Raw genomic sequence first — 72,089 nt, 5'->3', positions numbered from 1 at the left:
ACCATGATCCTAAATATAACCTTTGACATATTTTGACTAGGTTTTGAATCCCTCGAAGTCAATTTTTTACTATTGTCATGTTTATGCCTAATATTTCAAAATTCTGGGAGGCCCTATTTGACTAGTTGTAACTTTGATCCAATTTTTTTGAAATGAGAAAATTCCTTTTGTATTTCATTCTAGGGGTCAAAGACTTGTTATGTTTCATATTTCAGCTTATGACAAATCCATTTGATTAGTTTTCAAATGTGATTCCAAATGCAATTTGTAAAGTTTTACTAGTGTCATAAAGTTCAAATTGATTAGTACCCTTGTTTGGGATGTCTTAAATTTGAATCTATGATAAGTGAGATCAAATGGATTGTATGAATATATTCTAATCTGAAAATTCTTTAAGTGTGCCATTTTACAAGTCTTGACGAATTCTTTTGCATACTTTCCCAAGTCCATTCCATTTGAAAAAATCACTTTTCTATCGTTGTTTCCTATCCTACAATTCTAAGTACCTAACCTCACATGATTTCCAAATGCACCATGTTATTCATCATGAACCCAAGTCCAAAATTTATATTCTCCTCATGATAGTGAGCTAATGCCCTAGTTTTAAAGCCCGCAAGTGTTCATTTGACCTATTTTTGAAGCCAAAACTAAGTGTGATTTATGGTTTTCTGACATGTTTTCTTGCAAGTAGTTTTGAGAAGGCAACTTTGACGATCAATATCTTTTGACCCAAATTTCATCATGACACAAGATTTGATAAGGTAGGAAAATGTGGAATGGAAAATCAACATGTCTAATTTCAGAGTGTAGTAAGGTGTTTTAGCTAGTTTTTAAAGCCAACCTATAGGCCTTCCTGTCAGAAAATCACAGTTTGCAAGAACAAGGAATTTTTTTTTTTAAATGGTGTTTAAGTGGTCAAATTTGATTTTAAAATATGCCAAGTGATTAATTGATCAATTCGAAGGGTTAGGTATTTCAGTTTGATTTTTTTAGCCAAAAACACTATGGGGCTTGAGTAATTTCAGCAGATTGATAAGGCACTGGGATTGAAATAAGATTTGGAAGATATAAATGTTGATGCTTCCATGAATACTAGATGAACAAGGACTCCCTACATTCAGAGTTATTGGTTTCTTTTTCTCAAATAAGTGTTTGAGATTTGGGTGGTATGCTATACATTGTGTGAATAGTCATATATATAGAGAAATGATATTTTGAGAATATGTGATGACAACATTGGGACAAGATTATTGCATTACCTTGGTTCAAAGATGAAATAGCTAGTCCATCCCCTTTCATACCAATTATAGGAGATTTTAATTCCCCAAATCAAACATATGATTTGCTCAAGTTAATCCTTGTCATAAAGGATTGTTGCATTTTTTTTGATTACCCATAATGTATTCACTCCCACAGTATATCTGTTGAACAAAGGAATTATCTAATTGAGAATCACAAACCATGCTATAGATAAGGTGGGTATTGTTCCAAATGTGATAATTATAATTTTTTAATTGAATGAAGCTCATCATTATGGCTTGCTAAACGAAGAAGTAATCAATGTAGCTCTCTAATATGTTTGAAACTAGAAGGGGCATTTTCACCTATGTAGACATTATACCCACCAATCCTCTCATGAGGATACCTTTTTGCAATGAAATATTTCTTTCTCTAAAACCTATGTGATTTATCACAAACCCCTTTCAAGATAATACTCCAAAAATAATAGCACTACACAGATTTTCAAAACACTAGATTCTTCATTCAACTTCTCCAACTCGATTCTACCTTCCAATGAAAGAAAAAAGCCTACTTATTACAATTATGAAAATTACCATATTTGGAATTTTTTTTGGAAAAAATAGAATTTTCCATTTTTGGTAAGTTCCAAAATCCATCCTATGAATCCTGATTTTTTCCCAAGAAAAGCCCCTAACTCAGGCAAGATGAATTGCCAACTAATATACAAAATCAAGAGTATGATTTCAAATTTATTAAAAAAGCAACTTTCTAAAAAACAGGAAAAAAACACAAGAACTTAATTTCAAAGGTCAAGATGAAATTTTGAGGCTCTTAAAAAAAGTTGAAACAACCATCTATAAGGCCAAGCTCATCGACAATCCATATAACTCTTCTTTACATGACTACCTATAAAATTTCAGCCAAAAACCATATGCAAGCTAAAAGTTATGACTCCCAAAAGTTGATACATCGCTATGCATGCAGGAAAAATTTCATTGAAGAGGGTTGTTGGTCTGACTTTTTGTGCAACATAAGTTTTTGTTAAATTATAGAAAAGTCAAAAATTTATTTTGAAACATAGGTTTTCTGGGTAATCCATCCATAAGAAAAAAAACTCATGAAAACCCTACGTTCTATCTGTTCATTAACTGTCGGGCGCGAATCTTTAAATTTTCAAATGAGAAGAATATTCTGTCCATTCTAAATTTTTTGGTTTCCCCGAGATTCCCTTTTTCTAAATCATTCTAACCGTCAGATCCAAGAAGATCTACCGCTATCGTTACCTCGCTATGAAAAATTGCATGCTTTTTAAGCCATGCAAGGTAGCGAGTGCTGAGTTTTTTTTACAAGGTGGGACTGCAAAGAGAAGATACGATGGTCGGACATTGGTTTTTTGAATGATTTATTGTGCAGGTACACGTTGCAACTACCATCCAAACAGGAAAGGGGACCCAGTAAAATATCTAAAAATGGAGCCGGAATGATGATTTTTCCGACGCTTCGCCACCTTGCTATCAGAAAAATCAGACACTTCGCCGTTAGCGAAGTAGCAAGGTCCCGTAAAGTCTAAAGGGGTGGTGACGTTACATTTTGCCGGTGCCTCAACTTCACCAGGTGGCGTGACAAGTCATAAATGCCATTGTCAAAAGTAGTTTAAGTAACAACAATTATTATCTTCTGCCCCTTGCATTTTTCGGTACGAAATTCTTCAAAACATCAGAGCTCGCTACCTCGCTATCGGAAAAATCAGATACTTCACCGTTAGCAAAGTAGCGAGGCCCCGTAAAAAAGAAAGATTGGCGGCGACCTTTGGTGACGTGGAATGATACTTAGGACTATAATAAATTTTTGACAGGTGCCAGCTATGCAAAGATCTTTGTTTTCATTAATGCCTTTCTATCCGAATAAGCAAAGAGATCCTGAACGTCGGCTTGGGACGGAATCAACAGTCCTCATTACCTCGCTATGCAAAATTGCATATTCTTTAAGCCATGCGACATAGCGAGTATGAATCAGAAGACCCTGCGCAGTTTCCTCACCCTTGATTGAGTATGTGATCAACGGCTGTCGCTTTCTCTCTATGAAGAGTTGCAAGGGAGATAATTATAGCAACATAGTGAATAGGGCCCATCACCTTCTTTCTGAGCAAACCTAGTGGCATATCATTTGATTGATTCTGAATTAGATCGATGGTTGTTGCTGCTTCGCTATGGCAAGATGCTTGTTTTTTATGCATAACGAAGTAGCGACATGCTGACACGTGTCCTCAAATGTCAATGGGTCCAGATACAAGCGCCATCAAGGAAAAAATGATATACGTGGTAAGTTCTCATTGGGTAAAGTGACTGACATGTCAAATGCAACTCCTAGTTGTTCTTTCCGTATCACATGATCGTAGGATCGTTAAAGATCGACGGCGCAGTTTTAAACACAAAATGTAGTGCCACTCCTTGTATTAATTAGACATGAAAGCATCATCCGTGATAAAAAATAGAGTATAATACAGAGAGTTTTCATCAGTTTCATCTCACGCGAGCAAAGATTTGAAGCCATCCTTGTGCAGAAGCAATTACCGAAGGAAAGTGTGCCAAAGTCTGGTAGAAATTCTGAAGTTGTCTGTTCGTGGAAAGTTTGCAGAAATACAGAGGAAAACAAAGACAAAATTCAAGTAAGTAATACTACCATAATCCTCGTAGGCTTTCCAGTTTTGTGACAAATAAGTCCAAGATGCCTCCAAAGAAGGGATTTTCAGGTGCAGTAAATTATTTGGATAGGAATGTGCATGATGATTTGCTTGAGTTGCTTCCTGAGTCTACTGTAGAGACATCAAAAGTTAAGAGGTTAACCTCATTGAACCTTAGGCTAAGGGTAGCTGATGGACTTTATGATAAGGGTAATTGGGTTTAGGATGCTCAGACTTCTCAAAATGGTTTGAGTCTGTTCAAAAAGCCTTCCTAATTTCTTCTGGACTAATGATAATTAAAACCTCACCATCCATTCTTCTCACTACCTTAGTGGCTGGATCATAGCTTTTTGCTATAGTTTCAAGCAGGTCATAATCCATAAACACACTGGGAACAAGAAGCTTTCCAAGGTCAAAATTCTATATATTGGCATTAGGGGCATATAATTTCCTCTCTTTTTGAACAGACTCAAACCAGTTTGAGAAGTCTGAGCATCCTAAACCCAATTACCCTTATCATAAAGTCCATCAGCTACCCTTAGCCTAAGGTTCAATGAGGTTAACCTCTTAACTTTTGATGTCTCTATAGTAGACTCAGGAAGCAACTCAAGCAAATCATCATGCACATTCCTATCCAAATAATTTACTGCACCTAAAAATCCCTTCTTTGGAGGCATCCATTCTTCTCACTACCTTAGTGGCTGGATCATAGCTTTTTGCTATAGTTTCAAGCAGGTCATAATCCATAAACACACTGGGAACAAGAAGCTTTCCAAGGTCAAAATTCTATATATTGGCATGAGGGGCATATAATTTCCTCTCTTTTTGAACAGACTCAAACCAGTTTGAGAAGTCTGAGCATCCTAAACCCAATTACCCTTATCATAAAGTCCATCAGCTACCCTTAGCCTAAGGTTCAATGAGGTTAACCTCTTAACTTTTGATGTCTCTACAGTAGACTCAGGAAGCAACTCAAGCAAATCATCATGCACATTCCTATCCAAATAATTTGCAGAGAGGAAATTATATGCCCCTCATGCCAATATATAGAATTTTTACCTTGGAAAGCTTCTTGTTCCCAGTGTGTTTATGGATTATGACCTGCTTGAAACTATAGCAAAAAGCTATGATCCAGCCACTAAGGTAGTGAGAAGAATGGATGGTGAGGTTTTAATTATCATCAGTCCAGAAGAAATTAGGAAGGTTTTCAGTCTGGGACCTCTCACCATGTATCATGTGCCCATTAATTTGATAGAGTTAGAAAAGGAATATATGTCCAAAAGGGATATAGTTAGAAAAGGTGCATTGAAAGCCCACATAGGTAAGATTGGAAATCTACTAGCAATAACATCATCTTCTAAAGAACCTTTCAAGAAATCATGCTTTAATGCCAAGGCAGTATAAATATACAGGACCCTATGCAGAGTCTTCGGAGAGGGTGAAGAAGATTTTATTCCAGTGAGCTTCATGTATATGATCACCCAAATCTCTTCTTTCGATGTAGAAATAATTTTTGATTTTGCATCTTACCTGGCTAATGAGATTCACAATGGATCGGTGGGGATTGCAAAGGGCAAGGTGGAAAAGGTCTGGGGTCAGTATTCCCTATTGATGCATATGTTTCTTTTTAAGGGGGCTACATTTTTCGCTAAAGAAATGGTTTTAAATAGGGAACAAGAGGGGGAGGCACTACCAGTTCAATTGTGGAGTGCAGACATGACTTGGGAGGTAAAAAATGCTAGTTTTGTCAGATTTGATAGGCATTTTGCTTCTAAACTAAGATGCCTCATATTGAGTGATAATCCCAGAATTCCTAAAGCACTAATGCACCTTGTTAGGCCTATGGATAGACCCCATAGTTTAAAACTATCACATAATTGGGGAGATATCATCCCATATCCAGTCTCAACTGTCATTAGGGTCTATGGTTTCAAAGGGACACCCCATGTACTACCCTACCAGTTACCTTTAAAGGTAGGGGTAGCTGAATTTTTATGGTAGTTGGGAAGAGTGGAGGAAACCTTTTTGCACAAAAGAGGAATAGGATCAATTTTTCCTACTTACACTATAGCTCATCAGTTTGTAATCACTAAAGAAGGATGGATCTTCCTCTACAAATTTTTGGATCGGTATAAGATGGCAGTATCTCATGCTCATTTTTGTGACATAGAAGACTTCTTTAATTCTGCTCTTAGACATAGAATCAAGCTTCGTCCAAGTCAGCATGAATTTTATTTCCCCGAAGATATAATAAGGAATGAATATTCTATCTAGGAACAAGAAACAAAGAAAGAAAAATGGAGAGCCTATTCAAAAGTTTTGGAATTCATTAATTGTTTTGACAAAGATTATAGTCCTCTTAATAATGCTGCAAATAATGCAGATAGGATAAATAAACTCATGAGTACATTTTCAGAAATAATTGAGGTAATGAATGAAAAGAAACAAAATTTTATTGATTTATTTCTAGATAAAGCTAGAGAAGTTATGAGGAAATTGGGTTTCACCCCTAACATAGGAGTAGGTCCACTGGTTGTCCGAAAGAGGACAGGATATACTGTTATTCGGGAGTAGATGCCCATGGTAAACAAAGAAAAATAGGTAATTGAATCTACTAGTACTGTCCTTGAAGAAAGACCCCCTGAACCTTCTCCCAAAAGAAGAAAAATAATAAGGGAAGAAGAATCCCATGATGAAGGTTACTCACCTTCCCAAACTCCAATGAGAATTGAGGAAGACCAGCTCACCAATGAGAAAATCGAACAAATGGGGTTGCAAGGAGGATTTTTTGTCACTCAAGCAAAAATTGATGAAAGGAACCCCCAGGAGCCTCCTGTGCCAAGTTTTGAATTGATTGTAGCAGATTTCAGAGGAAGGGAATTAGACCCTATTTTGGAGCAGGCCAGTCAACAATTTTTGTCTGATAACAATTTTGTTAAATCTAGGGCTTTTCATCAGTTTGCATGGAGGGCAAACATGCGCATTTTTGAACAAAGGTGTAGGGATATGAAAGCAGAACATCTAGAAATGGATGAAGCCTCCATTCATAATCAAATAAAAGAACAGATGATATAGGAATTCCAAATATAACCCCTGACGAGGGTAGACAGATGGTGAAGAATGCAAATATTTTATTATTGCCCAATTGGGATATTGCTGATGCATTAATTTTTAATTCTGTATCAAATAATTTAGGATTACAGGATCCAGATAAAAAGGAATTCTTAGGGACGACATTCAGTAATGATCAAGCTTCCCTTGTTATGTGGTCATTAAGAAGAGGATCCAGGACTACTCCATTACAGCCTGATGATTCGGGACTAACAGGGGATATCATTGTGAGGAGGGTCGCTGATACTTCAAATGTACATGCAGCCTACATGAATGTAGACTATTCTAAATTTTCCTTGGCCACTGCAGAGAGAGAAGAAAAGGAAATGACTGATTTGTAGAATAAGTATGAAATAGTGGTGGATGCCTACAATCAAGAAGTAAAAAAGAGAATTGAGCTGGAAAACAGGGTATCTCAATTGGAGAAGATACTTGGGAAAAGAAAGGTGCGAGAATCCAGTGTGCCTAGAATTATGTACCCTCCACAGTCATTTGTTGGATCAACCCGTATCATTGAAATACCTGACACCCCTGAAAGGCCACAATTCTATACTGCAGAGGAATTTGAAGAAGAAAAAATAAAGTTGCATGAGTTGCAGATAAAATTGAGAAATCAATATGAAGAAAAGTTAAAGCAGGGTGTAATATATTTGAGGGATAAAATACAATGGTCAACTTTTGATGATCAGTTGACAAGAATTATAACCTTTTTGGATGAGTTGAATAAAGAAAAGGATAGACTGACTTCCCTAGCACAGAAATGGAGGGAGAGAAATAATGATATTACAATCATATGTATATTTGCAGTCCAAATGCCTTATCACCAAGTTGAGAATATTTTTGATTTGTTAAATAAGCTAGAGAATTTTGGTGATAAAAGAGATTCTTTACAGAGAAGATTAACACTTTGTTTTTCCAAATATATTGCTGAAAAATTCACCCTATTTTCTTGTGCTTTAGAATCTGTTGATACATTAAAGGTAAAGGAAAAATGGAACAGGGAGATAGATGAGTTATTCAATGAAAGAATAATAAACATTATGAGTGAGGCTGGCCACTGGTTCTGGGCAAATACAAGTGAAGAGCTAGTAAAAATACAGTTGTTTTATACTGCTATGAAGAAAGAATTTGATGATTTAGAAGAAAGTGCAAATTCTTTAATAAAGATACAAAGAGAAGCTCTAAGTTTTGATTGGCCAGAGGATGATGTTTTTAATAAATGGAAAAGTCAGTTTCTAGAACAAATCTCAGAAGATGATGAGGAAGAAGGTGAAAAAGTAACAATCACCTCCGAAGTTAATACTGAGGACATAGAAACTCCCCAGGCTGAAGTAAATTTACAGATAAATGAAGACAACACATCACTTTCAAACCTCATGGCTACTTACTCCGAGGATGAAGATTGATTGTAAGATCAAATTGTTTTTATTTGTATCTCAACAAATAAGAAGCATAACAGAAAGGGACCCACCAAGAATTGTTTGTTGTAATTAACCTTTCTATTATTTTGTTCCTGTCTTTAGAAGGACACCTGTCATCAGTTTAGCCTGAAGCTTGTTGCATCTCACACTATTTAAGTGAGATCCCAAGGCTAAAGAAGGGTCCGAATTCTTTTCTTCTAAGTATTGTGCTTAGTCTAGTTTTTGGTCCAAATTTTGAAGACAAGTTTGTAATGTGTTTCTCTGTCAAGTTTTTTCTGAGAATACATGAAGATACAATGAACTGTGTTTATTTTTGACGGCTATTCTGAGTTTATTGTAAAAGATGTACCATTTTCAAAGGAAATGAATACAAACTATGAACTGTCCCCATATTAATTCTTTCTTAATTTTGTCTCTTGCTCAATACTTAGCTATCTTGATGTTGTATGAGTAAAAGCCTGTGCAATTGAAGGCAATCTAGTTAGGTTGTATATCCATCTATCATTGCTGTTAATTCAATGGATTAAGTAAAAGCTTTGATGAATTTGATAAGATTTCTTAAGTATTGAAAAGGATTTTGAATGATAAATTTTGATAAGAACTGCTAATACAATTTGTTGTAAGGCAACAAATTAGATCTTAAATTTTGCTATAGACTCTAAAATCCCAATGGATTAGGCACTGATCAAGTTATTTCAGCTGAAAGAGAATTATCATACAAATGGTTGTTCAAATACATCATTAAATAAAATTTTACTTTTATTTCCTGTAGATCTTCAAAGTTGGCCAGCACTTGTCTGCATGAAATCTTTTTAGCTTCAGTTAGCCATTGTTGTTGAAAACGTCTGCAGATCTATAGAAGACTTCTTGGCCATATCTGTTTATGGGATGTGTTTGGCAAGATTAGTAAGAATTATATATATTTGAGGATTTTGAAATGAGAATCAGAATGAAACTAAGAATAATCCTCATATAGTCGTTTCATATTTGAACCATCCCTGGGTATACCCACCCTGAATTTGCAAAGCCAAAAGAGTAGAAAACCATTTGTGGTTTTGTTGAAGTTGGGTCCAAATACCTTACATATGCAATTGGTGATAAGAATAGGCTAGTCTTTAGATTGTGTATGTACTGTCATTCTGGTATTAATCTTTTTGTCGCTTAGTAGTTTTAGTACTTTTTAAAACAGCAACAAGGGTCATGAGAGGCATCATGGTGACTTGTGCATGGCCTTTTCTTTTGGTTCAAAAGTTATTTTGAAGATGGATCAAATATCATTTTTCAAGATTATGCACACATAAATGCAAAGAGTAAGTGAGCCTCTCAATAGCTCAATCGTCCACCAAGTCTAGTTATCCTTTGTTCCAAGTGATACATTGAGCACCTTAATTTTAAGGAGCCACAATGTGGAAACATTGGAGTAGAGTACATAAATGGACATGCCCTTTCTATCAGGAAGCACACTGCTCAAAATGTGAGAGGAGGGAGGATAGCATTGAAAGAGGGAAGAAACGAGTCTTCTTCATCATTTTCTCCTTGTGATTGTGAATAATTATTGTTTTCAAAGTGGTCAAAATTTTCCCCAAAGGACTATTGTGTATGGAATAATGGATTTTGATGTAGGAGCATCCTAGGCTTGCTTGCAATGCTACATGTTTGGAGAGATTTTGGTTAAGCGTTGAGGAGCATCAAGTTTGGAATTTGGTGCAATTATGATTTCATGGTTAGGGATGTGTTGGAGATACATTGGGGAGCCTTTCCTCATTATTGCAATGAGATTAATGGATTGAGTTGAATTTTGAGCTATTTTTACCTTGCTTCTAGAACTATGTTTTTTTGATTTTTGGGTGCCTATTGTGAGTTGTATACCTAATTTTACACAATCAGTTAGAGGCTTCACACTTCAAGGATTGAAGAGGGCCTATAATAATTCCTTGAATCAAAGGTGCAATTTATAGTTCATTATAAGTTGGGAGATATTTAATTCTCCTACAGTATTGATTTTTGGCAATTTGCGCAACAATTTTCTATGTGTGACTTTCAGGTTGGATGCACACTTTTTCTTGGAGAATCAGCCTCTACACATTTAAGGGGTTGTAGAGGACTTGAATTTCTACCTACAATTTGAAGCACAAGTTCTAATTCAATTGAATCTAGGAGATATCATGATTTTTCTTAGATATCAATTTTTGGACATTTAATCATTGTTGCAGGCTAACTTGTGGCATTTAATTTATGTATGGGTATTTAATTTGTGGTCTAGGCTAACTTGTGGCTTAGATTGGTATAAGTAGGGGTCTTGTGGAGTGTTTTAGTTATAGAGTTGGGAGATGGAATGAAGAATATATGCAAATTTGAAGAGCTAGATCTACAACTTAGGAACTAGAGGATCTCTTGGTGGACCTGAGGGTACAAGTGTGGATTCTTCTTGGTTTTCTTATCCAGTTGTGTATCTAGATTAGCTGAGATTGGTTTTGTAAGTTGGATCTTATTGGATCTTGTAGAACTAAATTTTTAATTGTTGTATGTATTAGGACGTAACCCAGAAGGCCTTATAGCCTAGCATATTGCATGTAATTAGTTATATTTTATGAACAAATTATTGTAATTTGGTATCAGATCTTACATTATTGTTTCTTGTTGTTGTTTTTATTTGCGTGGTTATATTGCTAGGGGCTAGGACATCTCCTTTGGGGATACTCCTACCTCGCATTGCATTAGGTTTTTTCCATTTTTTTGAGGTGTGAGCAAGGAGTCACGTAGGGGTAGAGACTAGTGAGGCATAGAAATGAAGCCTGTCGATGAGTGGTTTTATCAAATAAAATGATGCTCTTATGATTTTTTAAATTGCATAAGTCAATACACATCCTTTTAAAAGTTTCTTTGACTAGTTTTTTTCCAGACTGAAGGTTTCAACACTCATATTGGTGCACAGGAGAACATTTGTTATTATGTGATCCATGGTTCTAAAGGAGATTTGATTCACAAAAGTATATCCAAAGCTTAGGAGTGAGCAATAGGAATGGAAAATAGAGAGATAGTGGATAGTATCATCAAATCATAATATCTCACATTACTTTCACATTGAGTTTTAATGTCTTTAAATATCCCATCACTCACTACTTACAATGTCTAGAGGACATGGGCATTTTGAAAGTTGTAGGCTCATGTGGGGGCCCACCTTGGATGACCATGCCAACTAGCATGAAAAAATAAGTTTTGAAGAAAAATACACTATAGTTAGAAGAAAACAAGGATGATGTCAACATGTGATAGGCGGTGGCCAATTGCTACTTCATTGCCAAAATCGTGTAGTTAGTGTTAGATGATGCAAAAAGGTGGAAATATAACTGCATCGTAGGGTCACCAATAGAAAATGCTAAATTGGAAAAATAACGTTACCATGTGAAATGGCTTATTTCATCTAGTCACAAACTTTAACCATGGTTAAGAAAATGGAGCCATGAGGCTACGACGTGAGGTCAGCCACCTAGTCATCAAGATTAAGGTAAGGTTAATGGTTAGTTCCCTAATGATACACAATCATGACATGTAGTGAAAGTTGCTGATAGGGAAATGATGATGCGGTGAGTCTAATCAATAGGAGGCTGCCGCATGGCACCCAGTTGGCAGTCAACATGAAGTTGACTCGAATTCAGAGATAAGGCCAAATATTTGAAGTTATAAATTTTTTTCATTCTTAATGAGTTTCTTCAAATTTTTAAACATGCAAAGCCATAAATTGAAAAATTTGAAAATTTTAAAATTTTTTTCTATAGTTTCAACTATAGGACATTTTAAAATTTTCAATTAGATCTCTAAACATGAACTAGGGGCCAAATTTTTAAACAAGCACCAGAGGGGTGATTTTTTCTCAAAAATATAGAATGCAATATACCATCAGAACCAAGAGAAGATGAGCTCTCTGAATATGGGGTCAAAAATTGTATAGGTATTCATCGATACTAGATATAAGAAATTTTTTGATTTCCAGGGCATTCTTAGAAGAATGGGAAAATTTCATGATTGAGCATTAAATTTAGTTAGAAAGTAGGCAGTGAGGTTTGTTGATTCTAGATTTGAAGAAAAATAATTTTGAGAGTTATATTTTCCCTCTAGAAGTCATTTGATAGGTATTTTTGGCCCTAGTTTAATATTAGATCTAGTATTTAAATCAGTTACATGCCTTTATCAATATTGAGATATTTTCATGTATTCTTTAGCAGTAGGGATCATCTATGAATTTAGTTACAAAAGAGAGTACATCTAGATGTTTTGCATCTACAAATGGAAGTTTTCCAGGTGGAAAAATGGTAGCATCCAATCTAATTTGGGAATTCTTCATGTCTTCTTAATCTATTCTCTTCTCTTTCTCTAGGGTTGTTGATGGTTGGTTGTTTCCAAACTATCATGCAGAGCTCTAGTTATGATCCCACTATTCATGCCCAACATTTCTTTGATGTAATGAACAAAAAAAAATGAATACAAATAGTTCTAGTTTATTCAGTAGTTTCAAAAGTTTTTTCATGCATTCCTTATGTATTTGTTTCAAGGAAATGAATAAATGTGAAAAAAAAAGTTTAATCTTTAGTCAAACTATTGTCTCCTATTCATGTTTTTTGTTATCTTCCATGATACATGTACAAGGTGCATATTGTCTAGGTGCAATCTATTTTATGTTGATCTATTTTTCTTGTGATTCAAGGAGTCATGTAAATGCTTATTTTATCATCATCAGGTTACAAATTTCACGAAGGAATAAGTTGAGTATGAGATTCAAAAAGATATAGATGTCTAATTCACAATGTGAATGGATAGATCAGGAAGTTTTGATACATGAAATGTCTCAATGAATTTCAATGATGTACATCAATGATTCATGGGATTTAGCAATAGATAAGGCATTGATCAGCTATAGGATAAATATGTTGTGTTTTTCATGTCTTGGTTATGCTGAAATCAATCTTTATAATCAAAATCCTTTTCCCTTTTTGTTGAAGAGATGAAAAGTGTTACCTTCACTTAACTTATCTAGTTCATATGTTATGATTCTAGTTGTTTCATGTCTATTCTATTTACATAGTATTAGGAGATTAAGGGTATTATCTAATTTTTTAGATTCAAGTGTATTCTTTAACACTGGTACCATATAAATAAATATGAGGTACACCCTCCTAGGTTTTGCAAATCCTGAAGTAGAAGGGTCTAGCCTTATAGTTGGCCCCAGTGTCTAAATGGGTATGTTTTTGATGGGAAGTAGTTGCCCCTATATTAATTATGTTCTCATTGGGGATTTTTGAAACAAGACATTTAAAAATACCAGCACATTCAATAGTAAAACAATGTTTGCACTCACTAAATTGCTATCAATCTCATAGTCAAAACTTTGTAGCCAGGCCTTCCTCAGCTTTAGTACCTGCATAAATGTGTTTTCTATATATAAAAGAAAAAAATGTCACTTGTAATACCTTGTGAACAATTCTTATGGAATCCTCATCCTTTTCTTCATTCTTTTCTTAAATTCCTCAAAGTAAGTATCCATGACATTCTTAAAATTTGCTCCTAGTTGAGTAATGTATTCATTTAAATCTATCTTGTCAGTAGTTTTTCTTGTTCCCAAAAAGTATCACCAATACTAGGAAAATAATTATAGATATAAAAGAACATACATATAATGAGGGATCCAAACTTACACATTGAATTCTTTGTTTTTCAATACCCTTGACTCCTTGTCTTTCTTAGGATCTCACACATGAAAACCCTTGCTTCTAACCAACCATCCCTATAAATAGAGAATTAAGACCTTTTTCCATTCATTCTCCATCATCCAATTTAGGATTAGGATAGATTTAGTAGGATTAAATGAATCTATCCTTCATTTCATATCACTTTCTAGAAATTTCTCCTTCAATCCTCTTTGAATTTGCCTCAAAATGGCTTACCATGAATTTTGCGCCACCAGATCATCAATCTTATCTTCCACCTGGTTCACAAAATCCAAGAAAAAAAACTTGTTGGCTCATATCCATCAAAATCCTGATCTATCTAATAATGATGGAACTTGAGATTAACTTGTTCATACTACTCAACACATACTCTATTGCCCAACATTCTTTGAAAAAGTACTCAGTGTGAACTAAGGTTTACTGGTGCTCGAAATCAACTAAACTTTACTTGACAACCACTATTTTTCTTGGCATGCACTAAAATGAAATTTTACTTAGCTCCAACTAATTTTCTACTCAGCTTGCACTAACTTTTCTTGGCACCTACTATCCATTCGGTAAAGCTTGGCAGACAAGCTTTGTTTAACTTATTCTTCTGAACTTTCTTAGTGTAACCAACCTTTGCAACCTTAAGTAGATTATCAATGCACTATGATATCTCTATGTTAGCTAATTCTTGTGCTCCATTGTATATCATAACTCAACCTTTCCTCTAGGTATTTTTCTTACATCTTTTAAATCAAATCCTCTTCATCAATCAAACAAGTGATAGTACTTAAATCATATAAGCAATTGTCTTACCAACAAAAAGAAGGTTTGAAATTAGAGGAAAAATAATGATTGGAACATATTTATCATACTTGTATCAATATATTTTCAACAATCTCCTTCTTCAACATCAATGAATTCTGTATTGAATCCTCTGATAAAAAAAGTGAATGTGCTAAAAATAAGAGTGAATTTAGTGAATTGGTAGATGATGATAATGTGTCTAGAAATCATGAAGAGATGGATTCTAAATCTAATGAATTAGATGTTTTCAGATAGCAATATGAAGATGGATACATAACTAAAAATGAACCATGTGACAATATGTATGAGAATGAAGAAAGTTCTAATAGTAATAGTATGGATAACTTTTCTTTTGATGAAAATGAAAATAAAACACCAAGTGAAGAGGTATTTCACAAAGAAGAGGATATATGTTGTAGTCATGATTCTAATTTTTTAGGCTATTATACTTATGCTACTAATGCTATAAGTTTTTTGAGATATGCCAGATTATGATTAGAGGTAGGAAGAATAGACTTGTGATGAAGTCTTGTTGAGTATTGATGAAATTTCAGAATAATTGGTTCATGATCTTGAAAGGTATGCAAATGTTTCTCCAAATGCTCATGCTATCCCTTTTTATGTTTCTTCTTAAGATGAATTCCTTTCCCCAAAGTTTGATGCTGAAAATGATATAAAATTAGAATATTCTTTATTAATTTTTGGAGGTGTATGTGATAATAGTTTAAGTGTTAGTACACATGAAAACTTGTCATATGTGGAGAATACCATTAGGGAGAAATTCCATACTATTTCAAATTCTTTTCATGCTGATAATATTGAAATAAATTTTGAATGGTTATATGACAAAGAGGAAAAGGCTGGAAGTTATAAATCTGACTATGAGTTCTCTTTATATGCTGAAAAATCTTTTGATTATAAGTTTGATGAGTTTAAAGTTCACTTTGACAAGTTTTTAGATGAGGACTACGATTATGATCAACATTTTTTATTTCAACACTTTCATGAGAATTTTTTAGACTTGGCGACTGATTAGTTCTTTGAGTGTGTAGAGGTTTCAACATGTGATAAATCTGATTGGGTGAGTATTAGGACTGCAAAGAATGAGAAATCAGATTTTATGTGCTCTTCACACCTAGTTACACAAGGTTAGTTACAATCTCTTGACATGTGAAACTATTTGAATGAAGTAGAGTATGAAGCCTTCATATTTCTAGTTAATAGTATACATCTATCATATTTAGATGAAGATTTTTAGTTTGATTCTAGTTTATATGAGCATGCTGATTCACTTTCTCATAGTGAGAATGATATAGAAGTTAATTTTGATTGGTATATGCACTATGAGAGTGAAGATACTTATTTTTTTTGCCAAATGAACTAATAGAGAATGTTTCTTTGAATGGTGAAACTGATGGAAGTGATATTTTCATCTTACCTAATGAAAATGGAAATGAATTAGGTCTATGATAGAGATAATATTTTTTGTCAAATTTCAGTGGTCTGGGAGCATCATTCGTACAATTTAGGAGTAGTTGTTCTTGCTTTCACTAAATTTGTTTGAGAGATTTGTTGGAGTGGTCTACTTCTTCTAGAGATCTTAATACTTTCCATGCCCACAAGGGACATGCATCCCCAAATAGAGCCACTAATGGGACACAAAATTGCATCCCTATTTTGAGTATCATTCTAAAATTTTGAGTCAAATTAAGCCCCTATCTAGTGCATTTAATATATGAGTACTTGATTGTCACTTTGAGGCCTTTGAAGTGTTTTATATTTCTAATGCTTTGCATTCAGCATATCCATGCATCCTATGAGGATAAATTTCTGTTTTGAATCAAATTGTGTAGCATCATTTTTAGCATTGTTCAAGTCTGCGTTTTTACTCAAGTGTCAAACAATGACATGAAGCCTAATTTACAATTGAATATCTTGCACCTAATAAGTTTCATGACTCACCTCTTTGGGAGTATTTTTTATGCATATTAAAGAACCTATGTTTCAATTTTGAAGTCATTTTGATATGTTTTGACTAGGTTTTCAATCCCTCAATGTTGGTTATTTAATGTTATGAGTCTAATGCATATTGCCCAAAATTCTAGGAAGCCCTATTTGATCAGTTATAACTTTGACCCAATTGACCAAAATGAGAAAATTAATTTTTCATTATATTATATTTTTGAGCCTATGATGAATCCATTTGACTAGTTTTCAAATGCGATTCCAAATAAAATTTATAAAATTTTACTAGTGTCAAAAAGTGCAGATTGATTAGAAACCCTATTTGAGATTTCATAACTGAATCTGTGATAGATGATACCAAATGGATTTTATCAATTTGATCTACTCTTATTTAAAGTGTAATATAATCTTGGGAAGGGCATAAGGTAAATTTTTCAAATTCACAAATATTTAGCAGTAAGAGATACAAGAAGTTTTATAAATTTTGGGGCACTCTCTGCAAAATGAGTGATTTTCATGATTGAGCTTCATAATTAGTTAAGGAGCAGACATGGGATTTTTTGGCTCTAGATTTGGTGGGTGTTTTGGCATGGTTTTTAGCAATAGATCTAGCATCTTTTGTAGTTGTTTCTATTTCTATAATTTTTGAAGATATTTCAAGCATTCTTCAACAATAAGGATAAAATCTAATTTTTTAGTTGAAGAAAGAGAGAAGGGACATGCTTTGCAACAATAGGAGAGGAAGATTCAAGTCAACACATGTGACTTCTAGATCAGATCCAAATTCTTCTTCCTTCGTTATATCTTTCTCTCTTTCTTTGATTGTAAAGGTTGTTGATGGTTGGTTGTTTCTAGATTATTGAGTAGAGATCTAGCTACGATCCCAGCATTTAGGCCCAACATTTCTCTCTTGTATGAACAACATTGTAATATATTTTGAGTATTTATATAATATAGTTGTCTTTTGTCTATTTTCTAAGTTTTTTCTTGTAGTTAATGTATTGGTTTCAAGGAAATGAACAGAAAGCTTTGTTGAAAACTTTCAATCTAAACCTTGTCTCCCTTTTATGGGTTTTTAATTTTGTGTGATATATGTTCGAGGTGTACATTGTCTAGTTGTAATGTGGCTTTGAAGTTGTATGCCTTCGTGTATTTTGTTTTTGGGTCAAGGACTTGAGTAAATTTACTGATATACATTTACATAATTGTAGGGATCATGGGAGGATTTGATAAGCATGAATTTATTTTGAAGATAGATGTATGTTTACAAGGTGAATGGATGGATCTGATATCTAGGTATATGAGTATACCTTGGATATCCTTGTACATGTTCTAACTAATTTTAATGCCCAATAGATAAGGAACTGGTAATCTTGGAGATTTCATGTTTATTGTTGTTACATATGTGGGTTATGCCGATTGAAATCTTTAATCAATTGTTCTTTTCCCTTTCTATTTAAGAGCTAAAAGGATGCCCTCACTTAGCTTGTGGATTTCATAGGTTTTGAAAATTTCTACTACATATCTTTTTCATTGCATAATTATAGGAGAAATAAGGGTTTTACTTGCTTTATAAGATTCATATTGATTGCTTTTGAAACTGGTATCAAATAAAAGAATCTGAGGTTCACCTACCTAGGTCTTGCAGAGCCTAAAGAAGGAGTATAGCCTTATAGTTGGCCCCAATGTCTGAATAGGTACATTAAAAATGGGAATTAGCTACCCCTAAATGTATTTGTTCCTAACATTGGGTTATTCAAAAGATGTTAATTCAAGAGACTACAATTTCATCTTGGAATAAGATGGGGGCACTGGTCAGAGAAACTTATGTTCCTTAAGACTATGGGGTACAACTCCATAGAAGGAAGCAAAGCCTTATAGAAAAAGATTTGGATATAAACTCCTATAGAGAAGAGTTCTTGAAACTTTGCATGAAGAAAAATTTAGTAGAGGATGAGGAAGAAAAACTTGTTGGATTCATGAATGGTCTCAAGGTGCCCATCTACGAGGAGCTAAGCCTATACACCCCTACTTCTATAAAAAAATTCTATCAAATAGCAATCAAAGTAGAAGGAAAAGTGGAAGAGAAAACAAGACCAAGGGAAAGGTAAAGGTAATTAAAAAAAAATTTCAAAGGAAAAAAATCTCCTAGAATAAGGGATAGTATAGTGGCAACAAAAAATTTGATCAAAACCAAGGAGACAAAGAGCAAGGTGAATCAAGTTTTAGAGGAAACTATAGAAGAAGAAAACCCTTTAATAGAGACAGAGGGAGAGGTAATGACCTTTTTAAATGTTATACTTGTAACCACTTGGGTCACCATGTAGGTAGATGTCCTAAGAAGAGGAATAACAACAATAAAGGGGAGAGAAGAGAACAACTCATTGAAGAAGACAAACATGATGACAATAGAGAACTAGAACTTGAAGAAGGAGCATGCTTGATGATGATGTAGGCTTTCCTACAAGGAACTCAAACTCAAGAAAAACCTCAAAGGAAGAACATTTTTGGGACTAAAATCAAATGCCAAGGTAAGCTATGTAACTTGTTAATTGATTCCAGTTCAATTGAGAATCTAGTGTCTTCTAAAATGGTTCTAAAATTGAATTTACCTAAGAAGCCTCACCCTTTTCCTTATCATGTCTCTTGGTTAACCAAAGGTCAACAAACTTTAAAGATAAGGTTCTTTGTGATCTTTTTGAAATGGATGCTTCTCATCCTCCTTGGAATACTCTTCTAGTATGATATGGATTCCACACATCACTATAAGAAGAATATGAACGATTTGAGCAAATATGCAAATCAAATCCACAAAGTCCTTGAATACCCACATGTAGAAAACCTATCACAAAGAAGAAAAAGACAAGAAGAGGCAAGGGTTTTCTCTGAAAACATGCAAATTGTATATATAAATGAAGAGGAGATTATGAAATAGAAAGAGATGAGTCCTTATAAAAGGAGATTGAAACTTGAAAAAGGTAACCTAAAGGTGAAAGCTATTCAATATTTATTAATTAATTATTAAATAGATAAAGATAAAAAATGTATAAAGCAAAATCTTAAGAAGGGAGAAAAGGTAATTTAATAAATGAAATTAGATTAACCTTTTTCTCTAACACCCCACCTTAAGATGAGCAACAATGCAGTTGCAAATAATGTAGAAAGAGAAAGGAAACTACAATGAAATGCTGCAAGGAAACTTGGGTCCTGACAACAAGGACTGATGAGGTATCCAATCACAAAAAAATCTCTATGAAATAGAGAAATCAGTAGGAAAAACTCTACTCCAAAAAGAGATAGTTGAAAATCTAGTGAAGGATTATAGAAGCCTCCCACTAGAGGAATGTTCTAGAAAATAGGAACAAAGAGTGATCATGAAGAAAATCATTGAAGCATGAAGAAGTTGCAAACTCTATCAAAAGGAAACTGCTGATCTATAGAACTTCCTCTAAAATATAAGCTGACCAGGTAGAGAAGACTATAACATACATAAAATCAGGAGGCAAACAAAAGAAAACAACTGAACTTAAGATGAAACACCAAAGTTTGAAGAGATGATCAATCAAACTAAGGAAGAATGAGGAACAAAAAGAACCCCCCTAATGCAAAAAAGGGTAAGGTGATACACAACTAAAAAAGTGGGCCAAAAGAACAGTATGTCAAGGAACCACAATCAAGATGCACTAAAGAGTACATAAGTGTATACTGAGGTGATCAATCTTTGGGATGCCATGAGGCTAATATCATAGAAGGGAAACTCATTGGACAAAGGAAGATGAAAAAAAAAAGGCAAACATCAACCCCCCTATGGCACTTTATCAAAGTAGTGCATGTAGAATAGGACACAAGACATAATCTACATGAGTGTCCTCAAATGACACTGCTCAAATCAGAAGGCAAACTAAGGGAAAATAACTAAAATGAAAATATAGATGCAATATGGTACTTTATCTCAGTGTGTTTGCATAAAAATGCTTATAAATTATATCAATAATGATCATAAGGGGCAAAGAGTTGATACAATAGATAGTACAACCCAAAAGAAGAGATCCCATGCCATGAAAATGATCCCCATACCTAAAACACCCAAGATATCCACCATAATGCAATAAAGAAAAAAACATGATAGAAAGATCATGAATTAGAATCTAAAGAAAATAAAACATTTTTGAAAAGTAGATAGAACAACTTTCTAAAAATATAACATTTTTAAAAAATGAAGATGGGACACTCAAGATATGCCCTTCGGAGTGAAAAATTGAACATCCAACTTTGAATACCAAAATAGGCAACCAAACTACATCAAAACAAAAAAAAAATTATATCAATGTGTTTGCCTCAAAACCACCTTTCTGATGCATTTTTTGGATCGAAAAAATACTTCGATATGCTTAAGTTATGACAGAAAAACCAACAAGGCCCCTGACAATGCATAAAAAATTATTATTTTTTAAATTAAAAAAAAAAAAAAAAATTAAAACAAACCACCCTGCACCACCAGTGGAGTGATGATTGGGTGAAGGGTTGGGTGGTGGGCTGCTATAGAGCAATGCTATAGCAGAGCCATGACTGGCAGGCTGCTAAGTGGTAATTGTAGTGGTGACCACACTAGTAATTTCCATAGTTCTACTACGGTTAGTTAACTTTAGCAGGTAAAACCACAAGTTTTTTTTTTTGCAAATTTTAAAAAAATTTCTTCCCTAGAGTAATTTTTTTCCTCCCAGATTAACATTGTCCAAAATGAACAAACTTTATATGGAAACATGGGTTTTGACACCTTTTTGATCAATCTGTGAAGTCCATTTGGCCTTAAACTACTCCAAAAATTAGTGACCCCCCTATCTTCTTAGGAAATACCCAAAAAGTCTAGATCTGATCTATTGAATCCTTCTTCTCTCTTTTTCTCCAAATACTGAACAAGCTAGAATAGAGTTGGCTTTGATACCATGAAGGATTTGAGCAAATATGCAAATTAAATCCACAAAGCCCTTGAATACCTACATGTAGAAAACCTATCATAGAGAAAAAAAAAAAGACAAGAAGAGGCAAGGGTTTGCTCTGGAAACATGCAAATTGTATATTTAGATGAAGAAGAGATTATGAAATACAAAGAGATCAATCTCTATAAAAGGATATCGAAACCCAAAAAGAGTAACCTAATAAGTTACTAAAGGTAACCTAAAGGTGAAAGCTAATTAATTATTAAATAGAGAAAGCTAAAAAATACATAAAGCAAAATATTAAGAAGGAAGAAAAGGTAATTTAATAAATGAAAATAAATTAACCTTTTTCTCTAATAGAATACCTACTCCATAACCAAACAGGGGGTCACCTTTAACATTAAACCACTGCCTGATGCTAAAGCTGAGAAAGAACCTACTGTAATCACCATAGGGGAAAAGAAAATGTTGCAAGCCTTGAAGGAACCTAAGACTTAAGGTTTCATATTGATTTCTAAACCAAATGATAGTATAAAATATGATGATAATGATTCTATACTTGATGAAGCCAATAAACTATTAAATAAATATAGTGATTTCACTGCTGGTGACTTGCCCACAAGTGTCACCCCCTTAAGATAAATAAGCCATAAAATAGACCTAATACCTAGTTCATCCTTGCCTAATAAGGCCCCATAGAAGATGGAAACTTATCAACATGTAGAGATTGCAAAATAGGTCAATGAAATATTAGAAAAATGCTTAATACAAAGAAGTGTCAGCCGATGTGTAGTCCCATATGTTCTTGCCCATAAAAAGGATGGTAAATTGAGATTATGTATAGATAGTAGATCCATAAAAAGAAAACCATAAGATACAAGTTCCCTATGCCAAGAATGGAGGATTTACTTGATCAATTGGTTAATGCATGTTATTTCACAAAAAATAATTTAAAATCAGGATACCTCCAAATAAGGACAAAGCCAGGAGATGAATGGAAAATAGATTTAGAACAATTGATGGACTTTTTGAGTGGTTAGTGATGCCATTTGGGTTGAGAAATATGCCTAGTTCATTTATGAGATTGATGAATGAGATATTCATTGCTTTTATTGAAAAATTTGTTGCTATATATCTTGATGATATATCCTAATCTTCAATGATAGCAAGGAAGAGCATCTTGACCATGTTGAATAGGCTTTGAGGAAACTCCATCAGCATAAGTTAGTGATTAACTTGGGGAAATGTATTTTTATGAAGAAGGAACTTGTGCTCCTAGTATTTTTCATCTCACAAGGCACCCTCGAAATGGAACTTGAAAAGATTGAATGAATTGTCAAATGGCCTCCACTAAAGAACCAAGGTGGTATTAGAAAATTTCATGGTCTTGCCACTTGTTATAGGAAATTTATTAAGAACTTTAGTCATATGTGTGCTCCCATGTTGGACACTATCAAGGGTGGTAAGAAGACCAAATTTTTATGGACTAAAGAGGTTGCAGATGTATTCCAATATCTAAAGAACAAAGTGTCCCAATATCCAATCCTAGTGCTTCCTAACTTCAATAAGGTATTCACTATTGAAACTGATGCAAATAACTTGGTAATTAGTATAGTCTTGAGCTAAGAAGGTAAGGCTATATAGCGTTCTTTTTTGAAAAGTTAAATAATGCCAAGAAAAGGTACTCTACATAAGATTTAGAACTATATGCAATGGTGCAAGCACCGAAAAATGGATACATTACTTGTTGAGAGATTGTTGGAAGCATGAATGCTAATGATATTGCTATGGGGGAGTATTATAGATATGCTACTATGATGATATGTTACATTTATGTTTGAGTTTGTCATTGATGTCAACATAGTAGTCTTCTATGGTATCTAATAGAAGAACAACAGAAAGATCTAGTTGGTATAGATGGCTAGTTGAGTATTCTCACTATCTGAGGATATGGAAGATGCTTCTGACTATCTAGTATATGAAGTTGACATCAAAAGAAGAAACAATAAGTCTAGAAGAAGTTATGTAAGTTTTGGTGATGTCTATTTTGAGATAGAATTTATAGAGGCATGTTCTAGTAAACTTGTTATATCTCTTAGTAGAGTTGTTATTCTCAGAGTCAAGGTTAGGATATAAAGAAGACATGTTGTTGATGGCGTGGCTAAGTTTTCTCATCATAATATTATGTATATGAAAATATAATCAAGTTGCAAGGTAGAAGATTAATGTTATTGCTAAGTGTAACATGTTCTTAATGTGGTCCTATAATGATTAATTGAGAATATCTATCTATTAGAAATATGGATTACTAGGGGGGGGGGGGGGGGTGAATCAGTAATCTACAAACTTTAGTCACTAACCTTAATATTATTTCTTACTTTAAACCATGCATAAAAAAGTAATGCTGCACAATAATAGAAACAATGAACAAAGATAACTCATAACACCATAATTTGATAACTAGGGAAACCTTGGCCAAGGGAAAGCCCTAGTGGGGATGATACCCACTATATAATATATTAAGTTCCTTGTTAGAGGATGGACCATGTTAGGAATCAATGAGAGAATTCAGTCTAAGGAGTCCCTATGAGGAGACTTTGAATCCCTATTAGGAGATTCCAACCCTATTAGGAGTTGTCTTACTATAGATGCAAGATGAGCTCACTACCCAAACATGCAATTTTAACTACAAGAAGAGCTCATTGCCCAAACAAGTAATTAGACTTCTAGAATATAAATACTATAAATTATTCCTCTATTGATCTCTGATTTTCATCTTGATATTAGATCAAAAAATAGCTTATAGAAAACTTTGCATATATCACTTTGATAGTAAGTTTGCACATCACAATTTTCACATAACTTGCATACTTTATCATAAAATGTCCTTTGCATAATACTATGCTTTTACAAAAATTGCTGCTAGGTCAGAAAAGACCACAATATACTTTTCCAACTTAGATTAAATATCTAGGATGTCGGCCCTAATTAGACAAGTAATTGCTTTGTAAATAAAATAATTATTTCCTTTAATTCTGCCATTCTATTTCACTTCAAAGATGGGTATTTCTATTCTATACAATTTGTACTAACTTACAAGGTTATACACATCATCACCAATATGTATAATAGCTCCATCTAACTTCACTAGTCATAACATGACATTAGTAACAAGTTATAAATAAAACAACACGCTACTGTATACCAAATTCTATACTTAGACAATTTTATGATTACCAAACACTAAGTATATCTATTTCCAAGGTTTCTTGTAAGCATGTACATCATGTGTTGCTATAAATGAAAAAAATTACATATCTCCTTTAGCCAATTGTTAACAATCTCCCCCTTTGGCATTGACGACAACAAAATAGGGAAAATTGGTTAAGTAACAAAATCTTAACAAAAATACATCTATTACAATTTGTCCATGTTTGTACATATGCTCCCCCTTACAATATAATTTACAATATTTTTTACCTATTGTACCTCTCCCCTGAAATGTACTTATCCCTTTAACAATCCTAACAATTTTCATGTGTACTACCCACCCCCTTTAACATCAATAACAAAGGTCAAAATGTCAAAATCTGTCCAAAACATTAAAAAATGTTATCCTTCTACCTTAAGCTAGTAGAATCTTCATGCAATCATCAAAATTTTCTTAAGACTATTCATACCTTTAGTCCATGTCTCCTTGGTGGATTTAGTAGAGGTGAGAATTACACATAAAGCATATCAGCAATCTCAATTGCATTAAAATCTGAATACAAAAAGTTAGAATATGTGTCCTTGGCCTTGACATATTCCTCCAATTGTTTCTCAACAAAAGACACTTTCAAAGCAATAGACTCTTTGAAATCTGATATCCTCTGTAAGTTCTAGTTTCCTAATGTCATTGTGAATATTGGCCACTTGTCTCTCAAAATCATCAATCTTACAAGATGGATGTTGGATCTAGCTAGATAGAGCCTCTGACTCACCCATCTTACTTCCAATCTGACTATCGATGTCTTTAATTAGTTTTTATGATAAAGTACACTTAATGTACAATATCTTCCCATCCCATTGACACTTCTGAGGTTCCTTGATACAAGTATCAAGACTTATCAAATAATTCTTAATATTTTGGAAAATGGTGCTAAACAAGTTAGCATAATGTGAAATCTGTACCTTTTCTTTTGCAACAATAAACAAGTTAGTAAATTATTCATCAAATGATTTTAGCCCTACTTGTGCCTTATATTTAGGATTTGATTTTGTGTGCATACTACCCAAGTACTATGTAGTTTGTCAAGTAACCTCCATGAAGGTTTTTTGTAGACTCTTTACTATTTTATTCTTCTGAAAAAGCTTTGATAGGGATGAAATCAAATCTATTTGACCATCATCATTAGTTGCTAAGCTAGTAAGTGAAATTGGAGTAGATGAACTAGAAGGTTTACTGTCATCCTCCCTTTCCTTCTTGGCTACTTCTTTTATTCTTCTCTCTTCTTCTTTCTCTTCCAATCTTTTTTTTCTTGTCTTCCTCTATTTTCTTTCTTATTTCTTCTTCTTCTATTCTTTTCTTTTCCTCCTCTTCCTTTCTTCTCTTCTCATCCTCAAGTAATTTATGCTTGGCCTCTTCTATTTTATTCTTTTCTTCTTCTATTTGCATGAGTTTGTCTTCAATATCCTTGCTATTAGGTTCATTAAGTTCAAAACCTTCAAATGGATTAGTATCATCAATGGTAATGGTAACATTGGCCTAATCTATCTGCATAGTGTCATTGCTCACTGACACTTCCAAGGTTCTATGTGTCGGTAAAAATGTTGTCTTTGATTATGTCAACATATAACTGATAGCTACCGCTATTTCACTTTGTAATTTATCTTTTTCACTCACCATAAATATAAATGGTCTTACTTTATTTCTCAAGTAAGGTGCAAGATTAGTTAATAATCTTTTAATCTCTTCTTCGTCATTAGTCTTGAAAATAGTTCTTAGCATAGAATTCTAAAGTTCTAGATATTCTTCTTTTGCTAGAGCCTTCTTCTAAACAAGTCTATCATAGACTTTATGATTTAGTAAGTCCTCAATATCCTTCAATTTTAGATTATATTCTATGATGTATCTCATAGTAGAGATATCAATTTGGTCTTTTTCAAAACTATTATAGAAATCATAAAATTTGTTCATTTGAACAAAGTTACCCTCATTAGCAATAGTTGAGTCAGTCTTTTCTATCTTTGACTTCCATGGTTGCCAAGATTTTCTTGCTTATTGTTTTGATTATGTCACCTTCTCTACTTTCTTAACCTCTTGTTCTTCTTCCTCTTCATCACTGAACTCAACAATTGTCAACAATGTCTTCTACATTTTGCCTAATCCAGTGACTTGTTGCTTTACCCTTTTTATTTTAGTGGTCACAACTTCCACCAATCTCCCAGATTTCCTCTTTGGCTCAATAGGCTTCACATCTGACACTGTTGCATATGGAATCATTTTCTCTAATGATGTCTCTATAATGGATACTAATAAAGGTTGTATATTTAGTATGCCCTATTTCATAGTTTTTCTCACTATCTCAGACTCACTCTCAATCATACCGGCCTCTAATAAGGCTTTCTTCATAATAGACTCTATCTTCTTGTGTGATGCCTCCTCCAAGTTTGCTTGATGAGATGACTGGGTAACCTCATCATAAGTTCTAAATCTGTATTCTACTTTATCTTTCTCTGATTTCAATAATAAATCAATATAACTAATTTCTATATCATCATTCAGTTCATAACCCAAGGGATCAAGAAATGTTTCCTGAGGTTCTACTTCTTGTATTTAAGTATAATCTATATCAACCATAATGAAAATGTCTTCTTTAAATCTATCTACAATTGCAGGTGCAATTCTAAATCTCTATCTCATCTCATTCTAAAATGTTTTCATTATCAAGTTTCCACTATCCAATGTCTTATTTGTAGGATGCCTTCTGCATACTTCTGTGATCTTCTCCATTGTACATCTTTCACTTCTCATTATCTTAGTGGCTGATAAATATGGAAATATTTTAAGTACATGAAAGAATATGTGATTGGTTGATTACTAAAATCTAAACACACCATTCATAGTCCTCTTGATCTTCTCTAGGTTCTCTAAGAGTTCCATTCTCAGAATTTCACTAAGATCTACTTGTTCCTTTCCACATGTATCATATATGCTACATAGATAAACCTATCTGATAGTTCATAAATCTTTGAGCTTGCACATACAAAATAGGCAATGACTCTACTTAGGAATCTTACATCATCTTGCTTAATGGTGCTGATCACCATGGCATTTCCATTGTACACTACTTTGGTATAACTCTTAACTTTCTTCTTGACCATTTTATCACCTATATGTACACTACCTTTTTTTACTAAGACCAATTACCTCATGAATAAGGTCAACAAAAATATCAATTACATTATCTTGCATTCATTTTTTCCCATCATGTATCCTACTTAATATGATCTGTGTCCAATTCATGTTAGAAATGATATTTGAACAGGTCTAGTTTTCTTATATATATATTCAAATCTAGACTTCATAGTCATGCAATGATTAAAAACTAATTCCATATCCTTGTTCATGTATTCAGTACCAATAGACTCAAATTTAATATTCAGATAACTTCCTACATCTTCAAGATAAACTACATTTTTTAGAGTGATGGATGATGCTAAGTTAGGGTTTCCTTCAGTCGGTTTCACATAAATAATATTTAACTTAGGTCTATCCTTGCTGTCAACATTTTATACTACTAACATATCCATGATCTTATCAAATATGAATTTTTATCGAAAAAACTTACAAAAAAATGATAATATACCTCTTTCCAAAAATAGGGTTTGCTTCAAAATCGCTCTAACAAGTCGCTTATGAGTGCTCTTCACTTTGGATGTATTTTCAATGAACTAAAAATCAATTATGTACTCCATTTATTCCATCAAATTGAACTTGCATTAATTGCATACTTTACAAACATGAAAATGTTATTAATTATATTTTGTAATCAAATAACTACTCAAGATCATTTATTCAATCTTCAGATGCCACTTGATGTTTTCCATAGCTATTTCCCATCATGAAAAAAATCTACTACTTTTCTTCATGTAATGCTTTGCAAAAACATACTTTTCATCTTCTGCTATAGAATTAACCCCTTATGTAATACTAGTAACTCTAAATTCCTTCATAACTTGTTTAGATAAGCTCCAAATTACAAGTGAGCTTATGTACCATCTAAACCTAATTGGATACACCTTTTCCTAACTTTTCTATTTCTAATTCAATTTCTAGATGAAGTTCTCATATTCTAATGTTGTGAACAAGCTTAATTGAATCAAACTCAAAAAGTGACTTCAATCTTCCTATCTCATCATCATCTAGCTTTTGTTTTGAGATATCTACTCCTTTTACAAATGCCTCATTAAGTTCTTCTCGAGGTTCACTAACAATGTTTCTTTGTTTCTCATTGTCTTTGTTAGTTCCAAAGTTCCTTTCATGGTTCCTCCTATCATTTTCAATATCCTTTTGATCATTCCTTCTATTTTTAAAGTTTCTTCCATTGTTCCTTCTATCTCTGAAGTTTCTATCCATTCTACATTACTTTTATATATGTTTGAAGTTGTTGCATAATTGACATACTGGTGCTTTGCTTCTAGGATTCTACTAATCATTAGGTACATGAAAATTCCAAGCAATGTGTCCAAAGTTGTTACACTTATAACACACGATCTATCTTCTGTCCCCATAAGATCTTCCTTCTCTCAATGTCCTTTCATTATATCTTCCTCTATCTATAGGGTTAGTATTTCTAGAAACTTTACTATTCCTTCTATCATTATCCTACTTAGGTTTCCTACAATCAATTGCTTTATGACCCATACCATGACAATTGTGACAATAAAAGTCTTTAACATGATTGAATGACTTATTTGTACACTCTCTTTTCATATGTCCTATTTCATTACATAAAAAAACACTTACCTCTATTTCCTTAGGAGATTCCACTTGCTTTAATTCATCCACAATTTCAACTTCCTTGTCTTGTCCAACTTCTTTGGGTTTATCAAAAGATTGATTAGATTCAATCTTATCATTAGTCTTACCTTTTTCTTTTAGATGTGATCCAATCTCAGGTTTCTTCATAGACATGTTAATTAGATCACCAAGACCAGTCTGATCATAAGTAGGTCTTTATATTGACATTGAATCATAAAGTTTTTCTCTACTAGAATAATGCTTCTCAAGCTACTTCTTGAAATGGGTTGATTAACCTTTCATAATAGTATTGTACTTATGAAGTTATTTATAATCTTCTTTCAATATTTCAAAATTAGATGTCTTCTTTTGTAGACTTGATCATAGATCTGCATTCTTAGTCTTCAAATCAGACTCAACTTTGCTAGGATCATTCCTCAAAGTCAATTTTAGATTCATAATTTTCAATTCACCCTTCAAGATTTTGTACTCTATTTTCAGCTTTGAATAGTCATCATCACTAGTTCCATATTTAGTAGTTCAGGCTTGGATTTGAGATGTTCAATCTTTTCCTTTAATTTTCCAATGTACACTCTGGAGTTTTCATATTTGTCCTTCAACTTATTTCTTTCTTTATTAAGGAGACCAATTTGTTCAAGAGCTTCTTAAAGGTTCTTCATCAACTATTCCATATCCATAGGGATCTTACTCAAGCTGTTAAGCCTCTTCAAAGCAACTGCGCTCTAACACCAATTGCTAGAAATAAGGATTATTGGGGGGGCACAAATTAGTAATCTACAAAATTTAGTCACCAACTAGATATTATTTCTTACTTTAAACCATGCATAACAAATTAATAAAGTAATGCTAAATAGTAATAGTAACAATGCACGAAGATAACTCAAAACACCATATAGTTTTAAATAGGCTAACCGTGGCCAAAGAAAAGCCCCAATGGGGATGATACCCACTAGATAATATACTGATATATAAGTTCCTTGTTAGAGGATGGATCCCATTAGGAGTCAATGAGAAAATTTAGAATAAGGAGTCCCTATTAGGAGACTTTGAATCCCTATTAGGAGATTCCAACCCTGTTAGGAGTTGTGGTATAATAGATGCAAGATGAGCTCACTAACCAAACATGGACTTCTAATTACAAGAAGAGCTCATTACCCAAACAAGTAATCAGACTTCTAGAGTATAAGTACTATAACTTCTTCCTCTATTGATATTTGATCTTCAAGTTGATCTTAGATCACAAAATAGCTTATATAAATATTCACATATATCACTTTCACTATAAGTTCGCACATCACAATATTCACATAACTTGCATAATTCATTACAAAATATCCTTTGAATAAATCTCATGCATTTACACAATATTCTACTAGGTTGGCTAAGACCACAATGTAATTTTCCAACTTAGAGTAAACATCTAGGATGTCAGCCCTAATTGGACAAGTAATTACTTTATAAATAAAATAATTCTTTCCATCAATTCCAGAATTTTGTTTCACTTCAAACATGACTATCTTCATTCCGTAGAGTCCATACTAACTTCCAAGGTTATACGCATCATCACCAACATGTATACTATCTCCATCTAGCTTTGCTAGTCATAATATGATGTTAGTAACAAGTTATAAACAAAATAATACACTGTTGTATACCAAATTCTATACTTAGAGAATTTTTTGATTACCAAACACTAAATTTCTTTATTTTTGAGGTTTCTTTTAAGCATTTACATCACGTGTTTCCATAGATGACAACAATTACATATTTCCTTTAGCTAATTGTCAACACTAACAACTGACTCAGGGAATTGTTTTATAGACTTGATATAAAGGAAGGACATTTTCCTTTACCATGAAGTACATAGATATGACATAAAGAAGTGACTGAGAGCAATAGAGAGAGTGAAATGTGAAGTTGACGAGAGTAGAGCAGAAGTGAAGGAAACTTCATTGTCAAGATTTTGTTGAGTGATCCAAGGTTTGATATTTGGATCTGAGGTTCATGACCTAGTCTACAAGGTCTGACAGTGATTGGTTTGGCTAAAAGAACAAAGGAAAGAAGAACATAATAGTAAATTACATGTTTGAGTAGTGATCTCTTCTTTTAGTTGAAATTGCATGTTTGGGTAGTGGGCTCTCCTTGCATACATTGTACTAGAACTCCTAATAGGGTTGGGACAACTCCTAAGAGGGTTTGAATCTCCTAATAGGTGTAATTTTCTATGGGAATCTTATTATGGTTTTTGTTTACTTTGGTTGAATGGTTAAGTTTGTTTAAAGAAGATAAATATTTTAATTGTTGGATAACTGATTCACCCCCTTAGTTATCTTGGTGGACAATTATTTCTAACAATTGGTATCAGAGGATCAGGTCCTTGAAGATAAATTTTAACAACTTTGGGAGATCCATAGTGATCATTTTTAGGAAAGATAGTCCTACATCTAATAAAAGAAATTTCAAGACCCGAATGATGGAAATTCTTGGTGAGTTATTAGATTTCTATAAAAAATAGAGTATTGAGTTTTCAAATCCAAAATCCTTTTGTTGTATGCAAGGGAAAAAAAGTACAAGCATAAATAGATCCATATTTTAAGAAGACATAAAGATAGAGGAAGGTATTGATCTACTTAAAAAGAGAGAACTAGAAGGTATAAAAAAATTTGTTTGTTGGACATGTAAAGAATTTGGTCATTTTTCAAGTAGATGTCCTAAGAGACTAAGAAAAGATAGAAAGAGCTTACTTTATGATAAAGTTGAAGGATTTAGAGCAATTATGGAAAGATCCTTGAAAGACTATGTTAACGAGTCTAGATTGGTTAATAAAGAGCAAGTATCAGAAGAAACATCTTTTGTGACTATTATGGAAAGTGCAAATGTGAGAGTTGATGAGAAATTTAGGATACAAGAGAGAACAATTTATTACAATTTAGATGATGATGTTGTTACTAAACTAAGGAATGATGAAGTATTTGTTGAGATTAATAATGATTTTCAGAATGAAGGAGATCCACATCAAGAACAAAGCTTGGAACCTTTAGTAGAGCCAAGAGTTGAGATAGCATCTCCTACTTCAGTAAAGAATATGATAAAAAATCACCCATCTGAGAAAATCATTAGAAACAAAGATAAAGGTATGATAAAAAATAGAGTCAATGAAGAACTATGTTTGATATCTCCAGTTGAACCTAAGGATGCAGATGAAACAGGTATATATGATTATTGGAAACAAGCTATGAAAGAGGAGTTGGCTCAGATAGTAAAGAATGAGACATGGGAATTGGTCCCCAGATAGACAAACGAGAATGTGATAGGAACTAAATGGGTATTCGGGAATAAGATGAATGAGCAAGGAAAAGTTGTAAGGAACAAAGAAAGATTTGTATGCAAGGGTTACTCATAGCAAGAAGGAATAGATTATGATGAAACCTATGCTCCAGTGGCTAGAATAGAAGAAGTAAAATTATTTTTAGCCTATACAACACAAAAGAAATTCAAGACATATTAAATCAATGTCAAGTCAAAATTTCTAAATGGAGAACTTGAAGAAGAAGTGTACATTAAGCAGCCTAAAAGTTGTCCTTTGATAGATGATAAGGACATAGTATGTAGACTGAAGAAAGCATTGTATGGCTTGAAGCAAGCACCCAAAACTTGGCATGCAAGGTTTGACAAGCATTTGACAAAGCTTGGATATAGAAAAGGTATAATAGATAGTAATATATATTGGAAAGAAATTGATGATGGTTTGATGATTTTGGTAATATTTGTTGATGATATTATACTTGGAGGAAATGATGATGGAAGTGACAAATTTGCTAAAGAGATGAAGAAAGAAATTGAAATGAGTATGATAGGAGAAATGAAATATTTTCTAGGATTACAAATTGTATAAAATAAAGAAGGAATCTTTATTTCTTAGACTAAGTACTTGAAGGATTTATTGAAAGGGTAAAAGTACAAACATATGTCACTCTTCAAAGGAAAAGGCTAACATCAAGAAAAATGTTAAATTTCAACAATTTAAAAGTCATATTTCTATTTTGAATTTTAAGTTGGTGTAAATTGATGAAATATGTATAAAAGGATAAAGTTTATGTATGTATTTAAAAAAAAAAATTAGAAAATAAAAATAGTATTCTTTTATAATTTTCAATGACCTTTTTGACAGTGTTAAAAATTGAGCAAATTCGGGGTTATAGTTCCCACCACAGAAATAACTGCAAATAAATGTATTTTCATGTAAATTTGAACTATGTTGTTGATGACATGTGTATCTAGAACTATCAAATTTATTTTTTCAAAAATATTGTTTATTTTCTCAGTTATAGCCATTTAAAGTTAAACTTTTCATAATTTAACAGTTTTTTGTTCCCACCATCTTTTCCCTAGTAAATCTATGTTAACAATTACAAATGTTATATATCATTGAAGAGGACTCTCTCCTCTAGAACAATTAACCATTTTAATTTTTTTTGTTATCATCTACTAATTTGTATATTTTTTCGAATGTGCATCATCTTCAATGTTGAAATCCCTACTTGCATTATTTTGCAATTACTGTAATCGATATTGGGATACCTATCAAAAAAATTATATTGGCATAATTCTTACTACAAGCTCTATCCAGTCGTATTTTTTTTTTTTTTGGAAACCCTAATTTTGATGATGAAATTGGCCTCTGAAGTTTTAAGTTCTTTAGAATTGCAAAAAACATGAAAGAAAGTGCCACATCAGAAGACACCTAGATAGTTCCAGCCAGATCTGATTTGACTGGATCTGCACGACACAAAAATCGCTCGTGCAATGTCACATGCGTGAGTGCATTTTAAATGTATTATTTTATTTTTTTATTAATTGAATAAAAAGGTTTTTTAATTTTAAAGGTAAAGTTTTATTTTTAAATTGTTAAATTTAATTTAATAAAGTTTAAATGATAAAATAGGTTTTCTATTTGAAATGTAATGTTTTATTTAATTCAATAAAATACGTTTATTTATTTATTTTAAAGGTAAATTTTTATGTTTAAATTGCTATATTTAATTCAATAAAGTTTAAACAATAAAATAGGTTTTTTATTTGAAATGTATTGTTTTTATTTTTTTAATTGTTATATTTAATTTAATAAAATATGTTTTTTTGTTCTAAAGATAAAGTTTTATTTTATAAATTGTTATATTTAATTCAATAAAATCAATTTTTTATTTTAAAGGTAAAATTTTATTTTTAAAATTATTATATTCAATTTATAATTGTATTTGTAATAGTAAACAAGTAAAGTTTTAAATGAAATTTTATTGAAGAAATATTTACAAAGTAGATTTTTGAAGTTATTTTTGTGTTGAAATCAATTAATTAAATTTCTTGTTTATTTAAAATTTATTAATTAATTTGATTTAAATAAATTATTAGAATGAATTTAGGTGTTTTAAAATATTATGAAAACTATTAAATTTATTAAATAGTTAAATTATTTAATGTATTTAATATATTTAATAAATTGTTTAATCTAAATTTAGCAATGCTTTAATGCAACTACTTGTCTTAAGGTTTTGTAGTGTTACAGATACTCAAATATAATAACCTTCTAATGTTGAAAGTTGTTTTCTAAATTGTCTATGATCTACCAATATTTATTTAATTGAATTTGGAAGTCTTCTATATGTAGGTGATATTAAGCTCTCTATTTAGGTTTTTCTGCAATGGGGAATAAAGCGTAAAGAGCAAAAAGATATGATCGATTCAAAGATGTCCAGAAGAAAGGATGGACAAAACATAATGTAGAGCCACCAATTAAAGATCCATTGACTGAAGTTGAAGAAGATCCTATTGAAGTTCCAGGAAGTAGTAGGACATTTGGAAAATGTGGTTTACAGTTGAAAAATTTGATGGAGATGGATGAAGACTCTCTTTTAAGAGAAATTGAATCATCTGAATGCATGATTCTTGAAAGTAAATTAAGCTACATCTAAAAAATATGTGGGAGTAATTTTTTGAAAATAAATCTCTGATTGCTCAAGCATAGTTATTTGTCAGATTATTTAGGAAAAGAGAAATGAGTCCTATCCTAGAGTTGTTAGGTGTGAACAATAAGAATAGCTCTGGAGATGATGTGAAGGAAGTTCAATAGTTTAGAATTTGATATGTGCATTAAATGCTATTGATAATAGAAGTCAAGTAGGTGATTTAAGTGCTGCATAGAGAGAATTGGTGACTATGATTACAAAATAGGACTTGTCACCAAAAAAACCAAGTTCGAGCAATTTTTGAAATACTCAATCTATCTAGAAGAATTGTTCAAAGATACATAAAAAGGAGAAATTTTCTTGATGAGAACATTGAAAAGAATTGGGTTAATATTTGTCAACTTACTTTAAAGGATAGAATTTCTATAGATATTACAAGACAAGTTGTTGAATATTAGAGTAGCCAGTTACATGTTTCTTCTAATAGAAGAGACGCTATATAGATTAAAGATGAAGAGACAAGTATGAAAATAGCACATCTAAAACACTTTGTAGACACAACATAAAGTGAATTATTTGAAGCTTTCAAAAAAGAATTTTCAAATGTGAAATTTTTTCCAAAGAATGTTTGAGAGGTTGAGCCCATGTTTTGTACACATAAATAAGGTACATAAAACTTGTTTTTGTCAAAATCATGTTGAGTTTCATCTTTATTTGCAATCTTTTAGACAATCAATGGAAACACTTATGCCAGATATGATAATGCCTAGAAGCACAACACAATCTGTCAAATTTTACCTATGTCTCTTGCTACATAGGATGTATAGGTGTTTGTAAGTCCCCATATGCCATCATCATCACAAATATATGCCTACCTATCTCACTTAAGTCTATATCACTAAAGCTCACATCTCTGATGTCAAGTGTAGGATTTGTGAGTATATCTATGAACAATGAATGCCATGGTGGGTGAGAACCTACTTTAGTAGGGGGGTTGCATCCTTCTCAACTGTGGTCTATGGTAGAGTTGTAGCTACAACATATATGTCCTCCTACCCCTAACCAACCTATGCCTCTAACGTACCTTTGATGATACCAATCACATATGATGGCACCACACTAACTGGTTTCCTGATAAAAAACTGTATAACTTGATAGGCTAAATTTAGATCAGTGGACAAACATGTACTTATAGCCCTCAAGCAATCCACTAAAGACTCCATGGAGACATCTACTAGAGATGGGGTGTCAACCTCATGATACATATCATCACCTAAAGATGATGCAATAGCATGACAATTTGTAGATGCAGATCGTGACTGTGTCATGTATCTATGCACTTGGTCAGAAAACATCTCATGCACCCAAGTAGCAATAGTGGCATCTACCCCGTTATCTCCAGCTGCATCTAATTCCAAATGTTTTTACATTACCAAAATGTTTGGACTAATCAACACCCATTTATTAATAGCTACAGGAGCATCTGGTGTTTGAATTTATTTGAGAACCTTTCCTAACCCTTCCTAGCATGCCCAGGGATATTAGTGTAACCAACCTCTTGATGAAGATGAAATTCTACAAACAATTGTTTGCAAAAATATAAGGGGAACTCATCCTTTTGGGGTCACATGTGATGTGCGACCAACCAATGAGGATACATGAAACGTACTACCAATGGATTAGTACACCTCATAGCATGATATAATTTGACATTTTCAAAGGTCAATAATGTGGAAAAATGTTCTTCACACTCTCCACTAAGACCATCTCATCTATCTCGCTCCATCATAAACCAGCACTAACAGAACGCGATAGAGCACTATAAAAAGTGTTTATACTAACACTATCATAAGGGTTAAAACCATCAACAATAATCTCATCTCTAATCATAATCACCTTATCTCTATACTATAGGGTAGGTGAATCCTATAGACTTTGATCAATAGTATCAAGTGCACTATGTAAGCACTGAATAATATCATTGAATAATATCTCCCTATCTTGGGTACTAGTAGTCAATCTATGGGATGAACTACTATGAGGAAGACCATGTACACTGGCCTCTCCAAAATCACTACCTCTTGATGCCATAATGATGAAAGATATAAAAAAAAAAAACTAGATATATGATAATAGAGATCTACACACACACACACACACACACACACACACACACACACACACACACACACACACACACACACACACACACACACACACACACACACACACACAGATTATTGTATAAACTAATTGAATTAAAACACAATAAATGAATCTTTCTAGACAAACCTATTGTAAAACATATAAAGAAATGTTAACTACATTATATTTTTTTAGTAATAGGTACAAATTAAATTTAGATAACAAGTTTAGGGATTATGGGTTTGGAGAGTGGTTTAAGGTTTAGAGAGATGGGGTTTCCGAGTTAGAGAGTAGTTTAGGGTTTAAAGAGATGGGGTTTAGGAGTTAGAGAGTGATTTAGGGTTTGGATAGATGAGGTTATGATAAAGAGAGAGAGAGATATGAAGTTAGGGTTTACAAAGATGGGGTTTAGGAGTTAGTGATTGGTTTAGGGTTTAAAGAGATGGAGTTTAGGAGTTAGAGAGTAGTTTGGGGTTTAGAGAGATGGGGTTTAGGAGTAGAGAGAGCTAGATGGGAGAAATGAAGTTATGTTAGGGTTTATGGGTTAGGGTTAGGATAGATGAGGTTATGAGAGAGAGAAAGAGATGAGATGGGAGAGATGAAGTTATGTTACAGATAAAATGGGGTTTACAAGTTAGATAGTGGTTTAGAGTTTACAAAGATGGGGTTTAGGAGTTAGAGAGAGATAGAGGGGAGAGATGAAGTTATGTTAGGGATTATGGGTTAGGATTGGGATAGATGAGGTTATGAGAGAGAGATATGAAGTTATGTAAGAGAGAGAGATATATGAAATGAGAAAGATGAAGTTATTCTAGGGATAATTGGGGTTAGAGAGTAGTGTAGGGTTTAGAGAGATGGGGTTTACGAGTTATATAGTGGTTTAGGGTTTACAAAGATAGGGTTTAGGAGTTAGAGAGAGATAGATGGGAGAGAAGAAGTTATGTTAGGGTTTGGATAGATGAGGTCATGAGAGTGAGATTGAGAGTGAGTGAGAGAGAGAGAGAGAGAGAGAGAGAGAGAGAGAGAGAGAGAGAGAGAGAGAGAGAGAGAGATGACGTGGGAGATATGAAGTTATGTTAGGGATTAAATGGGGTTAGAGTGTGATTTAGGGTTTACAGAGATGGGGTTTAGGAGTTAGAGAATAGTTTAGGGTTTAGAAAGATGGGGTTTACAGAGTGAGAGTTTAGGGGTTAAAGAGAAGTTTAGGATTTACAGGGATGGGCTTTAGGGGTTAGAGAGTAGTTTAGGGTTTAGAGAGTGGTTTAGGGTTTAGAGAGATGGGGTTTAGGAGTTAGAGAATGGTTTAGGTTTTACAAAGATGGTGTCTAGGAGTTATAGAGTGATTTAGTATTTAGAGAGATGGGCTTTAGGGGTTAGAGAGTGGTTTAGGGTTTAGAGAGATGGGGTTTAGGAGTGGGAGAGATGAAGTTATGTTACAAATTATGAGGTTTAGAGAGAGAGAGGTTTTTAGATTATATGGTTAGAGAGTTGTTAGGGTTTAGAGAGAAATTTATGGTTTAAAGAGTAGTTTAGGTCAACATATTTGGATTTAACGTTCAATATAGGAGTTAGAGTCTAATCTAATTCAACGTGAGAGTTTTAGTTTGAATTTGATTAGGTTTAATGTTGTGATTTAATTACATTTAATATTAAGTTTTTCTCCTGCTTAAGGTTCAATGTTAAGGTTTCAATTAGAATTTATTCATGTTCATGGTAAGAGGTAAAGTCTAATTTAGTTCAATTTGATGGTTTAGTTGCCAGTTTACAATTGATTCTAAACCTTTACCTTTATAAAAATTTCTAATGATTTGTAATAAAAACAAAATAAAAATATTTAGATTCTCTAATTTACATCTAACTAATTTTCTATGTATTTAATAATTTTTTTCTCTTATTTTCTAAAGTTTCTAATTGTTGTAGTATTTTCTAAATTTTTGAATATTTTCAAAAAGTTCTAATATTTTCTAAATTTTCTAATATTTTATAAAGGTTCAAAATTTTCTAATTATTATAAAATAATTGAATCTAAATTTTCTATATAATTTTATACTATTTTGTATAAATAATATTTTACAATTTCTATGTTTTACTAAATTTCAATACATTTTCTAAACTTCATCTAATATTAGAGTACTTAAAAATATAAATGTTAATAATATAAAATCTCTTTAGAACAATCTACACTAAAAATACACATTAAAAGCCATATTTCTACCTAAAAAAGCATAAAATAAAACCTAAAACATATTAAAAAAAATTAGGGGGAATTGCTAACGTGCCTAATCCAACTGAATGTCTCCTGTAGCTCTTCCTACTCTGTAGTTCCTAGAAGCTCATATGATGAAAATGACAGGCAAATTTTTCTTTTTATGGGTTATATAATTTACGCATTTCTGGTTGGAAGGGATCTGGCCGGATGAGGTTTGGTCGAACCCATGTGGAGTTGTCCACACCACTTGGCGTATAGTTAGTGTCACATAGTTTCGGCCACATTAATTCCCCTTAGAATGCATTCGACAGCATCCAATCCCACTAGAACCTAAAAGTTGGCCCCAAAGGTGACACATATCTATACTTTCACCCGAAAAAATTTAGTTTGAAAACACACAAAACCATTGGAACACCTATTGTAAGTAGACACAAGTTATCTACAAAGGACGAGACACCTACTACTAAGAAAAAAAAGTACATATCTATGATTAGAGGATTACAATATCTAACTCACAAAAGGCCAGATATAGAAAATGTAGTTGGAATTATTGCAAGATTCCAAGTTGATCCTAGAGAAGCACATTATGCAATAGTCAAAAGGATATTTAGATATCTAAAAGGAACATTTGAGTTTGGATTGTGATATGATAGATCTAATAATTTTACTCTAAGTGCTTATACTTATGCTTATTGGGTAGGCAATATGGATGATAGAAAGAACACCAGTGGTGGAGCCTTCTTTCTTGGAGGAAGATTGGTTTCTTGGCTAAGAAAGAATCAAGATTGTACATCACAAAGTATAGTGGAATAAAAATATGTTGTAGCAACAAACAATTACAATCAAGTTTTTTGGATGAAGCAAATGTTGAAAGATATAAGGATAGAAATCAGAGAACCTATTGTCATACATTGTGACAATACAAGTACAATAAATGTGCCTAATAATCTAGTGTTGTATGTAATGTCCCCACTATTAGGACTAGATAGGGACACTAATACTTGGAAAAATTAATGTTAGGATTAAATACTAAACAGTAGAAATATATTATTTTTTCCTTATTTCTAGCCATTATCTTGTTCTCATCTAGCCATTTATACAAGGTTACTCATTTCTTACATTGACACAATAGCCATTTATACGAGGATCTCACTTCTTGCACTGGCACTACAAGATTCCACCAATCCCATCTTAGTCATTTATCTAAAGACAACTCCTGACTCTATACTAGCATAAAGCCATTTATATAGGCAAGCAATATCCTTACACTGACACTATGGGTTCTTAATTCATTTTGTGAAAAATATACAAACCAAATAATTTATTTATTTATATTTATAAATACCACTTAAAATAAATTATGATATCTTTAATAATATATATAATCTACAAGTATGATTAATTAATATAAATAAATTCATAACTATAATTAAGAAAATATAATCCATAAACATACATTTCTTACCTTCCTCTTTGTGTGGTCCATTTGGATCCTTATTTGGCCCTTTTTATTTCTTCTTTCTAAAGAGTCACAACCTTTCATAATAGAAATATTTTGAAAAGTCACAACACTTCATAGTTATAATCCTTTCAAAAAGTCTCAACACTTCATAATCAAGATCCTTTAGAAAAGTCCAATTAGTTTATAATTAAAATATTTTTGAATGGTTCCTTTGATCCTAGGTTTTCTTGCTTCATGCAAACTTGCAATTTTTTTTGTGTATGGCCTTTCGCTTGCACTCCCCTTCTGTTGGCACTTGTCATACTGCATTTACTGCGGGAGCTTTAGGTTAGGATATAATGGCTCCGACTAGCGGTGAACTAGTTGTTTCTGGTGTTCACATTGCTGCTTCAGACTGCCATGGCGCCGCCACCGAAAAAACGCCTGCACAAGTTTGTCCCAAAGGTTTTCCACGAGGTAATCCTGATATTGTCCTTCCTTTGCAAGAATTTGATGCTGCATGTGATTGGTTAGAACAACATACCTTGATAGGGTATTTTATTGGTAGGACCCCCCTGAAGCTATGCTCAGAGAATGGGTCAACAAAAGCTAGACTCCTCATGGCATCTACCTTGATGCTGTGCAAAACCTTACCAAAGGTTTTTTTTTATTTCGCTTCACTAACCCGTTGCAAGATGACGTGGTTTTTACCAACGACCCTTGGTCTGTGTGTTCCTCTCTACTTTTTTTTTCAGAAATGATCCCAAGACTTCTCTGTCTCAGATGATAAAAAGCTTAGGGTTCCTGTTTGGGTTGAATTCTTAGGTCTACCCTTGCCCTGCTGGCCTTTTATTGAGTCTATTTCCCAAGCCCTTGGCAAAGTTGTTACCAAGGAGCCAGAGAAATTTTTTAATGCTTGCCCTCAGCGGCGTGTTTGCATTGAAGTTGATCTTTCTAAAGATCTCAAGGATTCAGTGGAAATCTAGATTGGTGCTCAAAGATTTGCACAGAAGGTGCTTTAATTGAACCTACCTAACACCTATTATAGGTGCCAGTCTGCGGAACACAAGATCAAGGACTGCCCTTGGCCACACCTAGGTCAAACCCCAGCCTAAAGCGATGCCTGTCAAGCAGGTTGAAGGAAAAAAAGAAGAATGGGTTACTGTTGGGTGCAAAGGAAAGCCTTCCTTGAATCCTTTGGCCCCCAAGCCATCATATGCGACCGTAATCGCAATTCCTCCTACTTCCATCGAATTGTCAATGCTTGCTAGCGTGGAGATGGCAGCGGCTTCTGTTGCACTAGTTTTCATTTTGCAAGTTTCAAACCCTGCTGGCTCGTAGGGGATTAAGGCAGCCGCCAGGACCTCGTCCTTGGCTAGGGCTCATTATCCTCTTGCAGTCTCTTCAATAGTACCACCAGCAACAAGGCATTCTCATAGTCCTCCTGGACGTGCAGAGATATCAGGGGTCAAACGGCAGGCTGTAAGTCTAGAGGATTTCCTGTTTGACTTTCACCCAGTTTCTACCTTTTTGCAGAATAGTTACTCCTCTCTCGAGGACGAGGATGATATGGAAGAGTTTTCATGAACTTCCTCTCTTGGAATGTTCGAGGTATTATGGACTTCCCCAAAAAATTCTATGTCCGGGATACCCGTCATAGACTTGGGAATTTAGATTTTCTTTGCCTGCAAGAAGTTAAGATTTCTGGTTTCATGCTTTCTACTGCATGCCGCATCATTTGGTAGGATAGTGTCATGTTTTCTTCTCATCATGAAGCTAGCTGAGGTGGTGTAGTTACTCTCCTTTCACCTCACCTTCATTCTGCTATTATTTTGCATGGTTCTGACCCCACACACCATATTATTTGGCTTTTGCTTTCCATCAACAATCATTCTTTTGGAGTCATTAATGTTTATGCCTCCAATGATGCTGTGGAAAGGGTACAAATGTGGATTTGGCTTGCTGACAACCTTCCACTAGCTACTTGGGTCCTGTGTGGGAACTTCAATATGGTTGAAGTGGCCTCTGACAAAGATGGCATTCTGCCTTTCCATTGGACAGCTGGGGAAAGAGAAGCCCGATTTTACATGCATCATAAATTGGGCCTCTTTGATCCCAATACTAGCCGCCGTCATGATAATGCAACTTGGCACACTTGGTCCAATTTTCGAGTTGGTCCTGACCGCATATTGAAATGTCTTGATCATGCTATGATCTTGGCACAATCTTTTTTAAATTTTTTTGAAGATCATGATCTACCTATCATTCCCCTGACAGATGTGACGTTGTCAAACCACTATCCCATTTATTTTGGCATTTCTTGGCAAATAGCTGTCCCCAAAGTGGTTAAGTCTCAATTCTTCCTCAACACGTCTATGCTATTGCATGCTTCCACCATCTCCCACATACAATGTGTCTAGAATTTGGAACCACATCCACATTCCCATCAAGGTTGGATTCAATGGTGGAATGATGCCATTACCAGAACGGCTCATTTTTTGCGCATCTATGAGCATCAGCTGGCAATTTTCAAAAAACATTCTTATGAAGCCAACACCCTTGCCCTTAAAAAAGCCTCTGAAGTGCTCACCTTCAACCCCTTTGATGTGGATCTGCAACTTCAGCTTGCCAAGCTTCGCCATGAAAAGAAAATTGTTGATAACTATGATGCCCGAGGAGCTCAAATCAAAGCCCATCTCCACTGGTTGGAGGTTGGTGACAAGGCCTCGAAGGAGTTCTTCTAGGCTCTCCAAGCCCGTCATACCAATATTGGGATTAAAAAGATAAAATAGGGAATTGATGTTCTTTCCAGTCTGCCAGACATCCTGCAAGCTTTTTTTCTTCACTATGAGAATGTTTTTTCTTCGCAGGGCCATTCGGTTGCTCAGGAGGAGGCTCTCAGAAAGTGTATTACTGTTACTCCAAACCACCTCACAGTTGAGCAACGTGCTTTCTGTGAGCAAATTCTTTCCCTCCAAGACCTTAAAGAGGTAGCTTACTCCATGGCAGATGACAAATTCTCTGGGTGTGATGGATTTCCCTGTGAATTTTACAAACATCTATGGGAGCAAATTGGTCCTGATCTGCACAAAGTCTATCTTGAAGCATACCATTCTAAAAGCTTAGGAGAGATCATAAATAAAGGCAATATTAAATTCATACCTAAAGTTGGTGATCCTGAGGAAATTTGCAACTGGAGGCCCATCACCCTCCTGAATGTGTCTTATAAGATCTTTGCTAAGGTGCTCTCTCTCAAAATTCGCCATATGCTTCCTCTAATTGTGCGGCCTGAACAAATTGGCTTCATCAAATCCAGGTATATTCTTGACAACATCATTGCTGTCTGGGAAGGTATGGAATGGGCCCATAGGTCCAAGCAGCAAGCTATCTTTTTAAAGATAGATTTTGCTAAAGCCTATGATCGCATTGAATGGCCTTTCATTTTGGCTATGCTTCAGGCTCTGGGTTTTGGTCCCAGTTTCCTTCAGTCTGTGGAGATGCTCTTTGGTGATGCTAATGCTTGCATCACCATCAATAATTTGCAATCTAAAGCTTTTGGAATTTTTTGTTCCATCAGACAAGGTTGTTCGTTAGCTCCAGTGCTTTATGTCCTTGCTGCCGAAGGTTTTGGTTATTTACTTGCTCACTCTATGTCTTCAGGGCTGGTCCGTGGCATTTCCTTGCCTGATTCTTCCTCCCAGTTAGTCAATGGTCATTTTGCTAATGATTCTTTTCTTACTCTTCTTGAAGATGAAGAAAACATCAAAAATACTTTAAATTGTCTTGACACTTGTTGTCAAGCCTCTGGCTCTACCATTCAATGGCATAAAATGCTCTTTTATCGATAGTCTTTTTTTCTAGCTGCACCTTGGCTCAGCCAATTCCAATGGAAATGGGTTACTCATGGAGAAATTTTCTGCTTTCTTGGCATTCCCTTTGCTTTCTAGGCTTCCCCTATGGAACTTTGGAATGATGTGCTTACTAAGATTACCAAAAAGCTTGATTATTGGATCACTAAGCCGCTTTCTCTTGCTGGTAAATTCTAGATTTGTTCTAAGATTTTGGCTGCCACCCATGTGTTTTATTCTTCTTGTTGGGCTCCCTCCAAAGCTTCCTATCTCAAATTAGAATGTTTGCTCAGAGATTTTCTTTGGGCCTCTGGTTCTGACCATCATGGTTTTCACAGAGTAGCTTGGGATTTTTGTTGTCTCCCAAGGGAATTTGGGGGTCTCGGCCTACTTTCCACTCGAAAGCAGGGCCTTTCCCTCTGTGCTAAATAGATTATCAAAGCTATTTCTGGAGATGAAGCCTAGAAATTTTTTTTCAGGCATTGCATCTCTTCAGGCTTCCCTGCTAACAGACCGGTGTGGAAGGGGATTGGTTTTCAAACCCTTCTTGGTCATACAATGCTCTTTCATTATAAAGAGCATCTAGAAAGCCTGGGAAGCTATTAAACCTTGGATTTGTTGGATTGGTAATGAGTTTTGCAATGGGTTGTCCTTAAATCAGTAGAACATTTGGTGGTCTCCCCTATTTGCCTTCTAGGGTATTCCTCTTGCCAAGACTCAAGGTGCCAGTGCTTTGCGTTTCTATAAACATGGAATTCACACTACTAAGGACATTTTTTCAAGAGTCACCATGAATTTTAAGTCTTGGGAGGATATGCAAGTTCAATACTGCCTTGTACGTGCCGATCGCCAGACTTATGAGCTTCTGTTGTCTTCCATCCCTGTGCACTTACTTCATAAAGTGGGGATTCAGTTTGTTCGACCTTGGTGGTATGATTGGAAGTGGTTTCCTACCACTCCATTTTCCAATTATAAGTTCAATATGGGATACAGATGGCTTTCGCCCCACCTTTCGATGGTGGACATGCTTAATCAACAGTGGCATTTGCATTCTTCACTTTCTCAATGGAGAAAACGGTTCGACACCATTTGGAGTGCCATTATAGAACCTAAGATTGCTCACTTTTCTTGGTGCCTTTCTTTCCAAGGTCTTCCCTTGGGGCCTCAACTCAAACAGATTGGGGTTCCTAATCCCAAATGCCCCTTCTGTGGCCAACCTAAGTCCTTTTTGCATATTTTTTGGTTTTGCAAATGTGCTCAGAATTATTGGTACTGGATCCATGATTTTTTCAAGCCTTTCAGGCCTGAACCTTTTTCATGGCACATGATCTTGTTGGGTGATTCCCCTAGATTTCCTCAAAAGTTTTCCCATATTTGGCATACTTTCAGGATGGAAATTTTGTTTTCTCTATGGAAAGATAGGAATGCAATTTTATTCACTCACAGTTTTTTGAATGTTAACATTGCAATGTACACTAAGGCATGCATTTGTAACAATGTCATTATGTAGATATAGGTGCAAGCTAATAAAGTTGCCCTGGAGGTTTCCCACTTACAAGAATTGTTAAACCACTAGGGCAATGTTCCTTGTACCATTGCCAGAGTGCCTCTGGATGCCTCGGCTGATGCCTCTTCATCTCGCAGTTACCGTTCCAAACACCAGTCCTCTGGTCGCCATTCGCACATGCCATGCTCCCAGGGTCCCCGCCACCACTCTCCTAGTGGTGGTGTGCTTCCCCACCACGTGGTGGTTCTGGCTAGTCACTGGCTCCCCCCCCTGGGCAGGCTTTTGGCTAGTCTTCAGCTCCTCCCCCTAGACGGGCGCACTCTGGCAAGTTTCCCTAGCTGGCCTTGGCAATTTCTCCTCCATGGCCAGACAAGAAGGATGCAAAGACTGCAACTACCCCAGATCCTGCGGATGCTACTGACAGCTAGACTGTTCCTAGTCCGCCTCACAATCCCACTGATGTGTGGGGATTTCCTGATAAAGATGATCCTCCTCCTCTGCTAGTACTGTCTTGGCAGCATGAGGTTGTTTTAAATGTTTTTTTTTTGATGAATAGTTTATAGTTGCTGGCTGCAGTCATGTTGTTTGCTCTGGCTTCGGCCGATTGAACTCATTCGCGGGGTGATCCTGTATCCCCCGACCCTTTTTTGTGAATTGTAATCTTAGTAAATTTTATTGATTGAAAAGGAATATTCATAAAAAAAAAAAAAAATTTTGAATAGTCACAACTATTCATTTAATTAGGACCCTTTTGAAAGTTCACATCCTTTCAATATCATTGATACCTTTTCAAAATGTCACTTTCTTATTTTATTCTTATCATATTCCTCTTTCCTTTTTCCTTTTTGAACTCCTCTCTTATCCTCTTCCTTTTTCTTTCCCCTCTCTAAAATTAACTCTCTTCCCTTTTGTATCTCAATTTTAAGGGGTCATGTCTATTTGTTAAATATCTGTTGACTTTTCATTAGATTTAGGTAATTTATATTATTCTAAGTTATATTATTTATTTACTTATTTGTATTTATTATTAATATATTATTTATTTCTATTTAGAAAGTTAACATACTCTCTACAATATTGTCTCTTGTATTTAATTTAATTTTTTTATTTATTCATTTTGATTTTATTATTATTTTAATTATTTAAAATATCATACTAAATATAAATTCATTAATAATATAGATTAAATAATAATTATCTCCTATTTTTATATTTTTATATTAGTTTTAATATAAATATATTATCATTATTTATTTAGTAACATTGTATAAACTAATTATTATTAAAGTTCTATCTCAAAATAGGGATATGACATTGTACTTCAAGACTTTAAGCACATTTCTGTTAAGTAGTACATATTGAGAGAGAAAGTTGCAGAAAAGGAAATTCAATTGGAGTATGTGAGCACTAAAGAGAAGATTACAGATATATTCACTAAGCCTCTTCCCAAAGAGAATTTTGAGTATTCGCGATGCATGCTAGGGGTTATTCCCCTTCCTACATTAGAGTAGAAGATGCAAGAGTGCATTACTCTAGTATAATAGAGCACCATTGTTGTCTAGACTAAATGCTGATGCTTCCTATATGGTGGAGTATCTATGATGAATAGAGTCATCTAGGACTCTTGCTGGATGTTATTTTGAAAAGTGTCTTTGGACATTTGAGCTAGTAAGAATCAGTTGTTGCAGAGTTTGATGGTTTTTTTGACATTGATGTCAATGGGGGAGAAGTTTGGCATTAAAAACATCATGAGAGAAGATAATAAGGAAGAACATCATAGGGAGAAGCAAAGTATATCATGGAATCATAGTTTGATAGAAAGCACATTGAGGTATATGAATGGGGGATAATGATTAATGAAGAGGATTTGAAAAGAAAGATGAATAGTCTTTTGTTGGTATTCTTGGAACTAGATTTTTTCATCTATGTTTCCATCAATACTAAAGGGGGAGATTGTTGATAGATTTTTGGAAGCATGAATGCTGATGATATTACTATGGGGGAGTATTGTAGATATGTTACTATGATGACATGTTACATTCATGACTGAGTTTTTCATTTATATCAACATAGTAGTCTTCTGTTGTATCTAACAAAAGAACAATGGAAAGATCAAGTTGGTACAGATGACTAGTTGAGTATAATCACTATTCAAGGTTATGGGAGATAATTTTGAGTATCTAGTATATGTAGTTAACATCAAAAGAAGAAATGATAAGTTTGGAAGAAGTTATGTAAGTTTTGGTGATGTCTATTTTGAGATAGAGTTTACAGAGGCATGTTTTGGTAAACTTGTTATATCTCTTAGCAGAGTTGTTATTTTGAGAATCAATGTTGAGGATATGAAGAAAACATGATTGTGATGATGTCGCTAAGTCCACTCATCATAATATTACATGTACAGAAAAATATTCAAGTTGCAAGGCATAAGATTAATGTTATTGCTAAGTGTAACTTGTTCTTAATGTGGTCCTATAATATTAATTGAGAAGGTCTAATAACCAACTCAGTGAATTTTTTTATGGACTTGGTATAAAGGAAGGACATTTTATTTTACCATGAAGTAGATAGATATGACATGAAGAAGTGATTGTGAGCAGCAAAGAGAGTGGGATGTGAAGCTAAGCAGAGCAGAGTGGAAGTGAAGGAAACTTCATTGTCGATGTTTTCTTGAGTGATCAATGGTTTGATATTTGGATGTAAGGTTCATGACCTAGCATACAAGGTCTAATAGTGATTGGTTTGGCTAATAGAACTAAGGAAAGAAGAACATAATAGTAAATTACATGTTTGAGTAGTGAGCTCTTCTCGTAGTTGAAATTGCATGTTTGGGCAGTGGGCTCTTCTTGCATACATTGTACTAAAACTCCTAACATGGTTGGCACAACTCCTAATAGGGATTCAAAGTCTATTGATAGCAACTCATATGTACTAAATGTTGTAATAGACTCCTAATAGGGTCCATCCTCTAACAAGGAACTTATATATCAATATATCTTCTGGGCATAATTCCCACTGGGGTTTTCCCTCTGATCAAGGGTTTCCCTAGTCAACATATCTAGTATAATTGTTTGTGTACATCTTATTATGGTTTTTGTTTACTTTGGTTGAATGGTTAAATTTGTTTAAAGAAGATAAATATTTTAGTTGTTGTATGACCGATTCACACCCCCTCTTAGTTATCTTGGTGGACTATTGTTTCTAACATTACTTACTTCCAAAAGACTTTATTGTGGGTTGCAATGAGCTCTGCTATGGTTTGTACAATCTGCGTCTGAGCCCTTTTTGCATTACTACCTATCATTAATAATTTAGTGCCAAATTTTATTTTAGCTTATAATGGCCTTGACCCTCTCTGGCTCAATAGTTACTATTGGTGTTAGAGTTGTTGCTATAAGGAAACTCAGGTGCAGAAACAACTTCCTACACTAATCTCATAATGAAAGTATGAAGCAAATCCTATTAAAATCTTCTACACTTACATATTCAATATCATGTAAACAACAATATTGTAGCCAAACATGCATATAGAAAATAGACAGAGAAATGAACACATAACACAAGGATTTGCCGATGGGGAAAAACCTTTCGGTAAAACAACCCCACCCCTTTAGAACCTGCACAATGTATTATCTTCAACACAAGGTTACAATAAAATTGCAATGCAAGTTCAACATCAACAACAGAAGACTCCAGTAGCTACTCGCAGTACCAACAATACACCTTTTTCGCATCGCATCTCTTTGCAACCCTAAAAATGCTTATAACATGTGCTTCACTTTAGGGCTACTCCCAAAGGTAAATCATATTAGGGTTTTACTATTGGGGTAGAGTGTACAGTACTCAAATATCTTAGTTGCCACATGTCTTCACTATCATTGAATCTTCCTAACATAGCTCTTAGGTGTCATAGGAATCTGTCGTAACTGTTTTAGTCATGATCTCCTTAGACATATTTCAAGATGTTGACACATCAACATTATTTGCAAGAAATAGATTTTACAAAACAAATAATAAGAATAGGAATTATACAAGGTTGAGACACCTTATTCCTAACATTCTCCCACTTGTCGAACACCTTGTAAGAGCAACAGGAACATAACAGGAACTAACCGCTATAGGTCGAAAGGCCCATAGACTCCGAACACCATCTGAACTTCTTAGTGCCCACTGGTTTTGTTAATGCATCTACAAAATTCTTCATAGTATCTACCTTTTCCAAATTTACCTTTCCATCTTCCACCATATCTCTCACAAAGTGATACTGCACATCTATGTACTTCGTTCTGGCATGGAAAGTTGGATTCTTTACAAGACAAATACCACAAACTTAGGGTTCTAATTTGGGTAGAGTTCCCTAGGTTACCCATCCTTTTCTGGTCATTTCTCACTAAAATTTCCCAAACTACGGGCAAAGTCATTTGCATGGAACTAGATAAATTTTTTAATGCCCATCCTTAGCAGAGGGTCTGTGTTGAGGTCATCCTTTCTAGGGACCTTAAAGAGACTATGGAAATTTAGATTGGTGCTACCACCTTTTCTCAAAAGATTCTTTATTTGAATATCCTAAATACTTTCTTTTGCTATCAGTTTGTGAGTCACAAGATCAAGGATTGCCCTCTTCTTGAATACAATCACTCTCCAATGTAGGGAACCCAAGCCGACTCTAGCTGTTCAAAAAGATGAGTGGACAATGATTGTCAAGAAAGGTAAGGGCACTGCTAAGCCAAACCTTGTTTCTCAAGAACCTAGCCAACCTAGTTCCAATGTGGCTCCTCTTGTGCCCTTAGAACTAGAGGATCCTCTAGATGTGCCACTGCTGCCCATTTCAAACCTTGCATTGTAGGGGCCAACTAATTCAGAGGTACAAGCTGCCTAGGTTTAGGCACCTCAAATAGCTTCTATGATTTCTTCTTCATCTCCTCGTTGCTCACACAACCCTAAAGGTAATAAGTGAAGAGCCATCACTTTAGGTGACTCTTTGTTTGAACCCTCTGATGACTTGCATAACTCTTATTCCTTGCTTGAGGATGAGGAGAATATGCAAGCTAGTTTATGATGAATTTTCTTTCATGGAATGTGCAGGGGCTAATAGACCTCCCTAGAAAGTATTGTATTCATGATACCAAGTGTGGCCTTGGAAATATTTATGTTCTATGTTTGCAAGATGTTAAAGTCTCTGGGTTCCTTCTCAACTCAGCTTTCCATGTGATATGGCTAGATGGTCTTAGTTTTTCTTCCTAGCATGAATCTAGTTGAGGTGGTGTAGTCACTCTCCTCTCCCCTTGGATTTCTCCTTTTTTTATTTCTCATGGTTTTGATCCCATGTAGAGAGTAGTTTGGATTTTTTTTCCTTTTCAAAATAATTCTTTTGGCATTGTCAAATCTATGCTTCTAATGATGTGATTGAGTTCTCACACTTGTGGAGGTGGCTAGCTAATTCTTTGCCTCCTACCACCTAATTATTTTGTAGGGATTTTAATATGGTTGAGCTGGCTATTGATAAAATGGTCCTTTTGTCTTTACGATGGTTAGCTAGTGAGCAAGAAGCCTAGTTCTACATGAAAAACAAGTTAGGTCTTTTTGATCCCAATGTTCATCACCATTGGACTGATGGCGTCTAGTACACATGGTCTAATTTTTGAGAGGAAGCTGATAGGGTCCTTAAAATTTTGGACTGTGCTATGATTTTTTCTTAGTCCTTTTTTTATTTTTCTCACACGAGTCTATTACCTATCACTCCGCTCCCTAACATGACTCTTTCAAACCATTTTCCCATCCACTTCTCCATTACTTATCATTCTACCCCTCATAATTATAAAACTCAAATTTACCTTAATACTTATGTACTATCCCATAGTTCCACTGTCGCCCATATTTTAAAAACTTGGTACCTTGAACCTAGGCCCTACTCATCCTCTAGGTGGATCTAGTGGTGGAATGATGCCATCACTTGTACTGTGAGGTTTCTTCACATTTATGGGAGGCAATTGGCTACGTACTACAAGAGATCCTACAAGGCCACTATCAAAGATCTTTGTATGACCATTGAAGCTCTTACCATGAATTTTTTTGATATGGATCTTTAGGTTTGGCTTGCCAACCTTTACCATCAAAAACATGTTTCAAACAATTATGTTGCCCAAGGTGTTTAACTCAAAGCTTGCCTTCACTGGCTGGAGGTTGGTGATCAAGCTTTCAAGGAATTTTTTAATGCATTGAGAGCATGCCACTCTGTGGTGGAGATCATGTGCATTTAGGAGGGTTAGCATACCCTCTATGAGCTTCCTGATATTCTTCAAGTCTTTGTTCCCCACTATGAAAACTTTTTCATAGCTCAAGGTCCCTCAGTGGCCAGGGATCAAGCCTTGCAGGCTTGTTTGGCTATCACACCTAAAAACTTGCTCCAAAATAATATGCATTTTGTGAGCAGAAGCTCACTTTGGAGGACCTCAAGGAAGCTATCTTCTCCATGTTGGATGATAAGACCCCTAATTGTGATGGCTTCCCTTGTGATTTTTACAAAGAATTTTGGGATGAGATTGGTCTAGACCTTTTATATCAAAGCATACAATTCCTATTCTTTGGGTAATCTTATTAACATAGGGAATATTAAATTCATACCTAAGGTAGGAGACCCTGTAGACATCTACAATTGGAGGCCCATCACATTGTTGAATGTTTCCTACAAGATCATTTCCAAAGCTCTCTTGCTCAAAATTTGTCATCTTCTTCCTCAAATCATTCACCCTGAACAAACGGGTTTTATCAAATCCTATTATATCTTGGATAATATAATTGCTATGTGGGAAGGGATGGAATGGGCTCGTCATTCCAAGAAATAGGCCATCTTTCTCAAAATTTATTTTGCTAAAGCTTATGATAGGATTGAGTGGCCTTTCATCCTGGCCATGCTTTAGGCTTTTGGGTTTGGCCCTACCTTTTTGTAGTCAGTCCAAATGTTCTTTGGAGATGCCTTTGCTTGCATCTCCATTAACGGTTGTTAATCTAAAGCATTTGGGCTTTATCATTCAATTCGCCATGGCTTCCCATTGGCACCCTCATTATATATCTTGGAAGTAGAAGGTTTTGGGTGTTTGCTCACAAATGCCATCTCCCAAAGAAGTGTTCGAGGTATTTCCCTTCAAAATTCCCCTGACCAGCTTGTGAATGGTCATTTCTTAAATGATTTTCCTCACTCTCATTGAGGATGAAGAGAATGTTCCCTCCACTTTGCAATGTCTTGACACATTCTATCTTGCTTTAGGGTCTACCATTCAATGGCATAAAACCCTTTGTTGCTGAGAACCTTACCTTCCTCATCCTGCTTGGCTTGAGCAATACCAATGAAAATGGGTTCAACATGGGGAAGTTTTTCATTTTTTGCGTATCCCCTTCACATTCTAAGCCTCATCTGTTGAGCTTTGGAATGTGTTTCTTGCATAAATAGAGAAGAAGCTCGAGTATTGGATCACAAACCTCTTTCACTTGCAAGAAAATTCTAGATTTGTTCCAAAGTGCTAGCCACCATCCATGTTTATTATTCTTCTTATTGGGCTCTGTCAAAGGCCTTGTACATCAAACTTGGATGCCTTTTACATGACTTCCTTTGGGAATTAGACACTTATCACTAGGGCTTTCATAGAGTTGCCTAGGATTTATACTATCTTCCTAAGGAGTCTAGTGGCCTTGGCTTACTATCCACCAAGAAGCAAGGTATTGCTTTATGTGCCAAATGGGTGATTCGAGCTCTTTTCGACAATGAAGCCTGAAAGATTCTACTAAGGCATTGTATTTCTTCAAGGATTTTTATTCACCAGCCAACCTAGAATGGGATTGGGTTTCAAATCCTTCTAATTACCATTGAACCTATTCAAATTTAGGGTAATTTTGTTTCCAAGAGTATTTAGAAAGCTTGGGAATGTGAGGCCTCACCCAACTTGTCATAGCATCGATATTTTATTTACATTTTGATATTCAAGACCTTGATATTTAGACAATTATTTGAGGCTTAGATGGATAGTGGATTGCTTTATCTATTGATTCTAATACTCCAATAGCATTTTACATTGTTATATGCACTAAGAACCTATTATTGTGTAAGAAATGTTTGAACATATATGGATGAAACTTTATGACATGATATTATAAGATTTTGATGCAATGCAAAATATTAATTTGATTTTGATGATTTTTGATTTATAGATAGATGTTAATTTGATTATGATTCTTTATAACATGCATATGAATGGTTAGGAAATGCAAATAGATGTTAATTTGGTATTGATGACTTATGACATGCAGATCTTGATATCTTAACAATTCAAATGGAATAACTGAAAAGACTAGGAAAGGAAATCTAATTCAAAGTTAATATGGATATTATTTTATATGCACTTATGTTGTATATGTTTATTTGACCCCTTAGACTACTGATGCTTGAGTTTGACATGTAGGAAGAGGAACCATGGAAATTTAATGGGGAAACAAGGTATAAACACGTGTAGATGACTCTACCAAGGTGAATCTTTGTAAGATTCACAAACCTTGTTGTGATGTGTTTATTTTTTAAATGTGAGGTGTATGCATGTAGTATGTATTTAATGTGTAGATTTTGAATGTGTCATGTGTGATGTATAGTGTATTATGCATTTTTCACTTGACACTTGTGCTCGCTATGTGAAACGACATTTTCTTTGATGATGGATCATGTGGCCACCCTATCTCAAGTTAGATGCCTTAATTGAGAAATTTGATTTATTGCCTTAAATTAGTAAAGAGAAAAGGTTACCACCATGGGAAATTTGGATTTTGGACTTACCTAGCATTGTGAGGTCCATAAAGTAACTTTAGATGGATTTGTGACAAAAATAAACCCTGCCCATGTTAGTACTATAAGTTAGGGGGCTAATAATGACCTCTAGGATGCCTAGTAGACCTAGGAGACCCCAAAAAAGAATGCATTTTTTATTGAATCCGAAAATGAGGGTGTTATATGGAGTCTTGGTCAAATTAGAAACTCACTTGGCCACTCTCTATCTTTAGAGACAACAAGGGTTTGGAGGAAGAGGATAAGGAACTTTACTACAACATTTCATTGCCATTGCTTGGAGTGACATTGGTACCCATGATCCATGGTGTTTTTCAGTTTTCATGTACAATAGATATGGTGTTATTCATTCCATGATGAATTTGGTGTATTTTAGATGTGGTTTGTGGGAAAAGATCTTCTATTTGAATGTTGCATGAAAGAAGTTTTGTGTGAAACCATTCTTGAATCTTGTTTTGCTTCCATGTTGTGTGTTTTGTGTAATGGGCATGAAGCATCACTCACCCTTGGGAGGGAAGAGATGCTTGGGTGAAGGGGTTGGTTTGGCTCACACATGTAGTTGAGGAACTCTCCCATGTGTGGAGATGATTTTATATGTTAATTGAAATGTGGTTCTTGGTTACTTGCATATTGGGAGGTATAATGAGGTATGTGGAAAGAAAGTTATTGTAAGCCTCGTAAGGGCATGCTGATAATGAGAATATGTGTAAATGGTGAATCATAGCTTTTGGAAATCATCCTCATGGAGAGAGCCCACCTTCACCCTATATTTGATTCAATTGTTGAATCTTTGTGCAAGCCTTGTGTTGGGTTGTCATGTTAAGAATTGTGTAGAGTTATGTTATTTTGTTGTGATCATGTATGATATGTGATTGCGTAGCATGTAACCATTTGTGCCTTGTTTCCCCAAGCTCATTGGGTGGCCTCCTTGAGCCCTAGGTTGGGAGGTTAGCCTCCATGGTTCTACATTTGTCTTTTATTTGCAGGTATTTGTTTTAAGCCTTGGACATTTGGAGAATTGTGAAGTCTTACTCTTGTATAGAAAAAGAGAATACCATTGTTTTGTATTGTAATGGAGGACAATTTTATCATGTTATGTGAATTATTTGTATTGTAGCAGTGTTGTTATTGGTCACATGCATATGAAAATTAGAGAGGAATTGTGAAATACCTCATTGTAAGGTTCTTCCATTATGTATCTTGTCATGATATTTTCACCACCCTATTGTTTGCTTGATATTGGGAGTGAATGTAAGTCTTGAGGGAACCATGAAGGAAGAATTTTCATTGTTTGATGTTGTCATTTTGTTACCATAACTAGAATGTGTTAAAAAAAAAAGAGAAAACCTTAAATCATGATATACATTAGAAGGATGAATAGAATATGATCATCTTGTTATCCTTTTTCCTCAAGTTTCATTGGATTAAATTAGATGCATTGTGCTTACTCTTGAGTCATATAAAGTGTAGAGTTTATTGCCTATTAATAATGAATTTTTGGACACAATGAATACTTCATAATAGAATTGGAAATTTTGGAAGTTCATGAAGTTACAAGTAGAGGATTATATTGTGTTTGAAGAAAAAGTATCTAGCAATTTTCCTTGATAATTTTAACGCATTTTTCATACTTCAGAATGTAGTTTCACTACATGGAATGAGTTTGTATTTCATAATACTAAGCTAGATTAAGTGGATTCAAATTTATGAATTACCATAGAGAAGATTATAAAGAAGTAAGACAATACATTTCCCAAAATATAAACCAAGAGCCTATAGATGAATATTTGATTTTGGAAAATGTATGGGAAAATTAAAAAAAGCTCTCATTCTATTACAGTCAAATAAAATAATAGACCTTGTATAAAATATTAGTATCTTGGATTGGCAAGTCAGAAATAAATCATTCCAAAATCCTCCTAATAAATAAATGTTAGACTTAGTCCTTGTTTATGACATGACCCTATGCAAGGGATTTATACATATAAAAAAAGAAAAAAGAAAAACATATATTCTATAATTTCTAACTGACCTAACACAATAAATGAAAAAATATCTTTTATTCTAGCCCCCTCTTACCTAAGCTTTGGAGTATTGCAAAGATTAAATTTTCAAAAAAATGGCGAACCACTTGTAAAGTTCCCACCTACCTAGCCGACCACCCCATGTACCTACTACCAAGGAAGAATAATAAATTAGACAAAAGAAAAAAAACCCACCCACTTGACCTTACATGCTTTGGAAACATATAATCACCCTTGAAAACCTTGACATGACTCTAAAAAGTGTCACAAAACCCACACCTTATCCAATAGGTGCCTTATTCTTGGAGTTTAGCATGGTATAAAATATACCTTTTTCTATCCTAACAAATTTTCTTAGGAAAGGATCCTCTCTATTAGCAATCATGACTTGGGTGTAAATTAGTTTTCTCTTGGGGATTTAGTAATGTTTTGGCTTATGTAAAAAATTACATATTTTGACTTTGTGGAAAGGCATGTAGTCTTGTCCTTGTTTACAAGACATTCTTTAAGCACCTCTACCAGTGTTAAGTTAAAATTCACATGTTCTAGGGAAGAATTATGGGGTAGTTGGAGGGCGGGGGGGGGGGGGGGGGGGGGGGGGGGGGGGGGGGGGGGGTGGGTGGGGGGGTGGGTACAAGTGTCATGTAGGTATAGAGGTAAGTTAGAAAAAAAATGGTGTTGGGTGATTTTTTTCATAAAATGTTTTTTTATTAATTATTTGTTGTCCATTATGATAAGGGAATGTTATAGGTTAGTTATTTTTGAACACATGTATACATTATAAATTGTATTGTCTTAGGTCTATGTTATAAGTAATAAGATATATATATATAAAACTAATACAATATTCATAAAAGGATACTAATGATTAAGGGATGTACATTTAGAATAGTGAATATAGTAGAATTAAAGTGTAATAATAATAGCAAAATCAATAATAAAATTTAAGTTGAGATGGAACATACGATTAGAAAATGTAAATTTTCTTTTTAAATGAAGAAGATTAATATAAGAGTTCAACTATAGGAGATAATATGGTAGAAAAAAATAAAAATAGATTGTTGGCATTATTTTCTTGTACTAATACTTCAAGCGTGGGTAGATATAGGTGTATTGAGGATTTAGAAGGATGTAGATATAAGATGCTGAGAATTCTTATGACTAACTAGTAATGTATAGAACTTGTGGAAATGTTTTTATTAAAATAGGAATTTAATGGTATAATTGTAGAGCAATGATGTTTTAGTGGATAGACAATGATTTACCTGGTAAAGTTAATAATTTATCACACTCTCCTATAGGTACTAGTAAACATGGAGATATGAGTATGTAAAATTAATTATAAGTAGAGAGTACTTGGAAATAAAATGAAATAACAAACTATTGAATAATTAATGTTGGAGCCTAGTTAGTAGTGCCTGGTTAGTAAATTTAAAAATAAAAAATTATTTAGTTGTGTTCTTTCTTGTTGAATTGTGGGCATGACATTCTAGTATTAGAGCCTTTGGTTTCAACACTAGGAGCCTAACCCATTATGTCTAACCTATGAACTACGACTTTGTGTGAGATGCCCGTAGTCACCCACAATGGTTGTCAGAGGGCCAGGGTTCCTAGAGAAAACCTCACAATCCAAGATGGGGCAAGATAGGATGTGCGAGGACCCCCACTAGGGCAACCTTCAAATCTTGATCAATTTTTGACTGCTATTAATAAACTGATTGGAGTAGTACAAAAAGGGTTACCACCTTTCATTCCATAGCCAGGAAAACAAGATATAGAGGGGCATGGGGCCAATATCAGTGAAAGGAGTAGAAGACCCCACCTAGACTTGTAGAGTATTAGGGGGAAGCATTAGTAACTAATGGTTACTAGTACCATAGATGGCACACATGCAGAGGCATGGCTATAGAGCTTATAGAGGTTCTTTGGATTGCATACCCATGGGAGCAATCTAAAGGCATGATTAGCCATACACCTATTACAAGAGGATGCCTCGACTTGGTGGCAGGACGAGGAGACTATAGGGAGAATAGACATAGAGACACTCACATGAGAGTCCTTTGTAGACCACTTCAGGGATAGATATTTGTTAGAACACTTTAGACAGAGGGAGTTTGAGGAGTTCCATGATCTCTAGTAGAGGAGTCTTACGATGGTCTAGTATGAGAGTAGGTTTTTTGAGCTACTTCCTTATGTGGAGTACATGAGAGATGAGAAGCTATGTATCCATGAGTTCATTAAGGGCATTAACTTATTTCTCCAGGGATTAGTGCAATTGGCTTTTCCTACTACTTTTAGAGAGGCAATTGAGATGACATTGGTTTTTGAAGATATTTGTACTAGATATGAATCTCAAGATAGGTCCCATAATCAAAACCATTTTCAGTAGCTAGCATAGAAAAAATCCTCTTGGAAGGGCAATCAGAGTCATTCAGTAGGGTCCTCAAAAGGGCCACAGACATAGTAGAGAGGGTAGTAGGACACTAGACAAAACTCATCACATGGTTACTAGGGCTCTAAACCTAAATAGTGGTAGTCATAGGGCCCTAGACATGATCATAGGCCACAAGATGTTTGTAGTAGTTGATGACTGCCAGGCCAAACATCAATCTATAGTGATTGAGGCTGCAAGTATGATTAGAGGATATGAGATTACTATACTTTTTGACTTTGGAGCTATAGACTCTTTTATATACCCATTTGTAGTGGATAATTGTAGGCTAGTGGTAGCTAAACAAGATGTTGACTAGGAGGTTGAGTTAGCTTCAGGGGCTAGGGTGTTAGTTGTTTCCTTGATCCTTGAGTGTCTAATTTAGATTGGGGACATGATCATCTCATTAGATCTACATATTACTCCATTGGGATCCTACGATATAGTCCTTGGCATGGATTGGCTTAGCGCCTATAGCACCAAAGTAGATTGTAGATGATCATGGTACACCTAGGGTGATTTCAAGAGTTCAGAGGCCAGTATACCCCTATATGATTTCCACCATGTAGCTTAAGTGGTGCATGCAGAAGGGGTGTTAGTTGTTTTCCATCACTATTAGTGATAGGGAGGAGGGTGTACACAAGGAACCTTCCCTTAATGACTATCTAATATTACATGAGTTTGTAGATGCATTTCCATCAGATCTTCTTGGTATACCACCACGAAGGGCAGTTGATTTCCATATTGATCTTGTACTAGGAGCTGATATCTAGAGCACCCTATAGGATGACCACCCATGAGCTCAACGAGCTTAAGATTTAGCTAGAGGAACTTTTGAAGAAGGGAAATATCCCACCTAGTGTATCACCTTGGGTAGCACCAGTGATTTTTATAAAGAAGAAGGATGGATCACTCAAACTGTGCATTGACTACCAATAGCTGAATAAGGTGACTATCAAGAATCGATACCCATTACCCAAGATTGATGACTTATTTGATTAGTTACAGGGTGCTTGATTTTTCTCCAAAATAGATTTGAAGTTAGGGTACCATCAATTGCACATCATGGAAAATGACATCCACAAGACTGCATTTCATACAAGATATGGTCACTATGAGTTCACGGTGGTACCTTTTGGTCTCACAAATGCCCTAGCTATATTTATGAGCCTCATGAATGGGGTACTTTGCACATTACTAGAAAAGTTTTTAGTGGTCTTCCTAGATGATATATTGGTCTATTCTCATGATGAGAAGGAACACAAAGAGCACCTACAATAGGTATTATAGTGGTTGAGAGAAAATCAGCTTTATGGTAGCTTGTTGAAATGTGCCTTTTTCAAATAGGAAGTGCATTATTTGGGTCATATGATATCAGGGGATGGGATCTTAGTGGACCCATCCAAGATCTAAGCCATCATGGATTGGCGATTACCTACCAGTGTCACAGAGGTTAGAAGTTTTATGGGTTTGGCAGGATACTATAGGCAGTTTGTGGCAGGTTTCTCTAAGGTATCTCACCCTATTACCTCTCTTTAGAGAAAGGGGAAGAATTTTGAGTTGATAGAAAAGTGTGAGGGGGCCTTTTAGAAGCTCAATAGGGCACTCACTAGTGCACCCATTTTAGCAATACCTGACCCCTTAAAGGATTTTGTAGTATGCATAGATGCTTCCTTGGATGGAATTGGAGTTGTTCTTATGCAAGAGGGTCAAGCCATAGCTTACAAGTCAAGGGGAATGAGCTTAATTATTCTACTCATGATCTCGAGCTCATAGCAGTTGTTCATGCATTGGCATGATAGTGACATTTCCTTCTAAGGTGACAATTTGAACTTTATTCAAATCACCAAAGCTTGCCGTATATTTTCACATAGCCAAATCTTAATGCTAAGCAAAGGAGATGGATGGAGTTCCTATGAGAGTTTTATTTTTATGTATATTACATTAAGGGTAAGGAGAACATGGTGGTAGATGCCTTGAGTAGATGATGTCATGAGCTCGCTTGCATGGTAATTGGCATAGATTTGAGGGAGCACATTATGCATCACCTACCAGAGTATGAATTCTATGCAAAATTTTGCCAGATAGTCTAGTCTCAAAGACCTCTTCAGGATAAATTTGTTGACTATTCATTAGATTCTAAGGGATTATTGACATAAGGGGCACATCTATGTACCCTCCATAGGTGACTTACAAGAGTTCATCATTTTGGAGGCTCATAGAGCACCCTATGTAGGACATCTAGGTGTCAAGAAGCTTCATGCTGATTTGAGGTAGTTATATCATTGGCCAAGAATGAGAATGTAGATTACTGACATCATTGTTAAATTCCTAGAGTGTCAGAGAGTTAAAGCAGAACACAATCATCCAACTGGACTTTTGTAGACACATGAGATACCTGAGTGGAAGTGGGACACTATCTCCATGGATTTTATTATGGGTCTTCTGATGTCTTATCATCATCACAATGCCATCATGGTGATAGTTGACACCTTGACTAAAGTTTCTCACTTTTCACCAGTCCATATCACTTTCACAGCACCCACAGTAGCACAAGTATTCTTGCAAGATATTTTTAGACTCCATGGCATTCCTCATAAGATAACGTATGATAGAGAGCTATAGACATCACTTGGTACCAAGCTCAACTTTAGCACTGCCTATCATCCTCAAACAAATGGGAAAATAGAGAGAGTTAACCGAATCCTAGAGGATATGTTACGAATGTACACGATTGACCACCAGTCCAAGTGGGAAGAGTACCTCCACCTTGTAGAATTTGCCTAGAAAAATGGGCATCACACTTCTATAAGCATGCTTCCCTATCAAGCCTTGTATGGTAGGCCTTTTAGGACACCCCTAAGTTGGGATAGGATTGAAGATAGGATATCTATAGGGCCATAGTTAGTCAAGGACATGGAGTAGTAGGTAGTATTGATCAGACAATGCCTTAGAGAAGCCCAAGATAGACAGAAGAAATATGCAGATGCAAAGAGGGTGGATAGAGAGTACTTGGTTGGGGAGAAAGTATTTTTGAGGGTGTGACCACATAAGAGTCCAATCTATTTTGGAAAAGGCTTTAAGTTTGCACCTCACTTTGTGGGTCCCTTTGAGATTTTGGAGCAGATAGGACTAGTTGCTTATCGTTTAGCCCTACCACCTAGCTTGTCATGCATTCATGATGTATTTTATGTATCTATACTCAGAAAGTATGTTAATGATGAGTCTCACGCTATAGATTGGGATTCTTTGTAGGTGGAGTCAGACAGATAGATAACATTGGAGCTCATTCACATTTTGGCTCGATGGACCCTCACACTTCGAGGTAGAGGGCTGGACCAGGTTAGGGTCTAGTGGGATTGTTATGGTGAGGTCACAGCTTCATGGGAGGATGCAACTCATATGAAGGCACAATACCCATATATTTTTTATGAACTTAAGGAGGAAGTTCATGCCTAGGGGGGAGGATGTGAGGCCAAAATTGACCCATCATAGCATGGATATTTTATTTACATTTTGATATTCAAGACTTTGATATTTTGATAGTTATTCAAAGCTTATATGGAAAGTGGATTTCTTTATCTATTGATTTTGATACTTCAGTAGTGTTTTACATTGTTATATGCACTAAGAACCTATTATTGAGTGAGAAATGTTCGAACATATATGGATGCAAATTTATGACATGATATTATGAGATTTTGATGCAATGTGAAATGCTAACTTGATTTTGATGATTTCTAATTTATAGATAAATGTTAATTTGATTATGATGCTTTATAACATGCAGATGAATGGTTAGGATATTCATATAGATGTTAATTTGATAATGATGACTTATGACATGCAAATTTTTATATCTTAACATTTCGAATGGAATAATTAAAAAGACTAGGAAAAGAAATCTAATTCAAATTATGTTAATATGGATATTATTTTATATGCACTTATGTTGTATATGTTTATTTTACCCCTTGGACTACTGATGCTTGAGTTTGATGTGCAGGAAAAGGAACCATGGAAATTTAATGGGGAAACAATGTATAAACACATGTGTAGATGACTCTGCCAAGGTGAATCTTTGTAAGATTCATAAACATCATTGTGATGTGTTTATTTTGTAAATTAGAGGTGTATGTGTGTAGTATGTATTTCATGCATAGATTCTAGACATATCATGTGTGATGTATAGTGTATTTTGTGTGCGTTGCTTGACACTTGTGCTCATTATGTGAACTGACATGTTCTTTGATGATGGATCATATGGCCATCTTCTCTCGAGTTAGATGACTTAATTAAGAAATTTGATTTATTGCCCTAAATTAGTAAAGAGAAAAGGTTCCCACCATGGGAAATTTGGATTATGGACTTACCTAGCATTGTGATGGCCATAAAGTAACTCTAGGGTGGATTTGTGACAAAAATAAACCCTACCCATGTTAGTACTATAAGTTAGGGGCTAATAATGACCTCTAGGGTGCCTAGTAGACCTAGGAGACCCCAAAAAGTATGCATTTTTTATTGAATCCGAAAATGAGGGTGTTACATGGAGGCTTTGCCAAATTAGAAAATCACTTGGCCGCTCTCTATCTTTAGAGACAACTAGGGTTTGGAGGAAGAGGATAAGGAGCTCTACTACAACATTTCATTGCCATCGCTTGTAGTGAGGTTGGTACCCATGATCCATGGTGTTCTTCATTTTTCATGTAGAATAGATATAGTGTTCTTCATTCCATGATGAATTTGGTGTATTGTAGATGTGATTTGTGGGAAAAGATCTTTTTTTTAAAATGTTGCATGTGCTCAAAGTTTTGTGTGAAACCATTCTTGAATCTTGTTTTGCTTCCATGTTGTGTGTTTTGTGTAATGGGTGTGAAGCATCACTCACCCTTGGAGGGAAGAGATGCTAGGGTGAAGGGGTTAGTTGGGCTCACACATGTAGTTGAGGAACTCTCCCATGTGTGGAGATGATTTTATATGTTCAATGGAATGTGGTCTTCTTGGTAACTTGTATTTTGGGAGGTATAATGAGGTATGTGGAAAGAAAGTTATTGAAAGCATCGGAAGGGAATGTTGATAATGAGAATATGTGTAAATGGTGAATCATAGCTTTTGGAAATCCTCCTCATGGAGAGAGCCCACCTTCACCCTATATTTGATTCAATTGTTGAATCTTTGTGCAAGCCTTGGGTTGGGTTGCAATATTAAGAATTGTGTAGAGTTATGTTATTTTGTTGTGATCATGTATGATATGTGATCATGTAGCATGAAACCATTTGTGCCTTGTTTCCCCAAGCTCAATGGGTGGCCTCCTTGAGGCCTAGGTTGGGAGGTGAGCCTCCATGGTTCTACATTTGTATTTTATTTGTAGGTATTTATTTTAAGCCTTGGACATTTGGAGAATTGTGAAGTCTTACGCTTGTATAGAAGAAGAGAATACCATTGTTTTGTATTGTAATGGAGGACAATTCTATCATGTTATGTGAATTATTTGTATTATAGAAGTGTTTTTATTGGTCACATGCATATGAAAATTAGAGAGGAATTGTGAAATTCCTTGTTGTAAGGTTCTTCCATTATGTATCTTGTCATGATATTTTCACCCCCCTATTGTTTGCTTGATATTGGGATTGAATGTAAGTCTTGAGGGAACCATGAAGGAAGAATTTTCATTGTTTGATGTTGTCATTTTGTTACCATAACTATAATGTGTTAAAAAAAGAGAGAAAACCTTAAATCATGATATACACTAGAATTATGAATAGAATATGATCATCTTGTTATCCTTTTTTCCTCAAATTTCATTGGAATAAATTAGATGCATTGTGGTTAGTTTTGAGTCATATCAAGTGTAGAGTTTATTGCCTATTGATAATTAATTCATGGACACGATGAATACTTCATAATAGAATTAGAAATTTTGGAAGTTCATGAAGTTACAAGTAGGGGATTATATTTTGTTTGAAGAAAAAGTATCTTGCAATTTTCCTTGATAATTTTAGGGCATTTGTAATACTTCACATTGGTGTAAATATGTACTTTACTATTTACACTTAAGTTTACTTAGGTCAATGCATTATTGAATTATATTGCATTATTTTATTATTTTTATTTATGAGACACTTAGGAGTTTGTGCAACCTTGTGATTTGTCATGTTGACAACATAGGAGTATGCACCTTTATTTGAGCACATGGTGTCTACAACACTGTTTTGCGTGTCCCACCCTTCTAGGCTTATCCTCTCATCACCACACTTACTTCTGTGCTTAATGGAGGATAATCCATATCTAGTGGACATGTGCTTGGTTGTGTGACACATCATGGTGCTAACTTCTATGCATTCTAGAAGCTCTCCTATAGCCTTTATATTCAAGCACTCCTAGTGTACTCTTATGCATCAATTATTGAATACATTGTTATTTTGGTCATACTCTCTCCATTTCTTCTACAGTTGTGCTTGTGCTTGAGTTCTTAGTTCTTGGGTGAATTTTTCCTTTAGGCAAATTCTTACATGGTATCAGAGCTTGGAGACTTTCTCATCACATAGCCATTCGAGACCACTTGCATGCTTCATCACCTCAGCCTGAATTCGGAGTGCTGCATAAATTAAGAGCGTTCAGCATCGGATCTGACCTCTCCATTGCGTTTGAAAAGCTAAACCGGTGAAAATTGACTATAAGCTTGCCTACCTTGACCGATAGTCAACTATAAGGCAAATTTTTTTTTGCAAATCAAAACTCGGAGGCTTCGATTTGCAGTATGGGTATGGTTATTTTTGCATATTTATTTGATTAATTTCGGGTCTACACTTTCTCTTTGAAATTTTCATCAATTTTCCGTCAGTATTTTCACGAAATTTTTTTTCTACTTCAGAGCAAAGGCTTTTTACAGACTCGGGGGATCAAATCCCAGATCTATATTTTATTGTTGGTGGTTATTATTTTTCGTAGGTTTTTTATTTATTTCTTGGCTTCACTAAAGCCATGGCCTAAATCCTGCAAGTTCGGGCTAATTGACTAGCCGACCAAACACATCCCAACAGGCTAATTATCCGGCCTAACCGGCCCATCCACTGATGTCTGTAGGCTTTAACTTTATTATTGCGGACTACATATTATAAACCACGAGTCCATCTACAGTAGGGTCAATGTGGGATTAAACCCACAATCAGCGACTGCGGATATCAGCTTTGGCCGATCACGACTGTTTTTGGTGACATTTGATTTCCTCAGCAATGACCTACACTTTTTGGTAGCACCGAGCCACATTCTGACAGATTTTTCCTGCAACACACGATGATCCCCATGCAGTGAATTTTTGGTATGTTTGGTAACTCTGGCGAGGGCTGACTGTGATCCCGGCATCAATACATACTTTTCTAGCGGTGACTGTGGTTTTGGTCTAGGCAGTGGATTCATCTCTGACGTCCCTTTGTAGATTCAATGAGGGTTTTCTGCTTCCCACCAATGGGTTTCGATAGTGCCTTAAACACCTGCCTGACGCATATTCTGCGTGAGGGAATCTCTGGCAGTGGGTGTTTAACCTTTGACATGCAGCAAAATTTTATTTGCTGCACGCACCCTTGCCCAGTCATCCAGTAGTGCCACATCATCACATGGAAACCAGCTTGCATTTGTGAAACATCACCAAGCCGTACAGTACAGACATTTCGATCAGTTGCCACATCATCTGGGTGGTTAAATTTTTTGCTGACATCATCATATCAAAGGCTTAAATTTGATGCTTGTCTAAACATCATTTCCAAGCATTTTACAACTGAGTTGACGATTATTTGAACATCAAATTTAACTTCATAGTTTCTCCTCTAGACCCCTCTCCAGATTGCTTTTTAGTTTGGTAGCCTGACTTTGCGAGCTCCTAACTTGGACATTCGGACTCCGATTCAGGTGCAATTTTTTTTTGAAATCAGGTAGAATTTTCTAAATTTTCCAGTACTGGTGTTGTTTTCTAGTTTTGGTGCACAAATTTTGCAAAAATTGCATTTTTTGGAGACTATACCTGCATAATCCTGCATTTTACAACTTTAGAAGCTCCGTACGGGCACATCTGGTCACCTTTTCAGATTCTTTTTTTTTGAAAATGCGTATTTTTTCATCTACTTTCTAGATCTGAAGTCAGATTCTAGGGCTGTGTGGACAAATTTCTCACTTTCAGAATAAAGCCTTCTTTGGCATTGTAAGCTTTCATTCTTTTTTAGAATTGTTGTAAAACTAAGCTACAATGCTTAAGTGACAGATTTTAGCCTCATCAAGTAGTTGTAAAAGCAAAATCAAAAGGTCCACTTTGGTCATTTTGACAAGTGGCTCATTGTAAACACACTACTTATAAAGTGACAAAGCATCTCTTTTGGGGGGGTCTTTTGATTGAGTGAAAAGAGGGGTGTGTACAGTGTTCTTGTTTCTCTATTTTGTGCTCTTTCATTTCTGCATCATGGGTTTTAAATGTCCTCCTCTAACTTCACGCAACTATTCTACTTGGAAAGATATTGCATGGAGTAGATTAATGGAAAAAGGATACAGTTTGTATGTTGATGGTACTATTACCAAACCTACTGATGCTAAAGAACTCATTGATTGGACAATTCATGATCGAAAAGCTTTAGGTGTAATTAGGAGTTGTGTACATGGGGATCTTCTCTTTCACATTAAAAATTGTTCAGACTCTAAGGAAGCTTGGGATAAACTTGAATAGTTGTATGGTAAAGTGGATGAAGAAAAGGGATTTCAGATTGAAGATGATCTACTTCTCTTAGATCCTAAGAATTATGACACAATTCAGGATTATATCATTAAAGTCAATGAGTATAGGGCACTTCTAAATGATTGTGGAAATCCCATGAAGGATGATAGGTTGATACATCACATCCTCAAAAAGCTACCTCCAGAGTACACAAACTTTGTTTCGAGTTTTAATACTCACAAGTTAACCATGGGATCTGCTTTCCAGAAACCTTCCTTTGATGGATTTGCAGACATGTTGATTATTGAACAATCTCACTTGGTGGATTTTGGACTTCTCAAGTCATCTAAGACCAAAGCCTTGATGGCTAGTGATGATTCCAAATCTAGTCAAGGGGGAAAAAGAAACAACAAGAAGAAGCAGTGGAAGTAGAAAACACAATTTGAGACACAACATGACTCCTCTCAACAAGGCAGTTCTTCTTCAAACAAGAAAGGAAGTAATGAAAAGAAGGAAAAACTCTTTTGTGCATATTGCAAAAAGCCAAATCATGACGAGCATCATTGCAAGACAAAAAGAATTGATGAGTTAGAAAATCTATACAAGAAGAATAGAATTCAAGTGCTAGGTACTTCCAAGGATTCTACTCCTAACTCTTCAAAGGGTAAAGGTCAAGCACTTATGGTAAACACAAATTCTTCTTTGAAATGGATACTTGACTCAGGTGCCTCTTACCACATGGGTTCTTCAAAGCAATCTTTTTCTTCACTGAAGCAGTCAAAGGTGCCACACATCTTCGTGGGAGATGATACTAAAATGGAAGTTGAAGGGAAATGACATGTAGAAATGGAAGATGGTGAATTCAAAGATGTTCTCTATGTTCCAAATCTAAGTTCTAATCTCCTATCAGTTTACCAAATCACTCACCTTGGAGATGGTCATAAGGTTGAGTTCCTTCCCAATTCAGTGATGGTGCGAAGTCTCAAAGATGATTCATTGGTAGCAGTTAGGAAATTCAATGATGATAGGAGGCTTTATTCCTTCTCCCACTTTGTGCCTAAGAGTTCTTCTCAAGCCTTGTTAACTCACTCACATTCAAACATCAATTTATGGCATGAGCGGTTTGGTCACCTTGACTTCCACTCTCTTCAGCAACTTTGCTCAAAACACATGGTCAAAGGTCTACCCAACATTAGCTTTTCTAAAGGGGAGTGTTCATCTTGTTCAATGGATATGCATCTCAAGGAGAAGTATGATAAAGTGAAGTCTTCTCAAGCTCCAGTTGTTCTTCAGCTAGTTCACATGGTATTAGCAGGACCGTTTGCAGTGACTTCAGTCAGCCAAGGTGGCTACATACTCGCATTTGTTGATGAATTTTCAAGGTTCACTTGGGTCTTCTTCCTTCATCATAAGAATGAAGTAGTTCACGAGCTTCAAGACTTCAAGACTCATGCTGAACACAAGTCAAGGAAAGCCATCAAAGTATTAAGAGTGGATAATGAGAACAGATATGTTGACAGGAGACTTAAGAACTTTTGCAAAATTGAGGGGATTGATCTTCAAAACTCACCAGCATTCAGTCTGCACAAGACAGATGTTGCAGCTATGAGGATTAGGACTCTCAAGACCATGGCAAGTTGCATGATTAAGGCCAAGTCTCTCGATCCTACACTTGAAGTTGAAACAATTAGCAGTGCTACTCACATACTTAACAAATCTCCTCATCCAGCCTTAGATGGAAAGACTCCTTTTGAGGCATGGTGTGGTAGAAAACTAGTTGTGAGTCACCTTAGAGTCTTTGGTTGTCTAGCATGGGAAAACCTTTCTTCTTGGAGCTGCAAGGCACCAACACCTAGGCCTTGTACCTTTATTGGTTATGAAGACAATGTGAAGGCTTACAAACTTATGGATCTAGAGACTCATGAGATTTTTGTGGAGAAGGATGTTCACTTTGAGGAAAGTTCTCCGAGCTTATCCTCTACTCCTCTTCACACATCATACACAGTGGAAACTGATAGTGACACCAGCGATAGTGCTTCAACAGGTTCAGACATGTAGGGTTCTGTCGACAGTTGCAGTGAGAGGTCACATCAGTCCATTCCACAAGCTTATATTTCCATAGTGAAAGGTCCAACACAGCATGGTACATCTTGTCTTCCAGCTCTAGCTTCATTTGACTTGGGAGAGACTTGAGGACACACATCTTCTCATTGATGATGATACTTCTACAGTTGTTGTGAGGGCTCACTCTAACCCTCATGTCCATTCTCTACATGATCAATCTACAAAGGTTGGTGTGATTGTGGATCCTTATGAACATCAATTAGTGGATGTCTCTTTGTCAGTAGAGGAGACAGATGGTTTAATGGAACAGGTTCAATAGACATCCTTGGCAGATCTGCACTCATTCTTTTTAGCACAGTTGGACGGGGTGAACTTCAGCATCAGTCTAGGGATACTTGAGTAGGTTTCTGGGCCAGCACACATCTTTAGGACTGTACCTTGGGCATTGTTTCTTCCTAAGGGGAGGAACACCTTTTTGCATTCTTAGACCAGCTTTCACTTGTCTGCATTCTTCTTTTGGGGGGGGAGCCTATTTTATCTCTCTTCCTTCTCTCATTCTCTTTTGTATATACTAGATGTATGTCATAATGGGGGGTCTTGATTAATCCATCCATCGATGCATCCTCCTCTATCTCTCTTTTTTGGGGAGGTTTTTTCCCATGAGGTTTTCCCTCTTTCCCCGCCTTATGGGAGATTTGCATTTCATTATGTACATGGGTACCTAACATGGCCTAGTAGCTGGGACCCATTCTGCATCTTCATCCTAGTTCGTAACCTTAAGGGCATTCCCCTAAGTTGCACTTAAGGGGGGGTGTTGGTGTAAATACGTACTTTACTATTTACACTTACTTAAGTTTACTTAGGTTAATGCATTATTTAATTATATTGCATTATTTACTTATTTTTATTTATGAGACACTTAGGAGTTTGTGTAACCTTGTGATTTGTCATGTTGACAACATAGGAGTATGCACCTTTATTTGAGCACATGGTGTCTACAAGACTGTTTTGCGTGTC

This window comes from Cupressus sempervirens, chromosome 4 (genome assembly GCF_028749045.1).
Source record: "Cupressus sempervirens isolate cs-2001-9-10 chromosome 4, ASM2874904v1, whole genome shotgun sequence".
Taxonomy (NCBI): domain Eukaryota; kingdom Viridiplantae; phylum Streptophyta; class Pinopsida; order Cupressales; family Cupressaceae; genus Cupressus; species Cupressus sempervirens.
Note: the sequence above shows the minus strand (reverse complement) of the source record.